Source organism: Phaseolus vulgaris, chromosome 9 (assembly GCF_051622355.1).
Source record: "Phaseolus vulgaris cultivar YP4 chromosome 9, ASM5162235v1, whole genome shotgun sequence".
Lineage (NCBI taxonomy): Eukaryota > Viridiplantae > Streptophyta > Magnoliopsida > Fabales > Fabaceae > Phaseolus > Phaseolus vulgaris.
Window position 1 is genome coordinate 13,919,190 of NC_143506.1, and position 71,054 is coordinate 13,990,243.

General features: G+C 31.4%; 7 protein-coding genes across 10 annotated transcripts; 5 read left to right on the forward strand and 2 right to left on the reverse strand.

Moving 5' to 3' along the window:
* Positions 1-985: 985 nt before the first annotated feature.
* Positions 986-12,643, forward strand: LOC137820212 (kinesin-like protein KIN-4A). Of its 2 annotated transcripts, none has more exons than XM_068624151.1 (26): positions 986-1,532; positions 2,586-2,732; positions 2,815-2,964; positions 3,104-3,357; positions 3,795-3,976; positions 4,062-4,186; positions 4,928-4,964; positions 5,396-5,487; positions 5,586-5,693; positions 5,829-5,942; positions 6,134-6,221; positions 6,306-6,418; positions 6,823-6,921; positions 6,998-7,111; positions 7,220-7,336; positions 7,420-7,500; positions 7,793-7,864; positions 8,837-8,930; positions 9,150-9,181; positions 9,269-9,366; positions 9,450-9,545; positions 9,694-9,915; positions 10,126-10,288; positions 11,403-11,558; positions 11,630-11,946; positions 12,191-12,643. In XM_068624151.1, the coding sequence occupies exons 1-25, from the start codon at positions 1,416-1,418 to the stop codon at positions 11,843-11,845; spliced, it is 3,087 nt and encodes a 1,028-aa protein (XP_068480252.1). In that variant the 5' UTR covers positions 986-1,415; the 3' UTR covers positions 11,846-11,946; positions 12,191-12,643. The 2 variants fall into 2 exon arrangements, with proteins under 2 accessions (XP_068480252.1, XP_068480253.1); XM_068624152.2 differs by having other exon boundaries at positions 1,054-1,532; positions 6,309-6,418.
* Positions 12,644-20,006: 7,363 nt separating this feature from the next.
* On the reverse strand, positions 20,007-23,714 carry LOC137821497 (putative inactive receptor kinase At5g67200). Its single transcript, XM_068626118.2, has 2 exons — positions 21,983-23,714; positions 20,007-20,845 (listed from the first exon to the last, which is right to left on the reverse strand). Exons 1-2 carry the CDS (start codon positions 23,382-23,384, stop codon positions 20,265-20,267), a joined length of 1,983 nt encoding a protein of 660 aa, XP_068482219.1. The 5' UTR covers positions 23,385-23,714; the 3' UTR covers positions 20,007-20,264.
* Positions 23,715-34,212: 10,498 nt separating this feature from the next.
* LOC137821513 (cysteine proteinase mucunain) lies at positions 34,213-36,857 on the forward strand. The gene is made up of 4 exons (XM_068626141.1): positions 34,213-34,926; positions 35,818-36,053; positions 36,144-36,284; positions 36,460-36,857. The coding sequence occupies exons 1-4, from the start codon at positions 34,446-34,448 to the stop codon at positions 36,721-36,723; spliced, it is 1,122 nt and encodes a 373-aa protein (XP_068482242.1). The 5' UTR covers positions 34,213-34,445; the 3' UTR covers positions 36,724-36,857.
* A 1,833-nt stretch (positions 36,858-38,690) lies between these two features.
* Positions 38,691-40,851, reverse strand: LOC137821436 (protein RICE SALT SENSITIVE 3). 2 transcript variants are annotated; one of them, XR_016515655.1, is made up of 7 exons: positions 40,425-40,699; positions 40,240-40,293; positions 40,022-40,159; positions 39,725-39,877; positions 39,574-39,615; positions 39,434-39,490; positions 38,691-39,352 (listed from the first exon to the last, which is right to left on the reverse strand). XR_016515655.1 is itself a non-coding variant. In XM_068626028.1 (7 exons), exons 1-7 carry the CDS (start codon positions 40,565-40,567, stop codon positions 38,933-38,935), a joined length of 966 nt encoding a protein of 321 aa, XP_068482129.1. In that variant the 5' UTR covers positions 40,568-40,851; the 3' UTR covers positions 38,691-38,932. The 2 variants fall into 2 exon arrangements, 1 of the variants encoding a protein (XP_068482129.1); XM_068626028.1 differs by having other exon boundaries at positions 39,766-39,877; positions 40,425-40,851.
* Positions 40,852-44,078: 3,227 nt separating this feature from the next.
* Positions 44,079-49,444, forward strand: LOC137821479 (DCL-like protein). The gene is made up of 3 exons (XM_068626084.2): positions 44,079-44,555; positions 44,640-44,754; positions 49,083-49,444. Exons 1-3 carry the CDS (start codon positions 44,230-44,232, stop codon positions 49,251-49,253), a joined length of 612 nt encoding a protein of 203 aa, XP_068482185.1. The 5' UTR covers positions 44,079-44,229; the 3' UTR covers positions 49,254-49,444.
* A 122-nt stretch (positions 49,445-49,566) lies between these two features.
* LOC150025181 (uncharacterized) lies at positions 49,567-56,418 on the forward strand. 2 transcript variants are annotated; one of them, XM_090295759.1, is made up of 4 exons: positions 49,567-49,704; positions 50,700-50,758; positions 51,599-51,664; positions 56,063-56,418. In XM_090295759.1, the coding sequence occupies exons 1-4, from the start codon at positions 49,567-49,569 to the stop codon at positions 56,283-56,285; spliced, it is 486 nt and encodes a 161-aa protein (XP_090151885.1). In that variant the 3' UTR covers positions 56,286-56,418. The 2 variants fall into 2 exon arrangements, with proteins under 2 accessions (XP_090151885.1, XP_090151886.1); XM_090295760.1 differs by lacking the exon at positions 56,063-56,418 and adding an exon at positions 51,870-51,938.
* Positions 56,419-66,727: 10,309 nt separating this feature from the next.
* LOC137821906 (cyclin-D3-3) lies at positions 66,728-68,923 on the forward strand. The gene is made up of 4 exons (XM_068626701.2): positions 66,728-67,471; positions 67,693-67,894; positions 68,048-68,178; positions 68,268-68,923. The coding sequence occupies exons 1-4, from the start codon at positions 66,929-66,931 to the stop codon at positions 68,514-68,516; spliced, it is 1,125 nt and encodes a 374-aa protein (XP_068482802.1). The 5' UTR covers positions 66,728-66,928; the 3' UTR covers positions 68,517-68,923.
* Positions 68,924-71,054: the final 2,131 nt, after the last annotated feature.

Sequence of the window (71,054 nt, forward strand, 5' to 3'; positions counted from 1 at the left end):
TTTATAAAATTAAGATAAAATTAATATTAATCTTTAAAAAAATTAAATTAAAAAATATTCAAACTTAATTGTATATTAATATTAATTTTCTTTTAATACACACATGTGATAGTATCCGTGTGTTCGGTTTATTAATAACGCAAATCAAGAGTTTCTTTAGTTTAATAATAACACAAAATGTTTAGATATTTAGGTATTTGATTGCTATATTAATGTGAACAGAAGAACATTTATTGAAAAAAAGTAAGTTTGTCAAATGAATAGGTCTGTCTGTATTATGATCTATCAAAAATGCTTTAATCACTTAACTACTTAAGAACTAATGTTTAACTTTCTGTTAAGAAATACCCTTTTTGAATTTTTTTTTAAAGACGTAAGAGAAAAATTATTTCCTTCTAACTCGAACTAGAACATTAAAAATAAACATGTGTCACCATTATTTTAGCTTCTTGTAAAGCTAAATCATTATTTTAGCTTCTTAATGATCCGATGAAAGGAGAATGTAGAATGAGGAAATACCGACATAAGAAATGAAGATAAATAAGATATTTTAATTATTTCATAGAAAAGATTTTTTTTTCTTTTACATTTCATTGAATTTTATATGTTTTATTTTCTATCCACATGTTTTTATTTTTTTATCAAGATATAAAAAAGAGTAAAAATATAAATAAATTAGTATTTTTCAAAAATATCTCTCTTTTATTTTTTTATAATAATATATGGGTAATTTTTTAATAACATAATTACTTTAAAAAAATTACTTTCATTATTTTTTTTCAAGCGGACAAATTTTTACTTTTTTTTCTTGATATTTTCCTTCTAGTTAAATAGGCAGATGTAAAACATTAGTATGTATATTTAAATCACAAAATAACAATGACATTTGAGATATTTATTTGAGTAGCTTTTTAGTTCAACGTATTAATAGGACAATTAAATACAGTTTCATACATTAAAATGATTGTTTGGTCATTAAGAAAATGAGGGTGTGGGTAAAGTGGTAAATGCGGGAAGAGAACCTTTGATGCGGGAGTACAGTTGGAGAGGGTCGTTGAGGAGGGGTAAATGGGGAAAGAAGGTGAGAAAAGGTTGAAAGCACGCGACCACAATGCAGTGAAGGTGAAGGGAAAATGATGGTGGTTGTTGTTCTTACAGATGCCTGGCGCGGCTCGCTTATGAGACCCTTTCGTTTCCACAACTACCCTTTTTCCCACACGCCCTCTCTCTCCACTTCTAATTATATTACTTTCTCTCTCTAGCATTGTCGGAGAACACACTCTCTTTCTCTCTCTCTCTCTCTCTCTCTCTCTCTCTCTCTCTCTCTCTCTTCTTCACACTTCCATTCTCGAGCAACCGAATTCATCTTCGATTCACTCTCCCTCTGCGTCTCTCTGTTACTACGCTGCTTCCCCATGGAAGCAGGGGAAGATTGCTGCGTCAAGGTCGCGGTCCATGTTCGGCCACTCATCGCCGATGAGAAGCTTCAAGGATGCAAAGATTGCGTCACCGTCATTTCTGGGAAGCCGCAGGTGCACTTACTTACTCACTCTCAGCTCAATGGTGTCGTTTAGCCTTCGCTATTGGCGAATGTGAAAACGAACCGAAAAGCATTGTCGTTGACTGTCGACACTGTTTGAGTTCCGCGTTCTAGCTACTATTAATTTCCTCTTCTGTGAGAGATCTGGATCCGAAACTCCTTACGTAACTAAACATGCGCTACAGAGTTTGGAATTGAAATTACTTTTGTTTGTGATCTGACAAACTTACCTAATTTGGATATTTGACTTGTGTCTATTTCTGACTTCTGACATTCTAGCCTAGGCTTGACTCATAAGTTTCTGAAACGTTATTTTGGGGAAATAGACAGGGTTTGTTTGTGGTAGCTATATTTCATCTAGTGTTTTCAATGCAAGAAGGAGAAGAAGGCTTTTATCCAGTTTTACAGTTTCACTTTTTGTTTCGTACGATCCATAGCCCGTCATTTACTGCGATGCAGTGTTTTGAACAGTGTACACACACAGTGTATGTGTGTGTATATATATATATGTATATATATATATGTGTGTGTAGATATATATTATGATAATAATTCACCAATTATTGTACACAACTTTGGCACACACTTATTGAACATGATTAATTAGAAAGGGCAGGGAGATTTAGGAAGTGTAAATAGCTCTTCAGGTTCGCTGTATCATCAGGACCTCGGTTCAATTGCTTGTTGCATTATTATTTGCCTTTTTTTAGGTTTCTAATTTAAAATCGCACAGTATGTATCGCGTCAGATATTATAATAATTTATTTTTTGTAATAGTAGGTCATAATTTCGTCGTCTTCTTCTTATTGTTAAAGTCATCATCACAGTGGAATATGTCAGTCATTCTCTTGTTTTCAAAGAAAGCTAGCAGCTAGCGTTCAGTATATTTTTCAAGTAACTTACATATTTGCATGGATGCAAATTGCGTATGGTTTATTTTTAAGTCAGTGGGACTCCGATATCGGAAAATGCACCCAATAATAATATATTTTAAGTAGCAAAAACTTTGGCTGGGAATCATATGCTAATTGTCACAATAATACAGGTACAAATTGGTGCCCACTCCTTTACATTTGATCATGTTTATGGAAGCACCGGTTCTCCCTCAAGTGCCATGTTTGAAGAATGTGTTGCTCCCCTTGTTGATGGCTTGTTTCAAGGATATAATGCTACTGTTCTCGCTTATGGTCAGGTATAGTTACTACTAAAGTGAACAGAAGTTACATGCCACTACAATGGTCTCTTTTGCATTTTACAGTTTCAGTCTACTGCAGACAGGTTCTGGGAAAACGTACACCATGGGAACTGGCTTTAAAGATGGTTTCCAAACAGGAATAATACCTGAAGTTATGAACGTTTTGTTTAGCAAAATTGGGACCCTAAAGCACCAGAGTGACTTTCAGTTGCAAGTGTCTTTTATTGAGGTTTGTTGATCAGTTCATTACTGTTTGCAGCATGGTTTTCATAGTTTGATTGTTCTTTAGTTTACGAGGATAATAAAATTTGTGTATGTGCAAAAACATTTAGATTAAGTATTTGACAATAACCTTTAATTGTGAAAAGATTCTTAAAGAAGAAGTAAGAGACTTGCTGGATCCCTCCTCCATGAGCAAACCAGAAACTGCAAATGGACATTCAGGAAAAATGACCTCTCCTGGGAAGCCACCAATACAAATTCGTGAGACATCAAATGGTGTCATCACCCTTGCAGGATCCACTGAAGTCAGTGTAACAACGCTAAAAGAAATGGCTGCTTGCCTGGAACAGGGATCATTGAGCAGGGCGACTGGGAGCACAAATATGAACAACCAATCCAGGTTGAAAACTTATTTTTCTTCTCTTCTTTGAACTATCCAATAATTAACTGATGAAATTGGATAATCGGCTGTTTTTAAGCATCTCATAGTAAGGTTGACTTTATAATAAGCCATGTAAGAAATGTTTTGACTTTTGGATTTCTAGTTACTAGTGAATAACTAAACAGTTAATTTCTATGCACTAAGTGCAAAATCTGACACTGTCAATCAAACAAAAATGATCGTTTTTATAACTTTTTAAATAGTTATAAAAGCCAATAAACTTATTATACACAACAGTATGTGATTGAATGGTAGTGTGAAAGCCTTTTACATCAGAGCATAAAAAGGTTCACTTGCTGGTACTAGTCTATGATAAAAAAAGTTTTGCCTTAAACTGCTGTTACTGTTTATTTTACCGGAGTTTTATTACTTATACTTCTCTTTGTGCCAACTAGTCGATCCCATGCCATCTTCACCATCACCCTAGAACAAATGCGAAAGCTGAATATTCCTGGTGATAGCGGTTTAAATGATATCATGAATGAAGAGTATCTTTGTGCCAAGTTGCACTTAGTAGATCTTGCTGGATCAGAACGAGCTAAAAGAACAGGGTCTGATGGTCTGCGTTTTAAGGAAGGTTAGTTTGGGACATTTTTTCACCTTCATCCTTTAAGTATGCTTTTGAGAAAACATATTCACTAGTCATTTAATCTTTCAAACAGGAGTTCACATTAACAAAGGCCTTCTAGCACTTGGCAACGTTATTAGTGCACTTGGTGATGAAAAGAAGCGAAAGGAAGGTGTTCATGTTCCTTATAGGGATAGTAAACTCACTAGGCTTTTGCAGGTTTGATATCTTTATAAACACCTTTCTCTTTGCAGCACTCTTATGAAGTATACGGTAGTTTGTTTGGATAATAATCAGTGTGCACTCTGTTTGTCATTTCTCCAAAAACATCAACGTATAGTTCCAAAGGAAGGTCTTTCACCGCATAAGCTTTAAACAAATACCGAAGAAAGGAAATTCTAAGAAGAGAATATATCAAAGAAGGCTACTCTGTCAAGACCCCAAACCTTTCCCTAAAAAATCAAACCCCCTTCCCCTAGGACCCCTTCATCCTTTTCATATTATCGTTCCCTTGCATGATTCCAAAAACCTCCATCTCCAATGTCCTTATGACAGCCGCCCATTTTGTTTGATCCCTCCGCTTCCACACTAACAGAATTGAGAATTTGTATTCCAAATTATGCCCCTGTTCCGTCCCTTTTCCTATGCATCTTGATTCGAGGCCCTATTTATTGGTCTATCAATTATACTTTTTGTCCTTGGCTTGAGAGGTCTCAGTTGTATGTTGGAGATGTAACATGGTTTAGTGATATGACCAAAGTATTATTTATATATAAGTGGAGGGTAACTCCGGTGATCCTCAACTGATTGCCTTGGTGAAAAGAAATAATTAATGCTAATAAAAAAAAAGACAATATGAAGTAAATGTGTATATAAAATATTTTGTATTTATTTTTTCTTCTTTGTTCTTTTTAGTTTAATTATTTTATATTTGAAGATGAAAATTAAATGATTTTGCAGGATTCACTAGGAGGTAACAGCAGAACTGTCATGATTGGTTAGTTGTTTCTCTTAGTTTCTTGTATTTCAATAAATTCTACATTTCTTGGGTATCTTAAGTGTCATTTACCTTCAAATAAACATTTCTAATCTTCAGGATGCCAGTCTGATTTTTAACCCCTTTAAATTCTTTAATCTTAACATTCATAGGGAGGCTTGATATTTTATAAATTGTATTAACAAACTTCACGAGAACACAAACTATTGATTTTATGTTTTTCATCCTCAAAAATATTCCCTACTCTGGAAATAATTATTTTTCAGCAAATTTGAACTTCTTGCATCTTTGGTAATAAATGATTGATGGCAAGAATAATGATGCTCTGTTCTGTTTTACTGATTTCGTCCAAACCTTTCATGTTGCATCTAATACAAGCTGCTGTTAATTTTTTCTTCTTCTTCTTATGTAAAACGATATTTCTATGTCAGCTTGCATAAGTCCTGCTGATATTAATGCTGAGGAAACCCTCAACACTTTGAAGTACGCAAATCGTGCACGCAATATCCAAAATAAGCCTGTTGTAAGTATCTGCATAATTTTTTCTCGTCCCTGTCTTTCATTGGAAAAATTGAGATTATTTTGTTATTGATTTATGTTTGCTTATTGATTCTTCTGTAGATCAATAGAGACCCCATGTCCAACGAGATGCTAAAAATGCGACAACAGCTAGAGTATTTGCAGGCAGAACTTTGTGCTCGAACTGGCGGCTCTTCTGAGGAAGTTCAGGTAGTTGGATCCAATTAACTTGAATCTTAAGTGATCTCTTGATTACTTCAATATACTTCCTATAATGGGGTAGTCGTAGCATCAATGATTTGCATTTATAATAAATATATAATAATTTTATAATTGATTGTGTAGGTCCTTAAGGAAAGGATTGCTTGGCTTGAAGCTGCTAATGAAGATCTTTGCCGTGAACTTCATGAATACCGTAGTAGATGTTCTAATGTAGAACCAGGTGAAAGGGAACCTTATGTATGTCTCTCTTACTTTGTCTTACTTTCTGTCAATATCCATCTTCAACTAAGGATATTTTTCTCAGTTTCTGTTTTGATGCCTATGTTTGTCCTTTCATCTCATCTTGGTATTTACAGTCTACTTATTGAAGTGCGTTCAGGATATTGGCTTGATAATGTATGCATGCGTGGTTTAAAACTGTTTTCCAGGATGGTAACACATACATTGTGAAGACTGATGCAATTAAGAGGAGCTTACCTATGATAGAAGCTGAGTATCCAATGAGTGAGACAGTGGGTAAGCCTCTTAAAAGGTTGTTGCTGCTATTTAATCAAATGTGACTTGAACTGCAATGATTTAGGGTGCTATATGCCATTTTAGCAGGTGATTCTAGGGAAATTGAAGAAGTAGCAAAAGAGTGGGAGCACACACTTCTACAGAATAGTATGGATAGAGAGTTACATGAATTGAATAAACGCTTGCAGCAGAAAGAGGTTGTTGCAGTGTCTATGTGAATATATACCCGTGACACACTATGCATCAATCAATAGTGTATTTTTATGAACCATAAGGAACTTCTTTTCTATAATTTATGAACCTTATTGTGAGAAACTTATTTCTGATGCGTAATACGGTGCTCACTTGTGTTATGCCTAAATCCATTTTTTTTTTTTGCAACTTAGGCACATATCTTCTTAAGGCTGTTATGCTACTGAAAATTATCAGATTTTTTATCGTCCAGGAACTTAATAATTTAACAAAAGCAAAAACATATCACCGAAGCTGCATAATGGTTTTTTTACAAACACTATCATGAGACTCTCTTCGAAATTTCTTCCATATCTTCTCCTGTCTCGTATTTTAATAATTTTACATTTTTGTATTAATGTCTGCACAGTCCGAGATGAAGCTTTTTGGAATATCTGATGCTGAAGTACTCAAGCAGCATTTTGGTAGAAAGATAATGGAATTGGAAGATGAGAAGAGAGTAGTGCAGGTTCAATATAAGTTACGCAAATTTATTTGACGCTACAAAAAAAAAAATTATTTATGCACTTGATTTATGAATGCAGCGAGAGAGAGATTGTCTTTTGGCTGAAGTTGAAAATCTTGCTGCCAACTCTGATGGACAAACACAGAAATTAGAGGATATTCATGCCCAAAAATTGAAAGCACTTGAATCACAGGTGCCTCATTCTCAATTTTTGGATTGACATTTAAATTTATTTTCAGTTTCAGATTTAATTGGTAGATATTCTAAATTACGAAATTTTTTTCAAAACCCTGCCCAATAGATTCTGGATCTGAAGAAGAAGCAAGAGAGTCAGGTCCAGCTTCTGAAGCAAAAGCAAAAAAGTGATGAAGCAGCAAAGAGACTGCAAGATGAAATACAGTGTATAAAGTCCCAAAAGGTTGACTGTTGTATTTCTTCAAACCATGGTTGTAAAAAATCTCTTAATATATTATATCTGTTATAACCTGAATAATATTGCAGGTTCAATTGCAGCAAAAGATAAAACAAGAAGCAGAGCAGTTTCGGCAGTGGAAGGCTTCAAGAGAGAAAGAGTTGTTGCAAGTATGACAAGCTTCTTCTTTTTTTTCAATTAACTGAATTAGTTCATTCTACTTCTAAACATCTTAAAATGCTTCAGTTTTTTTCCCAAATTGAAATATTTCCTTCATTATCAATTTGATGTTTCATTGTAAAATAATAAACATCATTTCATGCATAATTTAAAGTTTCAGACCTGACTACTCCAAAGCTTTCAAATGACAAGTAAAGAAGTTAGATGTAAAGGCCATGTTATTCTTCACTCGATATATTTATCGTTAACATGATAAGTGATCACTTTGCCTTTGCAACACAGTTAAAGAAGGAGGGAAGAAGAAATGAGTACGAAAGACACAAGCTGCAAGCTTTAAATCAGCGGCAGAAATTGGCAAGTATTTCTAAGTTGTTTCATTGCTACTATGTTTTAGATAATGGTTTTGCTTTACAATATAAACTTAATCCAATATACGATATGAAATCGAGTTTTGATAATTTTTTGGCAAATTGGAGTGGCTTTTAAGCATTTATACACAGACCTCTCCTAAACATTTACTCCTGCAAGTAATTAAAATGCATGCCTACTTTTTAGCAATAGATATGGCTTACTTAAAATTGTTAATAATTTTAAAGCTGAGGGTTTAGGGTTTTTAACATTATGGGTAAATATTAAGACTGAGGAAACTTGTGGGACAATTCCCCCCACCTAGTGGCTTTATTTAGCAGGGAGTTAGGGGAGTTTTTGCATGCCGCATGTGTTAATTACCAAAAGACTGTTAAAGTCGGCCTTTCTATTTTATGTTTGAGCTTTTTATTCAATTAAAGGTAATGGAAAGAAAAGAAAATGTTATAATGCATTGAAGTCTTGATTCTTGAACCGCAAGATGGAATGAATTGCCAAGGTAACCAAATTTCTGTTGCATGGTATCATGTCAGTTAATTTAATCAATAATTTGCAAAACATTATTCCGGATAGATTACATGTGAGATAGATAAAATATGCAGATTTAGGAAACTGATGTACCATCTTCCAAAAGGTTTTTCCCAAAATAAATCATGTTTAATGAAGAAGTTGAATGCATGCATTTCATAGGCGTTTACTCGGTCTTAAATTATATACAGAAAGGGAGTTCTTTTTAAGTTGAATAAACCATCTTTCTATTTTTTTATTTGAGAAGCTAAATCGAATAGATATGGGGCGAATACTTCCTTTTTATGTTTTCCACTCAAAATGCATAATTCGTTATAGGAAAAAGGAAAAGATTCAGAGAACCAAAATTTGATGTTAATGTTGACTTTTGTGATTGTCAAGTCTGATGCAAGATTTAATGCTTTTGTTTCAATAAATGTGTATATCTTTCAGGTTCTTCAGAGAAAAACTGAAGAAGCTGCAATGGCCACCAAGAGGTTAAAGGAGTTGTTAGAAGCACGTAAAACTTCCAGCCGAGAGACTTCAGGTGTGATTTTTTTATATGGACAGACGATGCTTATTTTTGAAAAAATTTAGATTTCCACCCGTATGGGATATTAAAAAAATCAGGTGTGGCTTATAAGACCACAATAAATGTGATGTGCTTTTAAAATGTCTTAAACAGAAGACTGTCTATTAATGAATTGCATGGTAGTATCATTGCATTTAGTCTTTTGTTAATTTTCTAATTTTTTTTCATTTTCAGTGACAATGAATGGAAGTGGGACAAATGGTCAGGTAATGAGCTCTCCTTCTTTCTTAGATTTGCTTTAATTTGCTTTAATGTCACGTGGTCTTAACAAAATTTTCGAGCTTCATCTTCAGAGCAATGAGAAGTCTTTACAACGGTGGCTTGATCATGAACTAGAAGTCATGATAAAAGAGCATGAAGTCCGTTTTGAGTATGAGAAACAGAGCCACGTGTATGTAACACAAGTCTAGTACTTATTTTTGTTCCTGATTGATCTATATTGGGTAGCCTATAATTTTATGATTCAATCTTCAGGCGAGCTGCCCTTGCAGAGGAATTAGCCATGCTGAAGCAAGTAAATGAGTTTGCTGCAAAAGGTCTCAGTCCTCCAAGAAAGAATGGATATGCCAGGTAATTTTTCTTTTGAAAAAAGTTAATTTAATTTGTCAAGTCTTCCTCTTAAGTTCTTAAAAATATTGGATCTTTGAAGTAATGATGCATGGAATATATGAAGGATAACATCTGTTTTCCTGGTTGCTTTTAAAATTGTATTTCCCAGGGCATCCTCCATGTCACCAAGTGCAAGAATGGCCAGAATAGCTTCACTTGAGAACATGCTTAATATATCATCTAATTCACTTGTTGCAATGGCTTCTCAACTTTCTGAGGCAGAAGAACGAGAACGGGCCTTCTCTAATCGTGGACGCTGGAATCAATTGCGCTCAATGGGAGAAGCCAAGAATTTGCTTCAATATATGTTTAATTCTGTTGCAGATGCTAGGTGCTTTGACCTAGACCTTTTCTCTCTTTCATTATATATATATAGAGAAATTAAAAAAAATAAAAATAAAATATACACATATATATATATATATATATTTTAATTTCTCTATAAATAAGATAACCAAACATTTTTCTAATTGAACACGGTCAAATATGTGATACTGTATACCGTTGAAATTTGAAGTGTGAATTTATGTGTTGACAATAGGTGCCAACTCTGGGAGAAGGACATGGAGATCAGGGAAATGAAAGATCAAATAAAAGAACTTGTTGGTCTTTTACGGCAAAGTGAGATGAAGAGAAAAGAAGTTGAGAAGGAGCTAAAAGTGAGAGAGCAAGCTATTGGAAGCACATTGGCTACACCACCTTCGGTAAGATTATTGTTACTCGGTGAGGCATTATATGCCAATAATAAGCCTATGATTTAGGGAGACCTTCTGGAGCTATATACTTTGGTCCTTAAATATGGATTTTGGGTGCTGCTCCCTGGATGTGAACAGATTGTTGAGTCGTTAGTAAATATGGTTTAAAATAAATATATAACTAATTGTGGAGTCGTCAGCAAACTATGTAATTAGGGACACAGATGCCTGAACTTTTATACTCTTTGCTTAGCTGTTGATTTTGAGTGCTGCTCCCGGCTGTAAGTAGTCTGCAAATTTTGGATTTAGGATTTGATGGGTTCTAGTGTAAATTCAAGGCAAAACCGACTGGGATTTCAAATAATAATCATAATTGTAGTGTTGTCTGTCAAAGAGTCAGATCCAGGCACCTGACTAAGTCGAAGAAAAAAAATTAGGCTTATAGCAGTAGAAGAAATTAACCTTGTCACCGTATCTTAGGTTCTTCAGTTCTTGGGTATCACACATAAAAGGTCGTTAGTTCATAACACCTCTTGGTGACTAGGAGAGACAAAATATTATTTGGCTAGAGCCAAAGAAAAGTTGTATTCCATCATCAGCCACTCCATATTGGTTGTTTTACAAAACACGTGTAAAGTTTGACCAAAGTTTTCTCCTTATTTTCAATTCCTCACTCAACCAACTATACCTCAATACTTGACCTTCTAAACCCTGACGAAATGATCAAAATACATCTAAGATCTATACATGAACAGAAGTAACAACTGACTAATTCTAATCTTTGTACCTTCAAACATTAAGTCTAGTAATTTCTTGAACTAGTAGAATCCAGCCCAGTAATCAAAGTAAACCAAAATAATGAGATTCTTTGATCTTTAGGCTTAAACTTTATTGATGCTCCTGCTATCTGAATAAAAGACCTTTGGAGCTTGATTCCAAATGAATTGAAGGTTAACCTTCTGCTAATTATTATGGTGACGAGTTGCAGCTGATATTTTGTGGTGGTTTTAGCAAACTTTTGGTTGCATTCTCTTACTTTTGTATATCATAGCAATGGTTGTCAAGTTATTACTTCCTTTGCAAGTAGTTAGCTACTTAATTTATCATCACACAACTTCAACAGGGAGACTCCCCAAATCCATTGAAACAACATGCTGAAGACGTGAAAGGACCCTTATCTCCAGCGTCTATACCAGTGCCTAAACAGCTAAAATACACGCCAGGGGTTGCCAATGGGTTGGTGAGGGAATCGGCAGCATTTGTAGATCAGGGTAGAAGGGTAAGTTAATCTTCATTTGAATCGGTTAAAGGTTTTTATTGGATACGATTGTGAATTTACCGTTAATGTAGATGGTACCCATCGGACACCTGTCAATGAAAAAACTAGCAATGGTAGGACAAGCTTCTGGAAAGTTATGGAGGTGGAAAAGAAGTCATCATCAGTGGCTGGTACAATTCAAGTGGAAATGGCAGAAACCATGGAGACTTTCAGAATGGATACGACATAGCGATGAGACGATCATGAGAACAAAACCACGCTCACAGGCTTTGCCACGTATCAGGTGATCTTTTTTAGGATCAGCCGAGTTCATGTGGCTCGGTATTTTTCGAACCACAAGAATTATCCTAGACACATGGCATTGGAAATAACAGAGCACTAGGTGCAGGTAATAAGTATTAACCCTTTCTTTTTTAAATTTATGTCTTTAACAAAAACGACTGTCAAACTTATGGTTGCAAAATTATATCCTCCAATATTCTTTAAACGAATACATATCCGAACTTTTACTTTTTCATCTTTGTCTATATTCTGTGCTAATTATTAGTTTTATATGACTCGAATATTATTATCCAAAAACTTTTTATATGGTACAGATACATTGATCTGACATTCATCGTTTCTTGCAACAGTGTAATATAATTGGTTGCTGAAGAAATGTATATACCTGTCAGTCTTGAATAATGCTGTCCAGATCTTGGGAATTTTGCCACAATTTTGTGCATATGGATCATCTTGGAGGTATGTTGCAATGTAATGTTTGGACAGAGATACCCAAATAATGAAGAACGAAGATGTCGCTTGCTTGAAGACAATAGTAGATTCTGGACGGACAAACTATGTTGGAAAATAGTCTGTTCATACTAACAGCTTTTGTCAAGTCTTGGGAAACTTATTGTGTATTTTATTCTTTATGGCAAGCTCTTACGGTCGTGTTTAAGCAAATTGATTTTGTTGATAGGTTTTATGTTGTAGCATTTGTCACATAACAGAAGGAAATTCCTGTGTAGTTTTTTAGTTCTCTAGTGTTTCTTGTGTGTAAAGAACGATTAGCTGCTATATGGAAAGATATTTTACCATACAAATTGTATAATATGATCGTAAGCTACTGTCTCATCTCATCTTAAACCTCCTACTAAGAGAAACTCTAAGCCTAACTACACTTGTTGAATTGAGATTTTAAAAGATTAATTTGCTAATGAATTTTAAGGATGACATAGGAATGTTAAGTCTAATATTATTCTTTATAAGGCATTAAGTTGTTTTCCTTGTATACCTATAATTGTCAAGTCACTTTTCATTATTTTCGTAATCAAAAGAAAAGTTCCAAAAATAATTTAAGTATCCTGTATAATCCCTCTCTATGAGAATGTAAATATATTTCTTCTTTCTAATGATATGATCCCAATAATTTAGTACCAAAACCTAAACATATTATATTTATGAAATAACATTATTCATAATATAAATGATTTCTCATCAATTTTCACATCACATATATATATATATATATATATATATATATTATATATTCATAATGATAGTCTGAAATTGGTTGAGATGAATTCGTATAATAAGATAAAAATCTTGGATGAAGAATTTCATTAACATACTTCATGATAAAATTAATACTTAAAAAAATATAATCATCTTACATAAGAAGTTGCTATAAAAACTCATTCACAAGTTATACTGGTACTTATTTACTTAAAGATAATATGCTCCTTCTTATCTAATTTTATCTTAATTGTGATATAATAAAATAACTACTATTGAAATGTCCATGATGGATCCTCCTCCATTTCTGAAGTGTCTTCATTTGTCACCTTCTGCATAGGTAATTCCTCCACTTGAGATGAATCTTCTTCCTCCTCCTAGTAGTAAGAATCCACACACAGTAGAAGGGTCAAATATGTTAACAAGACCGAATATGAAATTACACTCTCTGATGACTCAAGCACCATATTAGGAAAGGAACTTGAAAAAGATAAAATGGAGATTGACTCCTCACTTGGAGGTCATCTTTATATTACCAACAAGTCTATATGAAAAGGTTTGGGCCCTACTAGCATCATCCGTTATGAAAAATAGACTCTTTCTTCCTACACCTCCATACCTTCTTCTGCCACCCCATACTAAAAGTAAAAATACCGTTTTCTCCTTTTTTGTGCCACCTTCATACATAATCCGGAAGCTGTTTTTGAATCCAGAAGTGTTCTTGAAATTTATAAAATCCAGAACTTTTTTTTTCATTTGAAATAAGTCTATGGATTATGTAATCCGGATATATTTTGGATTACATAATTCGGAAGTCAATCTCATTATTTAGAAAAGACTTCCGGATTATGTAATCCAGAAGCTAATCACTCCTTTGAAAAAAAGGCTTCCGGATTACATAATTCGGAAGCTAATTTTATGTATAGAAAAGACTTCCGGATTATGTAATCCGGAAGCTAATCACAAAAGGCTTTCGGATTACATAATCCAGAAGCTAATTCTGGATCTAGAAAAAGACTCCCAGATTATGTAATCCAGAATATTAATAAAGGGTATTTTTAGAATATAAAAAATATATGGGGGTGGCACAAGAAGGTATGGAGGTGCAGGAAGAAGCAGCCTGAAAAATAATGTATGGTTAAGTAATTTCTCTTCTACTCCACAACCTCACTTATCACTTACACACTGTTTGCATCACTGTTTACCCAGATTAAAAAGCGGATTAAAAAGTACAGAATATTTCTGTTTGGATAAGGGAGTTATGACATATTAGGTTGAATATGTTACCTTCCTAGGATTAATAATGATGATCTTTTATCCTATTTCTTAAGAAGAGTGCAAATAAAAATAAAATTCATTTAAAATTTCATTAGCGCTTAAGCAATGAAGTTAGAAAATATGAAATAAATAAATAAACATTAGAAAATCCATTCTCTATATTTGATTCTCCACATTCCAAAATTTATTTATCTATGAAATTTATATCTGCGTGTGAGAAAATGTAGAGAACCAACACAGTGCCGACAACGAAACTACCAATGATCACCACGGACCACAACCGTCCACTAAGCACCACTATCGATCACCACATACCACAACCGTCCCTTGAGCATCACCAATGGAATCTCAGCCACACCTTGCACCTCTGACAATCGCACCTCCAATGACTGCGCACCTCCGACCACCTTTAAGTTCCTCCCTCAACTCAAAACACGTAATTCACCTCCTCTCCTATTGAAGATCCCACATCGACTAGAGATTAGGACATTTCATTGTATATAAGTGGGTGCAAACCTTACCTCATGAGCCGGTTTTATGGGGTTGAGTTAGGCTTAAAGTCCACTTCGTAATTTGGTATCAGAGTCATTTAGAGCCTATCCTAGTGAGTGTTTGTTGGCCTTATCAGATCATCTGGTGGAATCTCATGTGCGAATCTCTACTGCTGCGTGGTGAAATCTCCACTATTATGGCACATGGGGATGATAGGTGGCAAAGGGTAACATGATAAAAGGTAAACCTCTTGATCCAAACATAAACTTTCTTTATTTTTCAATCCGAATGAACAGTAATGACTCAAATCCAAACTGGGCATAAAAGTCGTGAATGTTAATAGGATGCTTCTACGTAGAGCACACAATTTCTTCCCTTACCAAAAAAAGATCATGAACAAAAGTAGAATACTCAACTTTCAAGATCCATCATCAAAGTTCAATATAAGAGAGAAAATGAAAACCCACTAACAATGGGAGAGAAGAAAAGTAGTTCCTCCTACCTTATTGAGAAGATGAGAAGATGAATAGGCATCCAATTAGGAATTTGTTGAGTGCTCCGTTGGAAGTGTGAGAAATGAGAGAGAAAAATCATGTGAGTGACGATTTTCTCTTTTATTCTTCGAGGATTAAACATCCAAAGGTTAACTATAACTAAAAAAACTATTTATTCACATTTTGTCACCTCACTTCGTCTTGCACAACAAAACACTCAAATTTAAAAATGATATTTTAGTCTTTATATTTCAAAATCAGTCTATTTTCATTTTCGAATTTAAAAATCATTCTTTTTTAGTGTTGAAATTTGTTTCAATATTGTAATTTGGAAATAATATATTTTGGTTTTAAAAGTTTTGTTAAAAGTTGTAGACATGTCTAACACGTGTTCTATTTTTAAGTTTTTTAAATAATTTTATTACTCTTCTCTTTCTCGATTTTTCCTTCTTATAATAATAGGTTGAATGATAATATTATCACAATTGCAACCTCCATACTGATTTAACTATATACGTACAAAAATTAATTATAATACAACAAACAAAGTTGCATAATCAAGTATTTCAAATTAAATAAAAATATAATATGTATGTGATAAAACTCTTTATATTTATATGAAACTAATATCAATACTTATCATGTCATATGTCCATGTATAAAGTAGAATCAAAATGAAAAACCACGTACCAAACACACACAAAATATAAGTTATCAAAAAATAAAAATAATATAGGAATATATACAAGTTTATTTGTAATTCAAGTATACAAAGTAATTAAACAATTTATATTTAATCAATTTCTAAGTTCATGTTGATGTAGAAACCTTAGTTTCAATGGATACAAGATAAGATATAACAAACAAATACATTATAGAAGAATTATATTAAACATGTCTCACCACATTGAACATATCATCTAAATATATGACCTCAAATTAATCAATTCAATATATTTTCATATAATATTTAAGTACGTTTAAGTACAAAATCAAATACATTAAATATTTATTATTAAACACACAAAAACACAATATATATATATATATATTCAATAGTATAATTTGAACTTAAGTATGCATTTCAAATTACTCATTACTTAAATTACTTGTTTAAGCTAAATAAGGAAAGGATTTTGCCAAAATTAACTTAGAGAAGAAAAAAATGTTTTGTCATGATTTTTGCTTTAGCAAATGCAGAAAAAAAACATTTTTTCTTAAATTGATCATCAATCTAAAACTATCAATTTTAACTCTCTTATATAGTTCCAATTATTGAAATAATATTGTTTTTCAATCCAATTTGTGTATATACATTCTTAAACAAAATATTACTATTTAACACTCAAAATCAAGTTAAAGATTCACCATAAAGACACAAAAATCAAGTTACTTTCAACCAAATTATTTTTAATACATATTTTTACTAATAGTATACAATTTTTTTTTAACTATAACCAATACAACTCAAATTGTCCATTTCAAACCCAATATTAGACTCAAATTGTCCATTTCAAACCCAATATTAGAATTCAAAACCAATGTAAACACAATATTTACTCATTCAATCCACACATACCTAGTTACAATCTCAACCATTCTAGTAACAATCATAATCCAAAAAATCAAAATCGAATTAAAATTAGTTCCCTTATATAACAGTTATTTGTGTTCAAACAATAGCAAAAAGAGTTGACAACACCAAATTTCTAGGAACCTAAAAGAATATCACCAAAACAATCGAAATACAAATAAAAATATGAAGTAATTAAGGAAATAATATTTTTCAACTAGCATGACCAATGAAACCTTATAATACTCACATAAAAAACTAAAGAATTAATAGTGGGGAGATTTTAGAGAAAAAACAACTTATTCTAAATTGAAGTTTGATTGGATAAAAATATCTATATTCAACTACATTCTATAAATACATTTAAAATATATAAATAGGTTGGTAGCTAATTATATACCAATTAATTTAGATACTAATTTATAAATTTTATTAATAAAAAAATTATTTTAAATACTAATAATTTTGTAGTCTTTAAAATAGTAACTAATTTAGTCAATAAAATGACTAATTATTTTTTATTCTTATAATTAGTTTTTATTTAATAAATTTTCTTGATAAGAAAAATTACAAAGAGACTTGCCAATAAAAATGAGATCAGAAAAGGAAAGAAAAAAATAGAAAAAGGAAAAATAAAATACGTTGAGAGTCCATTCTTACACTGAGAATGTATTTTCTTCTAAAATTCTTCCTTCCTTCTTTCTCCTTGTCACATTTTTATAAGTGGTAACTTTAATTTTATTTTAAGATTAAAGGCTAATGACTTATTACTAAAATTGTGAACATAATGTTCATTTAAAAAAAACTTATCTTAAAAAATTATTCAATAACTTAAATTTTGAAAGTTTAAAATTGTGATAAATTATATTTTTAAAATTAGAAAACATTGTTAGTAATTTATGTACATTTTTAAGCCACAACTTTTGTAAACTAAAATTATTTACTTTTAAATTAGTTAATTAAAGAAATCACGTTAAAGTTTAAGGAAAATAAGAAAAATATTTATAAAAAAAAAATACTAAAGGTGTTTAATAGATTGAGTTACTGAATGACTTAACTTGATTCACTCTAGAATTAGATTGAATGTTATTTAGAGTCAAATCTAACTCAATCCAAACTAATTTACAGTTATATGAATTGAATGATGAATTTAGTATCTAATAATATTTTTGTACTTATATTATGAATAAATTGTATTATATTTATCTTTTCGTGTCTTTAATTAATTTGGACAAATAGACAAATTTATTATAAATTAATTTATTTATTTAATTGAAATCTCCAATTAATTTTTGTAAAAAATTATGTTATTTTTAATTAAATTTACATTTGAAAATTATAACTTTTAACATAAAAATAGAAAAAATTCAATATCTTAATCCAAACCGCTTAATCATGAATAAAATTTAATATTAAAAAAAAATACAAAAACTTAATCCAACTCAATTCAATCAATCCAATTATTTTCTTCTTTTTTTTGTAGGTTAGATAATATAGGTTTATCCAAATATTAGCGAGCCAACTCAACTGGTGAACATCCCTAATTAAAACAACACTTTTAAATCTTGGAATTAAAAATAATAATTTTAAATATGAAGGGTAAATTTCGTTTGTCAATTTAAGAGACTAAATCTCTTTTATTTGGAAAGCTAAAATAACATTTGCTAAACTAAAAAAGATACGTTAACTAATAAATTTAAAAAGTGAATTGTCACGTTATTATTTTTGGATACTTTTATTTTTTGATTGCATGAAATTATTACTAAGATGGAAGTTGTTAGTAGCATAAAACGAAAACCGGGTGAAGAATAAAACGAAAACAGGGTGAAGAATAAAAGAACGTTTTTTTTTAAATCAAAAACTAAATTTTTGTTGAAGGTTTACTGATATCAATACCATAACTAGGTCAATGCTCACCAAGCCGACCGAGTTTATCATATCCATGCAGGTCGACCGACACACCCAGTTCATTAACGCTTAAATCAAGGCTAGTGAAGCTGAACAACTATTAAGAACTAGATAATACACTCATAAGTGCGATCTACTCCACTAATCTGACCCAATAAAGTAAATTCATTAAAATAATATAAATAGTATATATTACAATAACAAGATATGTCATTAATTACTGTACACTTCGAGTGCCGAATAACCTTTTTACTAACTTAAGCATCGGAGTATTTTCTGTAGGTACCTCATTCGACATCCACTTGAGATAGAGCGGCCAAAACCTGAAGAAGTAGCGTTAAGGCAAGTAGGAGCATACTGACATGATAGAAAGGAAGGAGAGGAAGTCCGTCAACAGTTCTCTAGGTCTCATCCCACAAAAGAATTAAAAGAAAAAATATATTTTTTATTATTGAAGATTAAAATTTGATTATTATAAAATAGCAAGTTCGTTATAAAAACTAAAATTACATCTCAAAGCTAAAGTAACTGTGTTAGAATTAGAAAAACCTTGGAATTTTAGATATTAAATTAATATATTTTTTATAGTTACAGATGACAACACCTCATACATAACACGCGTTGTCCATAATTGTCACATGAGATCAATTAAGTGTCTCTTGTTGTAGGAGTATATTTTTAGAGTAGGAGTCTGGATTAGTTATTGTCACATGTGAATACTTTTGTTGAAAAAGAATTAATTTTATAATTTGACCTTTTTAAAAAAGTTCGTACTTGTAGTTCAATTATTAATTTTACATACGGTTTATTTTTATTTTAATCTATTTAAATTCTAAACCGTACATTTTTTTAAAGTACCATTGAAAATTAAATAAAATACAAAAAATAAACATTCAAAATTAAATATAAGATTAAGATTACAATTTTTAAGTACAAAACAAAAAACAAAAAGTACATATAAAAAATTGTGGATCGAGAATAAAAAAACCAAAATTTGAATTTAATGTAAAGAAACCATCCTCACTTTTACGAGGGATTGAAATGAACGATGACTTGTCATTATAAAAAGCAAATCTCATAAAATTGACCACTAACTCGCTCAGCCATGCACTTGAAAATGGCATACAGTGAATCCCAGTGACTAGTTTGATCATAGCCTTTTATTTTAGTTAAGAGTTTCATAATGCAACTAAACAACAAAAACTCTAAAAAAAAATGACATATTTACTCTAAACTTCACTTTGGACAACCTGCAGCAATATATATACAAGCCCAAAATGGGACGTTATGAGCTTTCCAGAATCTACCAAGATGGTAAAGTCTATATAAGCAATACAGCAAAGTATAACTTATGGATTTCTTTCTTAAAATTTTTACCCCAGTTTACTAATCTTGTGTCCTTCTATCCACCGTTTATCACATCATAAAACCGAAAATTTTTAGAAAAATAAAATAGAATTAAGACTAAGGCATGGCATTACCACTCTGCAATTCCAATTCAGTAGTATCCTCCAATAGTACAATCTCTTTGATTTCCTGCAACATCTTCAAGACCTGCCACATAGTTGGCCTCTGCTCCGGTGAGGTCAAGCTACAAGTTGTAGCCACCTGAAGAAGCATGTCCATTCGGCTATCTTCGCCCCCATTGTCATCCCTGATGGACCGCACCCAACTTGACATTTCACCAGGAACCATGAATGGAAGCTCCGAGGGAAATTTTCCCGTCAGAAGCTCAAGCAACAAAATCCCATACGCATAAACATCGGATTTGTGGGTTGGCTGATGATTGGGGTTGCGAGTCTCTGGAGCTCTGTACGCTGCTGAATCCCCATCTTCATCAAATGTGGATGGGTTTGTCAACACGGAGAGGCAGTAATCTGTGATGCATGCCTCGAAATCAGGTCCAAGAAGGACATTGGAGGACCTGAGATTGCCATGGACCAGTCTCCATGCCTGGTGGATGAAGGCCAAACCTTGTGCTACGTCCTCTGCTATTTTTAAGCATGATGTCCAGTGTAATGGCCTTGCCCTGCTTGATCTCGATCCTGCACAAAAAGTTAGCAATTATCAACAGATTATTTCTTCTTTAATGTTATGTAAGTTAATTATGCGTCTAAGCACGAATCAGTCCATTAATGTAGATATTGGATTACTCATTTTGGCAAAACATAATACGAAAAATTAAGATAGTTAGAAATATTGGCTTTTGACTCGTGGTAGTTGATTCAATGCAGTTTGTTGGCATCTAGAGAAGTTCAACAACAAGCCTCACCGGGATCACTTTACCAATATCACAGTTTTCATCGATGAAATAGCAGCAAAAAGAAGTAGGGTCATCGGAAGGACAAGGATTACATAAACGTGAGCAATTTAAAATCACCGACCACATTGGGTTCCACCGCCTGCATACTGCCAAAATGGTTCAGTGATTTTGAAACTCCTCAATCAGAACGTCAGATCTTTTTCCAGACCAACGGCTATAAAGATTTAATGGTTTATGAATGACCGTACCATCATCAGCCCCACAAACAATGCCTATCTTTACATTTCAACGGAATCTACCTGTCCTGAATTCAACAGGTATCTGCCAATGCAATTAACAAGCTACCCCGCCCCCAACTGCCAAAGTCCAAATATGAAGTTAAAAAAACACACCATTGCTATCTATTCGCTGGTGCTAGAAAGAAAAAGCATTCCTGGAATAAGAGCATATGTCCTCATCGCTTACACAGGCATAGGACCGAAAAAAGAAAGGTGGTAGAAAACAGCTAGCTAAACGACACGGACCAGCCAATTCAAAAAGACTATTCAGTAGCCAGTAGAGCCATGCTTTGTTTAATTAAATATTCAAATTCCCCGTCCAATCTTAAAATAATCCAGTGATCCACATGTAACACAAAATCAATTCCTATTCCTACGTAGTCACTAATCAACAAGATTCGCGGTGCTGGTTGAAAAGCTTAACCTCTATCAATTCCAAAAATGCAATCACGTGCAAAAGAGAGTTTCAAAAACTTTCCACGCACAATATTTTGCTCGCATCAATAAAACGCAGTCACTAAAAAACATATATAAAAAACCATATCCATTTTGTTTATATAATTAAAATTTAAAATGGTGGAACGACTCAGTGGCGAACGGACTCGTTCACCAACTCACTGAGTTTGAGAAGGATACCATACCATGTATGAGGGAGAACAGACTGCCATTGGGCTGAAAGTCATAGATAATGAGTCTCTCCTGCTTTGCCTGGAAATAGGCCCTAAGAGGAACCAAATTGGGGTGTCGAAGTGCACCGACGGATTCCATGTGTCGTTCGAACACTTCCTTCGTTGCATGGGCAGCCATTTTTCCCGCATCAAGGCGCTTCACCGTCACCATCAGACGGTTATCAAGAGCCGCCTTGTAAGTGGTTCCCAAACACCCTCTTCCTAAAAGCTCCGCGGAACCCTTCATCAACTGGTCCAGCGTATACACATGCGCCTCACCCGCACAGAATACCAAACTCCCACTCTTCGCCACCTCCGCTCTCTTCACCTTCTCCTCCAACTCTCTCTCCATCTCCATCCGCATCACCGCCGCGGCCTCCGCCGTCGCCGCGACATCCCCCGCCATCATTCCGGACCGCTGGTCCTTGTTGCATCGGCTCCTCTGCTTCCTCACCGCTGCAGCGAAGCATGCCAGCGAGCAAACTAAAACGAACACGCCGGCGGAGAAACCGATTATCACAGCCCGCCGGTCGTGCCGCTTCTTCACGTACGGCTGTCCGATTATGCCATTGACGCCGTGCACCTGCGCGCTTTGACCTATAGCCGCCGTAGGCGGCGGCGCGGACCCGAAGAAAGGCTTCGCAGGACTGCATTGCACGCGGATGATTTCACCGCAGAGGTTAGGGTTGAACGCGAAGGAAGACGGCGGAAAACGAAACAGCGTCGGCGTCACCGGAATCGCGCCGGAGAGGTTGTTGCCGGAAATTTCAAGTATTCTGAGAGAGGATTGGTTAAACGGAGGTATTGAACCGCTAAAATCGTTAAAACTAAGACGGAGTGTGTGAAGACGGTCTAGGTTAGTGAACGCAGCGGAGATAGGTCCAGAGAGATTGTTGTGAGAGAAATCCAAATTTCGTAGACGGTGGAGAGAGAAGAGTGAGGGAGGGAGAGAACCGGTGAATTGGTTGTTGTCGAGGAAGAGGCTTTTGAGATTGAAGAGAGAGGTGAGGTCCGGTATGGTTCCGGTGAGTGAGTTGTTCTGTAAACTGAGGACTCGGAGCTGGTCGAGACGTGTGAGTGTGTTTGGAGCCCAAACGCCGCCGAGATCTAAGCCCTGGAGAAGGAGACGCTCTACTTTGGGACCGTTGCATTGGACGCCGGGCCAAGCGCAGAAGCGAAGGCCGCGCGGGAGGGGGGAGAAGTCAAGGTGGTTGTTAACGTCGGCTTTAAGTTTGAAGGCGAGGAGGGCGCTGGCGTCCGTGAAAACTAACGGCGGAATATGACGGTGTTGGAGTTGGGAGGAATGTGCGTATGAAGAAGCGTGCACGAGCAGGAGCAGGAGCAGGAACAGTAATGGGTGGTTTGTGTTCGGCATTGTTGGACCAACCTCAGATCAGGGTGTCGAAGAGTGAATGAGGTTTTTGGTGTGTTGATAAAGCAATTGGGGATTTTTTGTCCATTTCAAACGCTCCGTTAGGCTACAAAGGTGTGGGAAAGTCGTAATGGGGTTTTTGCGTCTCACGAGAGAGAGAGAGAGAGAGAGAACGGGTGACAAGAGGATGCAGATGTCTGAGCACCTAGGTCAGAGATCACGTGAAAATGAGGTACAGAGGAGTGAGCCAAAGATACAGTAACGTCTTAATCCCCCTATTCTTCCTATATTGCACTTTGCCTCCCCTAATCACACTCTCATCATAACTTTTTCAACATTTCTCCATTCAAAATTATTTTATAAAGCAACCAATTTCCACACAGTGGTGACCATGAACACGATTAAGTTGATAACCATTCAGACCTAATTTTGAGAGGGTGTATAAAACCTATATATCTTAAAATTTAAATTTATATAATCATTATTAATATTATAAAAACAATAATAAAATAATAATCAGTCAATGAAATCTGAATGAATAATAAATTATGTTTGCCCTTACCATTATTTTGAAAATTGAAGAATTAACTAATATTTAACAAGTAGATTTAATACAATTTTATAGATTTGTTTTGTTAACTTAAACAAAACCCTGGCATAGACTCTAAAATGTAACAGTCGTATCACATGCTAAGAAAAGATGATGGGTTGTTTCGACAACTTTCTCACAGAGACTGCATATATAGACAACGATGCATTCAGAAAAATGATGCAGTGATAACCATTTTTCTACAGGAAAACGATAATTTTACAACTTTTTTATATACAATTAATTGGTAATTCATTTATAATAATAATAATAATAAATAATATATTTTAATAGATAATTAAATAAATAGTCATGTAAATAAGACTGGTTGTTAATATATAAATATTATTTTGGAAACTTTTAAATATAGTTTTGTGAGTGAATTTGATGATGAGAAACGCGAAGGAGGAATACAGGATGACCAAAAATCCTGATGATGGACAAAATTTCTTTGCTTCCTTAAAAGTAGGATTGACATCATTCGTAGGATGCCAAAACAACTGTACCTTCCTTGTTCCTTACTTATGTTCTCAAATCTCCGTCAAACTTAGGTCAACAAATACCAGACGGAATGTTCCAGATGCATACCGCATAATAAAAAGCATTCTACCCGCAAAATGGGATGAAAATCCTTGATACGATGTGCACTCTCAAACTTTGGAAGAGAGAATTCACTTTCGAGTTCATTCACACCATGCACGATCCAATCTTGATGAAAAAAACATTATAGACATGTCTTCCGATGATATCCCAATGCTCGTGATAAAAATTCCGTACTCTCTTTACGCAAACATACTTAAGAATCTTGACTTTCGAATGCCAGAGTTTCCTTTATCACCAATACAAACTACATGCTAAATTGCGACCTCTTTTTCAAAGTCAACAAAAAAAGGAAATTGAGGTCTCACCTTGCCATCCAATAGTCAATGCACTGGTTGTTACACATACCACTGTCCATCAATTATGGAAAATTTTGTTAAAGAGAATAAAGTTTTCATCAATTTAAATTAATTTTTTTCTTTTTTTATTGATTAGATGAGAATGCTAAATATAAATAAAATAATAGAATATTGACAATTTTATGTGTTTTGAAGAGAATCTATCTTGAGAAGTTTAGGTTGTATATTATTATTCTTTGAATTTTGTATGAAATATTATAATTTTATCGATATTAGATTTAGAGAAAAAAATATGCTTTGAGTGCAGATTTGTTTGGCTAGTGTGGAGTCGTTGTTTTGCATGGCTTGGAGTGCAGTTTGTGTCCCATAATGATCCACTGCTAAATTTTTCTCAGTTTAGATTGTGTAATGCGTCTGCTTTAGCAAGTGAGATGTGGGAGTGATTTGGATTGCAGTGGTAAGTGAGTTGTGAAAGCATAGAAACAATGTAATCTTTAATGTGGAAGTTGTCGATGGTTTAGAAGAGATTGCCTTGGTTCAAGTGAAGACTTGGTCTTGGATTACATCCAAGTCTCTCTCTGGTTTGTTCTCATTTTCCGAGTGGTATCTCGAACCTTTGGTCTGTATGACGATGGTTTCTTTAATTATTTTTTAGCTCAGATTGTATGGGTTGAGTTATGATTGTTTAGTAATTCTAGGCATCTAGCGATGTGAGTGTTGAGATTGAGTGTCTTAGGTATTTTATGTTTGTATAAGGGTTAAATCATTCCTGAAGTGGTTCACATTTATTTATTTTTTATTGCCGATAAAAAAAAGAAAAAAAATATATAAAATAGTAAATGACATCACTGTAATCTAAGATTAAGTATAATAAGTTATAAAATTTAATATGTATGAGTTAATGAATTCTTATTATAAATAAGACAACTTAATAAAGATAAGGTGAGAAATACATATATGTGAGATCATGTGTTTGTTTTGTGATGTTATAACATGAAAATTAGACATTTGGTTTACATATACTTAAATATGTATAATTAATTGAGAATATATGAATTAAATTTTAATAAATTTTGTAAAATATGAAAATATATAAGTATGTAATTTTAATATGCATATATATCAAGATTTAAAATACTAGTTTATCTGGTGTTGTGTGTGCATTGTGTATTTTTTAACCTATAATCATGTATTATGTGAGAACGAATGATATTTATTTATATATATATATATATAAAATTTATGTTTTATTAATTATTTTTATTTTTTTAATATAGTATATATTACAATTTTATTTATGTGAAGGATTTTTTTTAATTTTGTTTAAAATATATTATATAAATATTACATAGATGTTTATCTATCTTACAATAATTAGTATTAATGTAATGGTTAACAGGGTGTTACATTAAAAAGATCCATGAATCATCTTTTTTATTGAATATATTTAAATATTTTTTATATAATTTGTCACTTTGTTTCTACTTAATTTTTTTCTAATAGGTGTTTTTATAATGAATAAGCATGTTTTTATTTATATATATATATATATATATAAACTCATTTTAATAACATAATCTTAAATAGATGATTTTAAAAGAAAAACACTTATTTCAAAAAGTACTTACTTTATATTTAAATAAACTGGCAAATTAAAATATAACTAATCATTGAAGAAATATTTTTAATCCGTTGATCTGCATAAATAAATTATTATTTTTTTATTTTTTTTTGAAAAAAATCATATCTCATTCCTTTATTATTATAGTGTGATCTTTATTTTATTTTAAAAAATTGAATTTAATGTACTAAAAAAATGAATGTTTTATTTTAATCATCTAAAGGAGTTAGTATTAAAAGTGACAGTGGATTTTTTAAAATAAAATATTATATTAAAATTTGTTAATAAAAAATACATTATTTCAATATAATAGTTAAAAAATAGTCATTTTCATTCAAATATTTTGTAGTAAAACTTGATAAGATATTCTTATACATATACAAAAGAAATATATGTAAAACAAAACTTTAATTATTTTTAATCAAGTTTTCTAACAACTTGAATTTATATTTTTATCTTAATTAAATAAATAAATATTTTTCTTATATAAACTCTTAGAACTGCGGGTCTCTTAAAATGAGTCTATATTTCTTAAGTAGGATTTGCCAATCCAATCTGATTTTGCAAGCCAAACGCGACTATCAGCCATATTTCTACCTCCAAAATTTGAAAGGAAGAAAATGGAGATGGAGAGAGGGAAGAAGTCCGATTTGATTGGAAATTTTGTCTATTGATGTTCAATTACGAAATCTCCGGCATCGAAAAACATTAAAAAAATACTTAAGTATATGGGTTGAAAATGATTTGTGTATATAACATAGGTTGATGTTAAGTTATTAATAGATTACATTTGATTCTCGAAGAATCGATTATATTTGAGCCTTTAATTAATTACTTTCACAAATAACAAATTATGTTTTTAATTATAATTGATTACGTATGTGTTTTTGTAATTAATTATGTTTACTCACTTGATCGATTACATTTGAATCTTTAATTAATTACCTCACAATGTAACTAATTCTTTTTTATTATAATATATTAGAAAAATATTTATAAATAATCATGGTTTAACATTCAATCAATTATGTATTGTCTTGTTGGTATTAAATCAGTTCAGTTTGTAATTACAATTGTATTTTTTTCTTTTTTCTTTTTTCTTTTGTTTAATAATTTTTTTTTTCATGTGATGGTAAATGATTGTTGTTACTTGAGGTGTCAGCCTAGCTGAGATCTTAAGTGGCATAGTGATACCTAACATGAAAACTTTTATTTAAAAAAAAAATATTAATCTTAATTTAATGATAAATAAAATATTAACAATTCAATATAGCATGGTAGCTTTCTATTAAATGCTACGTATGCATTATGACTTAAAAATATTAATTAAAAATATTTAAATATTATATTTATTTTTTAATTATAAATTTCAAACAATAATAATTACATAAATATATATATATATATAATTTTAATTATAAACATTATTCTTTATTTGAAACCAAATTTATAAATCTACCAGTAAACATAAATATATAACATTTATTTTTATTTTAATTAAAATTCTTTCCCCTTTTATGATATTGGTATTTTGATCTAAAAAAAAAATACAATATTTTTTTAAATTTCAATCACATTAATCATATATATCATCTTTTTACACCCAAATAAACTTATTTTTTTAGTTATTTTACCCAAATCCAAAAAAACATATTTTTCCACTATCTTCTCTCTCTTATTTATCCTTTCCATATTCTCACCTTCATCAAACACGACTAGGGTGCCAAAGTAGAGTAAGTCGTGCGGGCTGGTCCGCTGAAAAAAAAACACAGAACGAGTTGTTTATTTCAACTTGCTGGCCCGGTTAGGTCTATCTTGCATAACCTGTAGTCCACGAGGGTCAAGTGCGGGGCAAGGTGGGTTGGTCCGTATAACCGGCATAACTTTAAAATGTATAAAAAAAATTCTACACCCCCATATCTTCTTCATGTAGCCTCATATTTTACTTTTCAAAAGTTTTAATAAAATCTTATTACGCATGTTTTATGAAAACAATATTATGAGACCATTTACCTAATGCATCTAAATAAAAAAAAATTATTTAAAAATTATTTTTTTAATAAATATTTCTTATGCGAACTGATTCGCTAGCCAATCCTTATGTGGTTTGGGTTAGAAAAATCAACCCACAAATTTTATGCGGGACGAGGAAACCCGATCCGCTTTTTATGGGCCAAGTACAGACGGGCCAACTCGCATTTTCAACCCTAAAAACGACGAGGGTTAAAATATATCTAAAAAACGAGATTTGACGCATCAAAACAAAAACAGCGCAATTAGTGTGGCTTAGTGGTTTTGATTGTTGGGCGGTAGGGGCAGCTCAACCAATTCAATTTTTCACTTCCAAAAAACACCATTAACTGCTTCTACTCTCATCATTCACAGTAGAAAATAATACAGAATTTTGCTATTTCAATTATTTTGAAGTAAAATAAGTAATAAGATGATTTCATTTTGAAGCAGATAATTTTCCTAAGTAACAGAATCCAAGTTAAATTAAGGGTTCTTCATTTTAAAGGTGAATAAAGTTAATTTTAAATTTATAAACTTGATGAAAATGAGAAATCTTATACTACCTTAAGAAGAAACTTATAAGTGAGGTTGAGTTCTGAACGTGTGTTGATACCCGTGAGTGGTCACTGTTCCACGTGATCGTGAGTTGCTTTTTTTATATTGTTATTCTCCCTGGTGTAGCTACTACGCTTGTTGGATTCCTTTATAAAAATAGTAATGTCTATTATCTTAGGAAAAAAGAAAACAAACAATAAGGTAGACATGGTTGGTCTAATAATGGGACACTGGTTGAACAGATATGATAGTTGGATATTATTTACGTTGGATAATCAACTACTAAATCTTGGTTCTTTTCGTATATTTGTTCTATTTAATATTAAAAGTGACATAGATCTGTGATGAAATGAAAGAACTAGATTTCTTTCTGGAAAGTGGCAGATAAAGAAAAGCAATTTCGATTGAAAAAATTATAATACTGATAACAGGTTAATCAGATATTTTCAAATCTCCTCCTAATTTGCTGTGTGTGTGATTTCAGGTTAAAATTAATGCTATGATTAGTTGGAGGGTTGAGGGAAAAAAAATAAGAGCAATAAAATGAAATGAATTTGTTTGGTAGGTTGAAAATAAGGTGATAAATAAAAAGTAAATGAAGTTATTTTTAGTGACGTGTTCTTACTCAACTTTTTATTTTTATTTTCATTTTTTTAGTTCAGCATATTTAATTTCTGTTTTATTTTTTCAAATTATTGTCTGTGCTCAATTTATTTTTAGTTTTCTTTCACCAAATGAAAATGTTTTCTTAATCTTATTCGTAATTTATATTATTTCTGACTTTATGAAAAAAAAATTGTACTCATATTACGCTAATTAATATAATCTGATGTCTAATTAAAGTATATTATTTTGACTTTATTTTAAATTTGAGTCTAGTTATTATAAAATATACAATGGGATTAATAGTAAATACATAACCTTGAAACTATTTTCCATTGTAAAGTAATGAAATGAAATGAAAATAATTTCCTTGTCTCACAGGAATTTAAAATTAATTTAAAACTAAATTAGAAATAATCCAAAAATATATTTTACAAATTTAAATTAATATTTATATAATATAAAATGGTATTCATTTTCCCTTGAGTCGTTTTAACTAATAATTTTATTAAATATGTATAATTTAATAAACTAAGTTAACAATGTCTAATTATAAATTAATTTTTTTAAGGAGTACTAAAGCATAAAGCATAAGTTAATAAAATATCTAATCATTGATCTTTTATGTATATATAATGCATACTTAATTATTAAAATATGAGTATTACTTGGTGATGATATATATATATATATATATATATATATATATATATTCTGTTGAATATTTATGAAAATGTTTGTATGATATGTTGCATGTATATATTGGTTGGGTTGAACAATATTGTAGTATCCATTATTTGATGTTGTTTGACCGACTAGTGTAAATACATCATGATAAAAATAATAATACGCTATAAATTAAGTAATTTCATTTTTTTATGATTATATACAATTAATACGGTCTATCAATGGTAGAGTTTATTATAACTATATGAATAAACACATTAGATAAAATAAAGATACATCATTATTATACCATTAACATCACTTAAATATCAAATACTCACTTGAGCATCGAAAACTCTTTTACAAGTGCACTCTCGACCAAGAGTCGAAGTTCGGACGTGAGAAGAAGGAGAGGAAGGAAAGTGCAACCAAAGGAGAGAAATCAATTATCCAATGAGTAACAAAAAGTGTCTTACCCTCTTAGAAGTACATTGCCCTTTATGGATGTGATCCTTTATAGATGTTTTGTCCCTTGTGAGAGAAATCAATTATCCAATACCCTCTTAGAAGTACATTGCCCTTTATGGATGTGATCCTTTATAGGTGTTTTGTCTCTTATGACTGTGTTGTCTCTTATTAGTGTATGCGAATGACACCTGAGATGTATTATAACCCCAAAGATCATAATAAGAAAATATAATATATATTATATTTTACTAATGATCTAATTATACATAAATAATATAGTTGGTGAGAAGTTAATGAGCTTCTTATATCAAAGCTTGTTATAATGAATGCAAAGTAATAAGACTAATATAAAAAATCGAGGTTCGTAATTAAGTTGTAAGTCTCTCGTAAATTTAAAATTTTTTAATTGAATTCTTATTAAAGTTTTTTGGTCTATTGAGTTCTTAAAACTTTTATATTTTTTCACTACTGTTCAAATTTTATGTTAATTGACTTATGTGATTGTTATTTGGCATACTGCTTACATGTCTCTATGGGTTAAAAAGTGAGGTTGTGTGGTCAATCAAACATTAAAAGTTACTTACCATTTTACAATACATATAATTTTATATTAACAACAAAAACTTTATATTTCTTAATATCTAAAGACAAGTAAGTATGTACCATGATGGATAAGATAATAATCATGTCATCCAGTTAAAAGAAAAATTAAACAACCATCCTAAACTCTAAACATATAATTTTTTTAAATACTTAATAAACTAACTTTATTTTAATGAAAATTTAATTAAAAATAAATAAATTTACGAAATATTTAAAATTTAATCAAATTAATAAGGGATATGGCCTTTTTTACAAAAAAAACCACTTTCTTAACAACATCTATTCAAACATTTATGCTTCACATACAAGATTATTGATTAAATTTTGTTCTTTACCTTTTTTTTTCTTTTTTTTCTTATTTAAATAATTTTCTTTTCTTTTTTTACTCTATTATGATTCTTATTATAAACTATATTTGAATGTTAATTGTACCAGACAAGTCAGTCTCGATCTCAATTACCGATCGCCCGAATCAAAGAACATAAGAAATACAGTAAGTAGCAACAATTATAAGTAACATTGAATGAATCAATGTCATCCTAGAATATGCAGAAATAATCGAATAACTGAAATATACATGATCCTGGTATCAAGGAACCACTATATGTATAAGTTAATAATTGATGTTTGACCCATAAGGGTCAAGACTCATAAGTCAATGCTATAAATATAAATAGAACCTCTTGTGAATTAGTAAAGTACGTTTTACCATTTTACTAAAAAACACTCTTAAACTAGAGCATTTACTTTTTGCAGGTAATCTCAAACCGATCGAGCATCAACATTTGAAAGAGAGAGACTTTAAATAACCAGGAGATCACCACCTCGTCAACAATTATATGTTCAGTCACAAGTACTATCTGGACTCCTCAGCCTTTATATATACATTCATGATTTCTCTTGTTCTTAATAAAAAAACAAATATTCGATAAATTTGAATTAAAAGAATGAAATATATGCATATTGGGTTGTATTTTTAATTTCATATATTATCTTTAAAAAACAGTTTTTTAAATTATATTATGAAGTTATATTTATATTGACGTCATTTATCTTAAAATATATATAAACTGATTTTATATATTGACATCATTAATTATAACTATACAAACTGATTTGATTAAAATTAAGTCAAATAAGATTAGAAATAAAGTCTTCCACCTAATCCACCAAGCCCACTGATACACTTTTTGTGCAGACTGGTCATGGCATCCTAGCCAAAAATAAAAAATAGGCACTACAAATATTATTTACCCAAATTAAATGCATTATATCTGTTACCAAGAAGAACAAAATCGATAAGTCTATTGGGTGGATAAAAAATATTAACCCCGTTGACTATAGCCATCCGTCAAAAGACTATTATAATGTTTTCCAAAAAAAATCAGTCAAATATGTTCTAAAATTTTCAATTAAAAATTCAATGAAATAATAACTTTTCTGGTGCAAAATATTTTTGCTTATTTAAAATTTATTTATTTATTTTCGAAGCAGATGATATAGTTTTGAACAAAAATTCTTTGATACTACCTTTTTATATACATTCACTTGATAAAACACTAATTTTTGAAATTATAAGTTGAATGTAAGTAGAAGACAGGAGTATGTAAGTAGAAGACAGGAGTATGAAATTTATATTACCTTAATTTTATTCATTTAATCCCAATCATCACAGTCATCAACATTAATTTTAAATTATGGTGAAATTATAAATGTCCATTTCATTTCATTATTCTAAACAGATTAAACCTCTTTCGACTCTTACCAGTTAAATAATTTTATTTATGTAATTTCATTATATGAGTAGAGTCAGATTGTCTCATTATGGGCCCAACAAATCAATACACCATAACATTAATCTCAACAGGTTATTTTATTTCCTAAAAATACTCTGTCTTTATCACACTTTTACACCATTCGATATCTCCTCTAATATCAAGCAACCAATTTTTATCAAACATCACATTTGAATTAATTCAACAAACTATTCAAATACATTCGTTAACTCATTCAATTTTAAACTCATATACATTCTACAACATCTATAATATCTATAATTTCACATTTCAATCTCAAACAAATTCCATTTCAATTATCAATCAAAAACACTTTCAATTCTTAATCACAAACACTTTCAATAACTTATTCACTTTAAAATCAATATATATTATTCAAAATTAACCATTTCAGTCAATATATCACTTTACTCTTAGAAAAGACAATCCTGCAAGCAAAATTTGATATTGGTGACTACGTCACCCCACGTCCAGATCTTTTAACCCAGTATTTTATCGAAAAGAATAAGACTAGTTTCCCTTACCTTTACTTAAACAAATGTTCACTAAGAGGTTCAAATCTATCAAAAACTTAGATAATTAACATGTACCACAAAAATTTGATAAAAAAAAATCTAACTATATCACTAAGATCTTAAGCTAATAGAGATTCACCCTGAAGTTAAAAGATTTACATGCAAAGCATAGACATATACAACCTAACAAGTTCAAAATTTGTCTAAAAGAGAAGAGCAAAAATAAACTTACTCTATCTGAGATTTTGATTGGACAATCTAATAGTATTCGTTGTCAAAAGTCTAATGACCAAACTGACGAGGGAAGAAGTTAGAATCTTAGAAAAAAAAAAGATTTTTTTTTTTAAAAAAAATATTCTTTTAAAATAAACCTAAATATCTAAATTTTTTATTTATATACTCTTTTATTTTAATAATAAAATATTCAATTATATTCTAATGTTATTTTGTAATCCTTAAACTACCTTTATATATACATTCACTTGATAAAATAATAATTTATGAAATTATAAGTTGAATGTAAGTAGAAGACAGGAGTATGAATGTATCATTACCTTTACTTTGTTTTATTGTGCCTCGCCATTCATGAGTACCCATAATTACCTTTATTTTATTCATTTGATCCCAATAATCACAGTCATCAACATTAATTTTAAATTATGATGACGTCTGAGTTTATAAATGCCCATTCCATTCCATTCCTGCAATCAACAAATATCGAAACAAAAAAAGGAAAATGGGAAAAAGTAGATCTTCCACACCCACGATCCTCATCGTGTTCTTCACGGTCTTGGCAGTGTCGTCCGCGTTGGACATGTCCATAATCTCGTACGACAGAACCACCCACGCCGACAAGACAGAGCGGAGGAGCGACGAGGAGGTGAGGAGCATTTACGAGGAGTGGCTGGTGAAGCATGGGAAGGTGCCCAGTACCCTCGCCCTGAAGGAGAAGAGGTTTCAGATTTTCAAAGACAACCTGAAGTTTATCGACGACCACAATGCTGAAAACCGGACATACAAGGTTGGACTGAACCGGTTCGCCGATCTTAGCAACGATGAATACCGGTCCAAGTACCTGAGAACCAAGATTAACCCTCTCAGGATGACGGCGAAGCCAAGTAACCGTTACGCTCCGCGCGTGGATGACATCTTGCCGGAATCTGTTGATTGGAGGAAAGAAGGTGCTGTGGTGAGAGTGAAAGACCAGGCAGAGTGCGGTAAGTACTGTACTTTTTCTATTATTATATTATTACATTCTTTCTTATTCTCTGTTTTCCTTCCATTACCCTATTTATATATTTTCACCAATAGTTTATGTATTTTTCTTCAGAACAGTTTTTATTAAATATAAGTATTTTAACTTTAAATAATATTATATTTCGATATCGTATTTTTTTAATTATTTGATGTTCTTAATATAATAGTAAATTTTGTAAAGATGAAAGAAGACTGATTTAAAATAGTCATTTTCTTAAACTAGTTGTTACGTCAAATTAGATTTGAAATTAAAACAAAAGGGTATGTTTTTGAAAGGAATAAAAATTAAATGTAAATCCTTAGTATATAAGATTGGTATAAAACACATGTCTCATTTCTTGTGATGTGGCATTTTTCCAATTTTTACCTTCAAATTATTTTCTTCGTTGCAGTTAAAATTAGTGTATATATGCTTTATTTTGCTCCTACACTCGAGTGAAAAAATGTATTTTGTGTAATATCTAAGGCGTCAAAGACGAAATTAAACAAGAAGCAAACTTATAAATCTATATTTATAGAAGATTTCTCAGTCTCACACCCAAGAGTTCTTAGATATTAAAGTCTTCCATAATACTTTTCTTTATAATTGAACATACATATTTTTCAAGCTTCTAAAGATTTATGAGTCATAGCTTATATTGTAAATTTATTTAATCTAGTATATTTTCATTTTCATTTTCTTATCCTAAAACCTTGGTAAATTTTGAAAAAAGTTTTGGATTGTATTTCATCATAGCTTTCTTGATCTTATTTTCGATGTTAGTGGAACCGTGTATGAACTACTTAATTAAGACGTTACTTTTATTCTTCATACAGAGGTTGCTGTCTAAGTTATTGTTTTTTTCATACAGACGGTTGCTGGGCATTCTCAGCAATTGCCTCAGTGGAAGGGATTAACAAGATAGTAACAGGCAATCTAACTGCATTGTCAGAGCAAGAACTGTTGGACTGTGACAGAACAGTAAACGCAGGTTGTAGTGGCGGACTTGTTGATTACGCCTTTGAGTTCATTATAAACAACGCTGGCATTGACACCGAAGATGATTACCCCTTTCAAGGTGCTGATGCTATATGTGATCAAAATAAGGTTAGTTTCAACTTTATTATTTGATAAATTGGTTAATGTTTCTAACAGTTTATTTGTATATTACTTATATACTTTTTTTTTTTACTTTAGCAAAATGCGAGAGCTGTTACAATTGATGGATATGAACGTGTTCCTGCCTATGACGAGTTAGCCTTGAAAAAGGCAGTAGCAAATCAACCAGTGAGTGTTGCCATTGAAGCATATGGCAGAGAGTTTCAGTTATATGAATCGGTAAGTTTCTAATCAGTTTTCTTTGAAGATTATTACCTACATTCTGAGTAGAATGAGTTCATTAAAATTAGCAATGCATAGAGAATTTTGTTCGGTTCTGAAATAGAAATCAACGTTAACATTGCTTCCTGATTACTGGCTTCATATAATGAATTTATTTGTCTCAATTTTATAGGGTATATTCACAGGAGCATGCGGTACTTTGATAGATCATGGTGTTGCAGCTGTTGGTTATGGTGCAGAAAATGGAACTGAGTATTGGGTGGTGAAGAATTCATGGGGTGAGAAATGGGGAGAGGAAGGTTATGTAAGAATGGAACGCAATATAGCAGAAGACAGTGCAGGGAAGTGCGGAATTGCGATCCTGTCATATTATCCCATTAAGAGTGGCCAAAATCTCTCAAACCCTGTCAACTTCAGTAACCCAACTTTACAGTAGGAACAAGATGAACTTGAGCAAATGATGATCAACTGGTTTTCATTTTCTATTTTTTTTTAATCTTAAAAAAAACAAGACCACATATGTTTGGCAATGGAATACCGCGACGAAATAATGATTTGTCATTTCACTTACTGTTGGCGATGCATTATATATGATATAATTCTCAATCAAAATTTCATACTTTAGTGGATTAATCATTTACTGAAGTTGGGATAAGTTATTTATGCATGTTAGTTTCGAATTCTAGAGTAATAAAGTTGGATATTTTAAGATTTAAAGTATATTGTAAGTTGTAACTGTTAAAGTAATTGGATTTTTTTTTTTAAATTTAGATAACATATAGTGCTAAAATTCGAACTAGATTGACGAGAGGATCGAATTCTGACCTACTTGTCTTTTTTTAGATTTTTAAAAAAAGAAGGAAAATTTTTAAATTAAAAATATAATTTTAATTTTGGACTTATGAAAAATAAAATAAATATAGTATTACTAATAAAATAAATATTATTTTAGATTATGTAAATAAATGTGACATATAAATTATTATTAATTTAATAGTTTTTGTAATTTTATATAATAATTGATTTTTTTAATGTTGAAAAATATTTGAAAGGAGTTTTTACATATTTTTAATAATATGAGTTAAGAATTTATCATTGCAGTAAAATTGTTTTGTAATAAAATCCCAACTATCAAATTCAAATTTCAAATTAATCCCAAATTTTAACTATCATTATATTAATTGATTTTATACTATTTTTCAATTGATTATAATAAAATTGTTAAATAATTTAATTCATTATAGTAATATATTAATGTTATAACAATACTAATGATATAAAATTTTATACCTTTCTTCTATCTTTCATTAACTTTTTGAGAAAATTATTATAATAATAATAATTTTATTCTCAATTATACTACAAAATTAAAATTGGAATTATACTCAATTTTTCTTAAAATTTATTTATACTGAAATTAACTCTTTTTTTTTCTCCCAACCCAAATTACAATTAATCTCAATATTTTTATTAATTATTTTAAATTAATTTTCTTTATTATATTTTTTTTCCTTTCCCTTTTTTAAGAAAAATGAAAAAAGAGAGTTAAAATTTGGTTCAAAGACTCGATTTCTGACTTGTTTTTGGCGTGAGAAATTATTATTTACAATTCAGAATTCGACTTTTCAAGAACTGAATTATAAACTTACACAATAAACCAATCTAGTATGGGAAATAAAGTATGTAAGATCTATCTAATATTTTTTTGGAATTTGGTTTATTTTGGTAAAATAATTGAAAGGTTTTTATTTTTCCCATTGTTTAATAGTTGTTTTTTAGGTTTTGTATCTCTAGGTAAAAACTTTTTGTAGGGTTAAAAATTCTTTACTAACCCGCGAGGTTTGAGTTGGATGTTTTTAAGAAACATTATGTTTATCTTCTGTAATTATTTTGTTTCTTAAAGATTTATTAAGCCTTGAATAGAATGATAAAGCAATGTATGCAGGCACAGTATATTTGGGAGGTGATGGTAATTCCTGACAAGAATATCTAAGAAAGTGTGTCTGTGAGAGTTTGTGTAGACATGAATTCACAGACGTAAGTTTGAAACGGAGAAGTTGTGAAAGAAACAGTACAGTGTTGGGGACCAGGGCTCAAATACTAATTGTCGCCCAGAGAAGCTTGACGTTGAGTTGCTGACTTCAATTATCACTCCCTTCTTTCCTCTCCTTTTCAACACAGCCCCACAAGATGGAACACCACACTTCAAACCATACCCTACTATCTCCATCATTCCCCACCACGCTATTCTCATCTCATCTCATCCCTAACCCCATCCTTCCTTCACCATCACTAACCCTTTTTTCATCTTAATACCATCTTATTTCCCCTTTAATTTTCAATTATTAGCTTTCTAGTAGGGAGTTAGGCACCATCAATATCTTTTTCACACCATACAAAAAGTTGCACAGCTTAATCAAGTTCTGTTCTAGATAATGTCCGCATTGCATTCATCATTACATAAATGCGGGCAGAAAGAAACACCAACAGTCATCGCTATGATTGGTAGATTGTCGGCCACCAATAAACATACCACAATACATTCTCGCCACGACACAAAATAAATAGTTAACTATTTTCTTAATCTATGCTAACTACTCTGATTAAGAGTTATTAAGTTCCAACTTTCTTCCACCTAATCCATGCTACTTGTTCAAGGAACCAACCTTTCCTTTGTGATCGCCGTCGTGGGTAGGATGAAATTCGCAGTCCTCAATCTTCACTCTCTCAATTGTGCTGCTTTGTGTCCCGGAATTGGGGACTTGATTGTGCAGTGGGATTCCAGATGGTAACTTCGATAGCAAAGCTCCAAAACTGCAAGGCATGGTTGGTAATGATAAAGGTGGAGAACCTGAACAAAGAGATGGGCCTGGTGCTCCACTTTGAGGGTTGTTCCAGGCCATATCATACAGAGGCATTCCATTGCTTTCTGTGAAACTGGGCTTCACAATGTATGGATGTTGGATGGGTAGGTATGGTCTTTGAATACCAAATACACCCGGTATGCTTTGAAGGTAGCTGAATTGTCTTTGTATGCTGATCACCAGATTCAGGTCCTCTGCAATCTGAACAACTTTGTGGACTAATTAATAATATGGAGATTTTTGCAAAAATGGGCAAACATTAGGGGTGAGAAAGTGATGCACCTTGTTAAAGGAACCCAATTGCACAACGCCTTCTCTCACTGCTATTATGACTATACTCTACCAAAGTGAATTATAATTAATTGTTAAAGTCATTAGCTTTTTGTATTTTGTGTGGAGCTTGCGAACGAATTTTTACCAACCTGAATGCCTGAATTGAACTGAGACTCCCATGCCTTTGGTTGCTGTTAAGTATCGTCAAGACAAATACAAAGAATATTAAAAACAGAGAGAAAAGGGTCGAGAAGCATTAAGAGTTAAGAGATATGGGCGAAATGTTAAGAAATATATTACACATTACGCTTATTTCTGTTTATAACAATGACTTCTCTTACAGGCTCGACTGAAGTGTTCCATGTAGCAATATAGCTAGCTTCACACTCATTGTTGTGACTCTCATTGTAAACCCATTTGTGACTGTTATCTGCAGCAGCTTTTCCCACGAGTCTGCAGATATATAGAGATAAAAAAAAAAAATTATTTTGCCCCTCTTGCTTCACCTGAATTTTGCAATGCTACTTTTGGAAAACAGAGGAAAAGATAATGAATCTTCTTATGGCAAGAAAATGTAAAGGTAACGTCGACGCTCACCCCTCTCCATAATTGTAAACCTCATGCGACATTTTGAAGAATAAGTCAGCTCCAAATCTACGGTTCAAGTAACCACTACCACTCTTCCTCTGTTCGCACTCGTTAAAATCGCAGAACCCATCTTCCCAGACAAGAATCCTAACCAAGGAAACCTTCTTTCTGTTGATCAAAAAAGAACTACCAAAACGAAACATTTGCATAGTTGCATACAAAATTACCAGTTCCTTTTGTTTCCTTTGGAGAGATCAAGCGCAGTTCCTCCAAATTCCCACCTGTAACATACATGGCAAACCAGACAGCACAAAAACATTTTGAGTTATTAAATTTGTTGACTAACTTGTGTATTGGTTGTAGTGTTTTACATTGTTGTATATATGTATATAGTAGATGCATTAGTTATGACCTTGGTGGAGGAAAGTTTCGAGGCAATATCCTCCAGAAGACAGCATAAACCCACTTAGACGAAGTGGAAGAATTGGAAGAAGTGGAAATGGTTCTGAGGGTCTGCTGCAAGAGACAGTTAAGCAAAGGTAATCCACTTTCCATCTTCTACGGAGGCGAAGTAAAGAGAGTGGGAAATGAATGGGAGCAACAAGATTAAAATTTAAAAGGCAAAATGCAAACAAAGTGACGATGGTACCCACTGGCCTCTTGCAGCCACCAAAGTGGGGTGATCGTGCTCCAACACACACACACACTTGTAAAAGACAATTCAAGTTGTTCTAATTTTACAGTGGGACCCCAACCTTAACATTTCCCTTTCCACTTTCGATGATTGGTGAAGGCATTTATAACAAAATTTAAATCCTAAGCGTGAATCGGTTAGAGTTATGAGATGGTTCCTTCTCTTGTTACTTTTTAACTCAATGCATGATCTCCCTATACATTCACTTCCTTCCAATTCAGCTGCGTAATGAATATTCAACACTTTACCATTGTTTCTTCTGTTACACTACAACTGTACACAAAACTCATAAATGAAACTCTATTCACTGAGGATTTGGATCCTCTATTGTACGGGACATGGTAGGACGAAAAAGATACAAGAGAAAGGATAACTGCATGTGTTTTGATATTTAGTAGTTTCAAAACAGTTTTATCCCATAATGTTTCTGCATATTAATGTTTTTTTATATAAACTATCACCGATTCCACTCTAAAATAATATAAGATTTTGAATAATGGCAATGCATTGTAAAATTTGAGTTAACGAAGACATGTGGACGCAATTTCTATGAACCAATTCAACAACAAATTGTACAGGTATATTCATAATTCAATATTATATTTACTACATTCTTAGTGTTTTATAGTTTTATAGGGTTATATTATTCCTTAAATGTTTTACAATTAAGTGAGTTTTTCTCAAATATACTTAAAGAAAGTTTATGCATAGGGATACAGTGTGAATAAGAATGAATAACAATCCTAAATAACATTTAGATACTGTTTAAGGGTTTTTTTTTCAAAGAGAATATGGTTTGATATAACTCATTTTTGATTTATGAAACTAATTCATTTATTTTATTTTATTTTCAGATGAAAAATAAATCCCAATCACGTAGTTTTCTTAGGAAATCTTGATTAAGACCTAAGCCATTTCTATCAACTGTTAGTGTTTTATAAATAATTTAAAAATTCACAAAAGTGTTACACTAGTAAATTGTATAACGAGAATTTAAAGAGCCTGCCTTTCAAAAAGATTTGAGGAAAGTTTGATGTGTGCTTCTTCCATAACTCCATATGTTCTTATTCATAAGTTTTATAATTTCAAAAATACACTATCTAAAAGAATTAATTTCGTAAGTTTTTTTTATAATATATGGTGTTTCTTTTATGATATTATGGTGTTTCGTGAGTTTTTTTTTATGATATTATGATGTGGTGTAGTTTATATTACGGATTGTGTAATTAAAAAATTTATCAGATTACGAAATTCAGAATTATTGAAATGTGTGTATTTTAGTTTGTGCAATTGAGAACCTCTTCTTCAATTTGAAAAAATATTTTTATTAGTCAATCCATAATGCAATGTTTTATTCAAAATTATATAATTTGAAATATTTATCTAGATCTAAGAGCAAGTTATAGATTATACAATTAATTAATAAGAGAAACACATTTTAATTAGTTTTGAATTATGTAATCTATAACATATTTCTAAATTATAGAATTTGAGGAAATGCTACAATCTAGAAAGTGTAAATAGAAATAAAAAACATTTTTGAACTATAGAATTCATAATGTATTTTTTAAGGACAAAATAGTATTTTAATAAGGGGTGCCAAGAGAAGCTATAGAGGTGTAGGAAGAAACAACAAAGTTTTATGCTATGGAAGTTTTGTATCCAATAGAATCCAACACTGTAATGAAGGTAAATATAAACCGTATCAAGTGGGTTTAAATAGATGTATTAATGTAGAAACCGTAACAAAATATATCAATCATATTTTAGAAACAAATTTAAATTTTAATAATTTCAAATAATATTTTAATAATTACTTATAACGTTTTAAATTCGTTATTTTCTCTAAGCTATCAACCATTCTATTTCTTTTTATCTTTCACATCTTTTTTTTACATTAGAAGCTTTCATTTCACAACATTTTTCATTATGAAAACATTTTTAGGTATTTTATTGAAAAACACGCATTTTTTTTAATTTTTCTTAAAAAATACTTGTAAACTTTAAAAAATAAAATATTTATTTATTATAATTTTAAGCATATAAACTATGTGGTGTGAGAAAAAGGTGCCGGGTTCGTCTAAAATAAGAAAAGTTAAAGAGTGCCTTTATCTCCCAATGAAATATTTTGTTTTGAATAAAATATGATTATTTTCAGAAGCTATATAAAATAATGAATAGAGAAGGACACATGATATGGTTAATGTTTTTTTAATAGGATAATTACATGCGACCGTTAAGTATTTGTAACTTGAGGCTAGCAAAGTTTGTTAAGTTCCCTTTTAATTTTTTAAGTACTCTTTTATCTTCCCAATAGATAGAAATAATATATAACGTAAAAAAAGACATGCATAAATTTTCAATTGAGGAAATTTCATTAACATTCATCATAACTAAATGTAATTAATATCATATGTGTGCTAAATTTAAACTACTACAATAAACTTAACCCATAAATGCTTAAGTAGTTTGCAAAAGGTCCTAAATTCTTATTTTATTGACCCAGCTGTACATGAAAAAAAAAATTAAATTTATCAGAGATGAACGGTTTGTTATTTATAGAAAAAAATATTATTTATATACTAATTTAACTTTCATACTATACCATTTATATTATTTGATAAATTTTTATTTATTTCTGACAAGTAACCCAAAAATAAATACTAAACTATACCCATAAAATAATCAGTTGTAAAATCTAAGTTGAGTGACCTTCAGTGTAAAGATCTCTCGTCCTACTATTAATTACTTTATGATTAAGGACAATTTTATTACAAATGTATTACAAGAGTGAGAGTGTAAAATCATACATGTTATTAACACGCTATGAATAATGTCAATGTCCAAAGATTAAGTTCAAGGAATGATCTTGATAAATATAAATATTAAAAGTTCAATAATACTATTAAAGTAAGTATTTTTTTATAAAAATAATCATTTAATTAATTTAATTTTGACTAGGACGGGAAATATTGAATGACTATTTAAGAACATATACCTTTCGATGAATGTACATGTGTGGATGTCGGGGCCTAAGTAATGTTTATCCACTTGATACACAATGAGTTGTCGTGCTGGTAGTCTCCAAATCCTTCGAAGCTCTTCCTCTCCTACGTGTGTGTTCCGTCGGTCGGTGAGGTACCTGCAATTGCACTTCGACGTTCAAGTAAGTGCTAGTGTTTCGTTTTGTTCTCTCAGGATATGAAAAACATACATTTCACCCCTTCAGAAGTCTCATTTATAGGTTGACTTAAACCTTCACTCGCGTGAGCCAGTTTACTAAAACATGTGTAATGGTCATCAGATAGTGTGTAGTGACTTCCTAATCGGGAGTGTATTTAGAAGCGAAAATAGTTTTCTTTTTTATTGGATAGAAAACCCTGGGAGAGTGATCTAATTTATTTATGATTTTATAAATGGTGAACCCATCTTGGGTTGGGGCCCATCATGGACCTTGACTGTGAGCCGTTACGGGATTATGAGGACCAATCACCACAACACCATAAACCAAAACCCATAACCCATGGCCTCTCCTCTTATTCTTAAACAGGCTCTCCTCCTTCAAGCTTGTTTCCATAACTACCAACGCTTCACCGCCGGAGCTGTCGCGGCGCGTCACCGGCCGTGGTGCAGCCCCGCCGCCAGCCTATCGTCGGACGAAGCGGACGAGAAAACCAAATTCGGCAGCATTAGCAAAACCTCCTTTGCGCGGAAAGCTCAGTTCCCCTCAAGCCAGTCGCGGTGGGAGGACGACCCTGATTACCGTAAATGGAAGGACAAAGAAGAGGAGATTCTGATGGACATCGAGCCTATTGTTATGCTCGCCAAGGACATTCTCCACTCCGGAAGGTCGCTTCTGAATTTCATTTCTACAAATATCTCAAGTGGATTTTGTTTATTTTTTTAATATATTATGTGTTCCACACACTGCAGATACATGGATGGAGAGCGATTGAATGTGGAGGACGAGAAAGCGATTGTTGAGAAGCTTCTTGCGTTCCATCCACAATCTGAAGATAAGGTTGGATGCGGTCTTGAATCCATTATGGTAAGCACTCAGACTGAAAATGTGTATGTTGCGTACGTCGTCGTTTTGTATTAGAAATGCTACTTTCTCTGTACTGTGATTTGACTGTGTCATTACTTTGGTGGCTTTACTATTTCTTATCTTTTTAGTTTGCAACTTCTGATTGTAGTAGTTGTTCTAAGTGCTTGTAATTTGTAACTGGTTAGAAACTACTTAAAAATATTCCAATCATGCAATTTTTGCTGTTCCTATATCATACTATCGCAAATGGCAAGATCGTATGTTTCTCACCCATTTCATATTTAAGTAAACGCCTTTTAACCTGAATTAAGTTACACGTCTTTGATAGGCACTTGTAAGACTTTCATTTCATCATGTTTGGTGGCTTGATTACACCCTTGGACTATTTTTTTTCCTTAGGGAGGGGTGTATTAGTCACAAGTCACATGATATCACTTTAACAAGGATGTCAGAGCTTAGTTTGATCACAGTGGTGATTGTACTGTGAGCAATTAGAATCTGCATAAAACGGTAAAACCACGGTTATTTGACCTGGCAGGTAGACATCTGGTCTACTTCTGTAAGATACTGAAATCCATTGAACGTTCTCCAAAACTGCCAGTAAGGTTTCACTCAACTGCCAAGATTGAACAATGTCCACTAGAGGGTCCTGGGTTCATCCTTTCTGGTTCTCTTTTGTTGAAAGGTCATTTGTGAGTACTACTGTAAGCCTTTGCTCAGTCATCTGGCTTATCTTATCCTTAGAATAGGGTCTCTTCTCCCAAACTTTTTTTTTTCTGCCAAAGAAAACAAAACCTATCTTGGCTCTTTTCATGTTGGTTTAGCACATTGTTCCTTTAGTTACATATTATCACTCTAGGGCTATTTTAGTTTTTTCTTTTCCACTACTTTGTCAATGATGGTGTGTGAAAGTGGTAGGAAATTTTTCCTCTGGATTAGCACGGTAAGCTTTGTTAGCAAAGGACGAGAGTGGAGAATCCAAAATATACTTTTAATTTGTTTGGCTAGAACAGGTTGGCCACTCTCTCGTTACCCTGACTTAATAGGCCAAGTATTATTCCCTTCAATTTACCCATTGTTGTTACTATTCAGGGCTTCTAGACAACAACTAATCCAGTTCTTTGAACCATCCCATGGCTTCCAAATTCACCTTATCCTCACATATATCTAACTAATCTTTTAGTTTTGAATTAGAGAGGACAAATCCAAATGATGAATCAATGATATTAACCCTTAGCCTTCTAAGCTAAAGATGCGGGTTCGATTCTCCGTCCTTGTTTATATTCTATATTTATTCTATTTAAATCTATCTTTTTCTGATAGAATGAATTTAGAATTCTTAATAATCTGTATATTCTCTTCCATTAATCCACCCTAATCCATCCAGACTCATTAAATCCGAACCCCTTCCCTTGATGTCAAATGTAGCCTTTTTTGATACTTTGTTACTAATAATAGATAAGTTTGTTTGTGAGGAAATTTTAATCACATGATAAGGCAGACATGCTTAAATGTTTTAAACTTAAATTCAGGCCTTTCATTTGATTTTTTTCAACTTTTGGTTATTACTAATTGTTGGCTGGCTACCCACCTTAAACAAACAATTAAGGAAAGTATATAGACGAAGATTGTTGTTTCAATTACCACTCATTATCAAGCTTTTGCAAGTTGAACTAACCGTGAGGATAGGTGTAGATCTAGATATTCCCAAAGAAAGAATAAAATGCGACAATGTAGTACAGTGAATGGAAAGCAAGACATTAGGAAACATGCAATATGAAGTGAATAGTTAAGTGGTTAGGCATTAATTTTATATCATCTCAATATTCTTTGATTACCGCCAATGCTTTCAAGTATCATTCAAATGCACTAGAATAGGTAGAATCCAATAGTTTCATGAAAACACTTTTTCTTTTATTAGAATCATATTTCCTTATACAAAACTCAATTAAAGAGAAACAATAGATTCTAATCCCAGATATCTGAAAGATATAGCTCCTAATCCAAATCTAGTCTTTTATCCAATGAACAAATTCCATTGTAATTCAAAACCAAAGTATCAATTTAGTGGTGATCAATCAAAGGAAAACATTAATAGCAAAATTAGAAAGAAACATAGACTGAATAAAATTGATCTAAACTCTAGAAGACTAACTCAATTAGACAAAGTCAAGTAGAATTCATCCTTAATTAACCTAGGGAAAGTTAGAAATACATGATAAAATGAACAAAAAGAAGGAAAATAGAGATGAGACAAGGATCACGATAACTGTAAGAGTTAGTCCCAGGATGAGGCTCCACTAGAAGATGGAGTATTGTAATTTGGAGTAACTTCCTGAGCAAAAGAGTTCGAAATTCAGGTTTGAATTGTGTTTTGATATTGTTATATTTAAAGTGTAATTGCTTAACAAAGAAAAGTCATCATCGACTGATTTTATCAGAAAAAGTATCAGACTGTTGTGGGCAAAAATGTTAGGCAACTATAAGAGATAAAGACCTAGTAATGACAAGCTTGAACAGATTTTGCATGGTTAGAAGTCTTCACTTAGCAATCATATGGAACATGGGATCTTAAAAATAAAGAAAATTTAAGATAAAATTGTGATATCCTTATAAAAGCCAAACGAACATTTAGTAGGACTCTTAATACTAATATTTATCCTCAAATACTTCTAACATGTTTCTGAGATTTATAACTCACCTAAAGAGATGAGAGCTTGTCTCCTGATAATAACTGATAGTGTAAAATCTACATTTAATTGTCAATAATAGATTGAAAGGTCTAAGAAACTCTCTACATGACTGCTACAATTATAGTTCCCATCTCTTTTGTTTTTGATAAATTTTAGTTCGAGCCTTGTTTATGCTAAATGTCTAAAAGCTGGAATTATGAATTGAATTTTTAAATAATTGATATTTGACCCTCCATTCATGTGGAACAAATTGGTGACCCAACTTAAATGGCTGCTTGATTTCTTCTTCTTCATCATCACTAGGCCAAAACTACAATATGCAAAATGCTAGTTAATTTGTAGTCTGTTGAATAGTAGTTTCCATGAACTAATACTGTATATATAAAATTGTAAATGATGCTTTTTTCATAAATCTTCAAATTAATGTAGAAGTTATGTCTGAACCATGTTGGCATAAAGCTTCGGCCCCTTTATCTACCCAAGTAAAATATTAGGTTTGATTGTACTTTTAATTTCTTTAAACATTTTCCCAATTTAATTGCAAAGTTTTATCCTTTAAGTTTTCAAATTGTTTCATGCAGCTCCGTTTATCACCTTGTTATTAAAGAGATTTTCTTTTGATTATTGGTGGCATTGTGCAATATCATTTTATTGTAAACAAAATCATTGAAAAAAGGAGTTCTTCGTAAACCAGTTTGATTTCTTGCCAGCGAAAAAACAAGTTGTTTTTATGGAACTCATTGCAAAACTGACATAGGGAGTAATTTATAATTAGTATAACTATGTGGACAACGTTGTAGAAATTAAAACAAGAGTAAAAATCAAATTTTAGTGAAAACAAGAGGATTAAAAGTGGACTTAAGTTAAAAAGTTAAAATTGCTACACTATGCTGTTCTGTCAGTTTTGTGCTTCGTAAGGTGTTAAGATTTTTCATTCTTTCTTACTTTGTCTTTTATTTTTGTCAATGCAAACGTATTTTGAAGGAGCTGTTATCTTCTATTACTGTCTACGTTACCTCCTCAGCTAGATCAAATGTACTTACTATTGCACCTCTCATTGATAATACATTAGGTATATTTGTGTGGATCTTTGTGAATTGTCAGGTATTCTCATTTACATTTTAGCAAAATAGATATACTTTTATTCCCTTATTGGCTTGGTTATGTTAATTTTGGTCAAATCTTGTTTATGCTAATCGGTTCTTGCTTAAATTATTCCTGAAAGTTTGTCTTCCAAAACGCATTATTGTAGAATATAACACTTCATATTTGGATTTCACTTTATCCTTTACAATTTACTTTCATGTGATTGATTTGATAATCAATTTTGAAGACAAAACCCCCTCCTTTCCAATTAAAATTTGGTAAATAAGGTCAATAATCTAATAAGATGTCCATGTCCTTATACTTTAGAAGAGTAAAATCCTTTATCTCATTTTATTTTTAAACTAAGATCTCCAATGTTTTTCATATAAATTTCCCATTTTATAAAAATTTACATGATCTGATCTGACCACAAGATTGGAACTTCAGCCATTGTTATTTTTTGGATTTTTTTGTCGATGATCTGCTTTGGTTACACTCCAAAGCAGACAAATAGCGCAGGATATAAATATGTGACTTATTTTGTTGTAGGTTGACCGCCATCCCCAATATCGACAGTCCAGGTGTCTTTTTGTTGTAAGAACTGATGGTGGCTGGATCGATTTCTCCTATCAGAAGTGCCTTCGGGAATACATTAGAGATAAGTACCCTACTCATGCGGAAAGGTTTATTCGACAACATTTTAAGCGTGGGAGTGGTTGATGTATATATAGTGGAATTTATTTACTTTGGTGTGCTCATTGCTTTTTACATATGCTTTCCCCCCTAATTGCTCTCTGGCCTACCTATATTGTCAATGGTAGTGGATAGTCATTGATTGACTGTGATATGGAGCTTATTATGAAAGAAACAGAGAAAATTATTGAAATGAGCTTCAATTTGTTGACTTGTAAGTTTTGTAGAACATTTTATTGCCGGTGCAAATTGGTGGTTAGGTAACTGTCTGGTTGGCAGTAAGGAATGGAATTTTGATGTTTAACGACCTCTAATATTATAAGAAAATTACTAGAATTCAATGTCATTTTATAGTCTGACCATATTTTTATTGTTGCGTGGGCTTCAGCATTTGAATTTTAACCCCGTACTTTTTGGAGGATGCTTTCAACCTGAATTTGGATTCATTCCCAGAGATTCAGATAATCACCATAACGAGGTAAAAAACACCCGGAACCCGGAAACTTCTGTAAAGTGAGGGGGAAGCCTAGGGTTGTACTGTGTACCAATTCTGGATTATGGGTTTTTATTTAGGTGTCCTATGTCCAGCTATATTAGTCACGGGAATGGTTGAGATCCGACATGTACATGTCAATACTCAGCAAGGGTCAAGCTCAACTAGGTTTTCTAGGACTCTGCACAAGTCAAAACGGAGAGAAAGTTTGTCTGGCTGCTTTGGGATTTTTAGCTGAATATGCATCTAAATTCCAAGACAATTATATTAGTATTGATAATAAGTCAAACACTCAAAGAAATTTGCTCCCTATCTGTATGACCGGTAATACAATTTCCCCCAGGGTAATTTGCTTTATAACTCTAGACGCTGGGTTCTTTTTTATATTGATGAACTAAGGCAAAATAAGGGGTTGTGTGTGAGGAATGAATGAGACTTCCATTCTCTATTAAAAAGTTATATCCCTCTCTATGTTAAATGATCATTAAGAGTGATATATTTTTGTGTTTTTTCCATTAAAGAATATAATCAGTGTGGAAAATTCCTTATTTAGATGAAATCACCAAGGGCTTAGAACCAATGGCTACAAACTCAGGATATTTCATTCTAACCCATAACAAGAATTTAAAACTTTAGCACCAATAATAGGAAATAACATAGCCCTACGGTCTCCAATCAAGCTACCAAGCTCTTTTGTCTCATATACCTCCCATACTCCAAATATTGCTAGCAAGGATAGAAAACAACGTGATCGACTACCTACTGTGGTCAGAATGGTGGGGTCCAGTCACTCGGATTTGGTAGATTTGCAGTATAGGAGGCTAAGATGGTGGAGGGAGGTTGGGGATAAGACAGAAAAGGGTGTTCTTTCACTTTATAAATAATTGACACAATATGGGGGGTGTTTCGCTTAGATACTTTTTATATTTTAATGAGCATTAGATATATTATGAGTATGGATATTCTTTTTTTTGCTTCAGGTACGAAAGTTTGATTTGGTTGTGGGTGTTGACCCAGTGACTTCAACTCAAGAGGGGAGGTAAGTTTGATTGTGAATAATCTTTAAAAACATGCAAAACTTAGAAGAAATAATTTCAATAACCAATATGAGATTCATTTCACAATACCTAGATGGATGTAAAATCACTAACGCATTGATCAGATAGCAAAATAATGACTGAATTTATAGGTTCAAATCAAATGTGAAGGATACACCTAAATTTACTACTTCGTTGTAGGGATGCCTGATAATGACAAACCGTTGGCGAAATTCACAACCTAGAGGCAATCATTTGAAAACATCAATTTGCCTATTCATTAAAAATATATTTGTGCGAACCGACTTCTAAGATAAAAAAACCATTTCTAAATTAAAATTTATTTATGTATAAATTAAAAATAAAATTCTAAAAATTATGTACAAGAACTTATAAATTAATTCAGGTACTAGTTAATTTTAATAAAGATTTTTTTTTTATTGAGAAGTTCGTGCAAAAATATCTATATCTTTTTTGGAAATGTTTGGAAATGACCTTGCAGCGGCTGATTAATAGTGGTACTAATTCCATGGTTAATATGTCATTTAAAATTTGGATAAACTATTAAAACTAACTTCTTCTTTTCAAAACCTAAATTTTTAAAAAAAAGCCAAAAACTGCTTAATATCTCAGTTTAGAAACCACGTGGTTCAGCACTTCAGCAGGTATGATCGTATTTTCTTTTCTAAAAGGGGTTTCCGAGAGTAATAGCAGTTGTCAAGCTTATGAAAACTAAGGGAGTATATCACAGTCTGACATACTAATGTAAAAACACATTATTTAGAGTAAAAATGGAAATTTACTCAAATTAACTTGAATAATATTTAAATTTCAAAACGCAGGTCACGTATGTGGAATCGATCGTCAAACACTATCCTTCAATCACTCACGAATCATATCATGAGAAGGTAATTTCTTTTTCTGCATTAAGTTTCCATAATTTTCTATTTGTATATGCAAGAATAGCAAAAGCTGTAGCGAGAAGAAGAAATGTATATAAAGTGAAAAATCTCTCATAAACTTAACAGAGTAACATGACATCATTAAGACAATCAATATGGTTATAACTGTGATGTCACTTACCAAAACCCTTCTTTTTCTAACCTGCTGCAGACTTATGTCAAGTCATAGATTATGATCTGGGTGTTTTGCCATTTAAATCAAGCAAATTAATATTATGCTAATCAAATGAAGTTATTTATTCATAACAAATCCTTTTTTTGAAACTTGTTAAACCTAATCAGCTAAAATTCCTCTTTATCCATGTCCACTATGTGACATATTTATTTGGTAAAGTTGCAGTCTAAATTTTACTTGTAGCCTTTGATATATTTATTTGACAAAGATCTTTATCCCCTTTAAAGCAGTTAAAATAGATTCGGTATTAATCAGGTCGAGACACAAAAGGTAAACAACACAACTTTATAAACAAATTAAAAAATTGTCATAATTATACACAAGACTTTGTAGGAGCTTAATTCGAATTAATAAAAAATACTTGATTATTTTTATTACATGCAATTAAACGTAGGTTTTGTTTAGACAACTTTTTCTATAAACAATTTTAATAGAAAAGTTAAAAATATAAAATTAATTTTCCTGTGAACTAAACTCAATTCAAGTGTAAGCTAATTTTTTACAAGAAATTAATTTTTTACGCAAATTAATTTTAATTTATAAAAATATAACTATTTTTATTTTCTTATAAGTACTTGAAACACATGAACAATAATTGAGCTTCTTGAAGCATATGCTTGGGCAACTACTATTTGTGGAGGAAGTGGCCAAATTCTTCTACAATAATGCAACAGTAAACCCTACAAACCTTAAACCCTAAACCCTAATTAGGGTTTAGGGTTTAGGGTTTAGTGTAAAAATTAAAGGTATGATTGATAAAAAATAAAATCATTAATACTACTTTGAATTTTAAAATATTAAAAAATGTTTTAAAAAGCCTTCACGTGAAAATAATTGAGCGAGTACAATTTAATAATTAAATGCAGCGCAGTATTCTGTGTGTTAGATTAATTATTATACTAGAGATGTAAGTACCTATAGAAAATGGTGAATTGATAACTTGTTATATAATGTGATTAATTGTCCGGAGCAATAATGCACCTTTTTTTAGTTTAAATAACAAAATGGAAAAAGCTGACTTGTTAAATTAACCTATATTCATACTGAATTTTAATACTGAAAATTATAAATGTATCGAATTTGTGTATGCACGTTCTTTTTTTTATAATGGCAATAATAAATTATGAACAAAATTCTAATACAAATTACTGAAGCTCTTGCTGATAAAATAAACATTATTACTATTAATTTTTAATTAAAACTAAAACAATTGGGCTTTAATGTTTAAAAAGGAAAGGTGAGAGTTTTTTATAATAGGAAAGAGACAATTCGTTTGTTGAATGGTTATTTTTTATTTTTAGAGTATCATATAAATTTTATTTTAATTAATAATATTGAAGGTGAGAATTTTTTTAAGATCGTAATAATTTTTTTCTAATTCAAAATTTACGAGTAAATTTTTTGTCTGTGTATATAAACAAGAAAGAGATATTTCGGCTTCTTGATTATCTTCTTTTATAAAGGGAGAGAAAAGAAAAATAATTTAAGTGAGAGAAAAGAACATAAAGATAAAATATTATAATTTTCGTTTTGTAACTTTTTCTTTAGTTTCCATCAAATAAAATAAGATTCTTTTTATTTTCCTTTTTCCACACACATTTTCATCTCTCCTATACTTTCCTCCAACAAAATATTATGTAATTAATAAAATATATATACCGAAAAATTCTTCTTCAATAGTAACTTATCGATATGTTTTTGAACAAATCTTCATTTTAATAAATAAAGAAATTTAATATTTTATTTAACAAATAATATTCATATTTTCTTTTCCAGTAAAAAAATTGTGTACCTATCCCTGAACAATTATTTTAAAAGTGTTCTCATGGAACACACAAAATGTAATTTTTTTAAAAATTGTATAAATGCACTTTTAATTTTTTCTGAGTAATTTCATATCATTCTACTAATCTCAGTACTATTTTATGAAATGTGTAAATCAATTGAAAATTGTTACAGTCTATTAAATTGGTCTGTAAAACTATATATTATTCAATTGAGCAAGATATGCACTACAAAAATGCATTAAACTAGTATCTTTAAGTTTTTCTTCAAAATTTCAATATCAAATATGTATCTTTATAAAAATATAACAAATCAAAATAGATATAAGTTATTCCGATGCTTTCATTAAGTTTTTATATCAACCTATATACTTACAAATTTATCGTAATGCAATTCAAATACATTAGTACTATCATTTAACATTTTCAATCTTAAATAAAACATATTCAACAATTTACTCATATCAAAATATACATCTACTTTATAAAATTAATACAATCAAACATTTCACATTTAATCTCAATCAATACACTACTTTACTAAACAACAAATCCTCCTGCAAGAAAATTTAACACTGGTGACCACTTCAGTCTCACATCCATATCTTCTTCTAACATAGGGCTCTAATGAAAATAAAACTAGTTTCCCTTAGATGTGTGCTCACAAAAAGTTTGAATTCTACAAATGTTCAAGGATAAATTTTGGTCAAAAATTAATAAGACTCTCAACTAAGAGGAACTAACGCTGAAGCTAGAAACACCTCGTTAAAAACCTATATCAAAGTTCAAAACTAACTCAAAGGAAAAATGACAAAAATGAGTTTATTCTGTCTAACTCTAATCGGACAATCTTATAGTATTTATTGTCAGAAATCCAATGATAAATTTATATTATAAGTCTGAGGATAGAAGTGCTAAGAAAGTTATAATAAAATTTAAAAAAAAATGAAAAATTGTTAAATTTCAAATAAAAACTGGATAATTGATTTTTATAATTATATATTATTTTTACTTTAATAATAAAATATTTATATATAATTTAAAATATATCACTTTTCCTACACTATTGTCTATGTCTATTCGGCATAACTTTTAAAATTTGAGAGTTAAAAAAGATAAGAGTGAAAATATTTGTTTTAATCTACGAGATAAATTTATAAAACAATTTGAACAACCATTAACAAATTTAAGGTCCCATGAACATAAATAAATTCAATATGTAGCACTGGAAAGAAAAGAAAAAAAAAGTAATGGTAATGAGAATATTATTGGAGGGCTTATAATAGTTTATAGATTTAGCAGCATAAGGATCCAAAAGATGCATGCGAGAGTAAGATATTTGTTCCATTTTTCGGTGGGTATGAATATGATCCTGAGTTAGATATGTAGGTGTAATAGTAGGATCTGTGGAAAGGGTTGATGAGTCCCGATAAAGGGTTTGTTCCTTTATTTTCCTGCTCTGCGATTAAAATGGAAGAAGAAATCAACATCAGCCAGCCACTCTGTGTTCCTTCAGGGAGTGGACATGTCTGACTTTGACCAGTATAAAGTGCGTGTCCCTGTTTTTGTCTTAGAAAGAAATCATACATAGACTATAGCACACTACTTTTGGGAGAAAGTTAGCAAAGAAAAGATCACAAAACTCATAATGATCTTCTCATAACAGAGCCTTAATTGCAAGAATAGACATTGCTTTGGCCCAAATCAATGAAACGCTTAATTAATTAAGCATACTTAAACAGTGGCAAAGTGGTGACATTTGGTACCATAGTTTGGTGCACAAGAGTAAAGAGCAGTGCCAAAAAGGTTGCTTGTTGGGTTAGTGGTGTGCTGGAAACCACAACACATTCCACATTCCACAATCCACAATCCACAACCACCACCATATCTACCATCACCTTTCACTTCCCCTCACTCATTCTGTCTCTTCTCACCACCTTGCACTATCACTCATCACTATGTTTACCTAGCTAGCCCTTTTTTTGTCTGCATTTTTTCCTCTTTCTCTTTATCTGCCCCCCACTCCACCCATCTGCGTTTCTCCTCGGACCTCGAGCCTACCAAAGAGGTATATAGTGGCAGTAGGAGAATTTCAAAACAAAGATGCAAAATAAAAGAATCCAAAAGAAAAGAAAAGAAAAGAAAAGAAAGAAAGCAACATCTCATCACAGAAAAATTATGGCAGATAGTTAATTACACCTATAAGCATGCTACTAATTTTATTTACTTCTGTCTATGTATGCTGTCGCACCATTTAAGACATGTTTTTATAGCTTCATCAAGTTTGAGCTCCACTAATAAATTTAGTCCATCATAATTAAAAAATAAAGATGGTATTATTAAGTTGGTGTTAATAATTTTGACATGCATGGCATGGCTAAGTAGCTGGCTCTCTGAATCAGTCCTACTCCTACGGTTCGCTGCTCTGTTCCAACAATTTATTGTGATGGGGCAATTGCAGAGACATCTCTTTATCGTACGACAAAAAGAAGAACTGAGTTGTCCTTGTGTTGTGTTATATATTAGTAGTAAATTATGTTGGGAGATGCATACTTCCGTAATTGTCACATTGCGTTATAGTTTTGGGTATCTGAAGCACAGGGAATGATACTCACGAATCACAAATGAAATGAGAAATTTCACCAAGCCCAAAGCCTTTGCATTTAAGTCTCTTTCTAAAATCTTCTTTCTGACTTCTGCCATAGATCCACTGTGCACACTTCAGACGCTAATGCAAAAACCTAAAGTTCTCTTATATATATAGAGAGATATATAGACATACCCAACTTACCAGTTATAAAAGCTGAGGTCGAGGAAAAGTGTTTTTGTTCATCAACTCTTGGTCAAATTTCATTTTGTATTTTTAAATCAATTCTTTTAACTTTTCATAATGCTTAAATGATTGCTTTAATTTATTTAGTTTATAAAAGACTGAGAATTAATAATCATGTATTATTACGTCTTATTCTTAAATTTTATAGCATTATTTTATCATTAGCATGTTATCAAATCAATTTAACGTTAATAAGTTGTAGTTTATATTGCTTCATTTGTCATTAAGTTAGTCATTTGTATTTAAGTTATACAATAATAAAAGAACCTAAATTAAATTTTACTTTCTTTTCAAAAATATTAAATTGTCATCTATTTAAAAAAAATATATTAATCTTCAATGAGTGATCTTCTCACGGACAGAATTAGACAACAAATATTTCGTATTTTTATGATTAAATTGTTATCCATTTACAAAATTAAAAATTGTCAATTGTTTTCAGAACTATAAGGATTAAATATCTTCGATGAGTGACTGTCTGGATAGAGTTAGATGACAAAAATAATAAAAATCAAATATTTTTTAAAATTTAAACATTCATCTTATTAAATCGAATGAAAACTGAATTTAACTAAAATTGTAAAAAAAAAACACAATTTTCTTCGTAAAAAGAGTGAATGCACGTGAATAAAATAAAATGTTTCACCTATGAAATAGGATGATTCCAGACAAGGACCAGAGACATAACGTTTGCGGGACAAAATCTAATAAATGTAAAAGTATAAAAATTCATAAAAAGTAGTTATTTTTAACTGAAGAAATAGTAATAATATATTAGATATTGAATATTTTTTTAAAAGATCCAAAAGTACAAATGACAACCACTAATTTCGTAAAGTGAATATTTACAAATTTATAATAAAATTTACTATTCTTGCTAATAAATTTTTTTTAACTAATACGTTTCAAAATAATTATGTTACTCTCTAAATTATCTTTTAATAAATAGTAATCAATAACAGTAAAAAAATTAAATAATTGAAAATATAAAAAAGAAAGTATTATATTCAAATAAAGATTGCAACTTAAAAAAAAACTATTACAAATGTTTAACAGGATTTGTATGGTTTGCGTAGCATGGGTGCCCTTACTGGTATGCCTGAGATTAACAACATGATAAGAGAAAACAATAATTTTTAAAAAAAAAAAAACACATACTAGCGTGTCTCGAAAATTAAGTTACCAATTAAGTTTGTAATGTTCGTGAAATGAAACAGTTAACAAAAGTTAATATCTTATATTTAATCCTTAAATTAATATAAAAATATTAATAAAATAACTTAATTAAAAATTATAACTATTTATAAATTTTTATATGATAATAAGATTTAACTAAGCGTTTGATATTTATATACAGCAAAATTTACTGGTAATTTGTATATTTAAAATAATTCCTTTTATTCCTATATAAAAACTATTTTTAATTTCTTTTAATGGTTGTGGGTTTAGACAATCAAACTAAATATATTAAAATTGATAGTAAAATAATTTAATGTAGTGTGTCAAGAAATTAAAATAAAATACTCGTCATCCCATATCCAGATCTCTAGGATTCTATTGGAATTTAACACTAGCTTCTCTTACAAGAACTTAAGGAGATGCTCAATGAGAGTTCCAAAGCTACCAAAAGTTTGAAGGTAATTAACCCGCATCACAGAATCATGATAAAAATCTAACTATATCACTAAGGTCCCGAGTTAAAAGAGATTCTCTCTGAAGCTAGAAGGGACACATGCAAAGCAAAGAAAAAAACAACCTAACAAGTTCAAAATTTGACATAAAGAGAAAAGCAAAAATGAACTTACTTTATTAAAAATTTTGATCGGACAATCTAGTAGTATTCACTCTTAGGGAGTGTGATGTGATGATTGATTTTAATTGTTAAACTGATGAGCGAGAAAATCAAAATCTTAGAGAGAAGGAGGAGGAAAGAAAAAAAAAAGATTTTTTAGAGAGATGATGGTTTTTCTACACTAAATACCTAAATTCCTATTTATATGTTTTTTTAATTTTAATAATAAAATATTTATGTACGATGTACCATTTTACCACTTCTTATTCTTTCTTATTCTAATGTAGTTTTTCTTGGTCCTTACAAAAAGTATAATTTTGTCAAGAATGTACATGGAAAAATCTTGTTACGGTGAGATAGTAATTTGCCATGAAAACTGGAATTTTAAATGAATATACTAATTGAATTGATATTCCCAAAAGATTTAAAATCTTTAAATCTTCATCGTTGTCTTGTAATCTTAATTTGCATTAGATCACTTCGCAGAGGTCAATAGACAAATTCGAGATTTTAAATGGAGAACACCATCGCTTGCGAAGCAAAGGTAACAAGGTCCATGACAAAGCATGTTCATTTCATAAAAGAATATAAAATAAATAAACATATTCATTTTCTTCGGCGAATGCATTAAAAATATACTATATAAGCATACTAATTGAGAATCCTAGTTAATGGACGATAATCTTTATTAGTCTAACTCACTATCGAGAACTTGCAAGAAATATTTTAGTGGACAAATAGTAACAAACTATAAATATGTTTACTGTTTTGTTATTTATTTTATTTCCTTAAAATTTTAATTCATCTTAACTTGATATGGATTTAGAAAATAAATAAATATTTTTATGTTATCACAATATGACGAGATAATAAAGTTAATATTAAATTTAACCAATCAATTTTTTATTCGAGAAAATATTTTATTCGTTATTTTGTAAAGGAATAAATTATTCGTGTAAGGTTTGATATTTGGAATTTACAAGTAGTTTAATAGGAATTATGAAAAAGTACAAAAGAAAATATTTTGGTACAGCACATTATCTATATCTAATCAAGAGTATGATTGTTTCTATGAGTATTTATCAAATATCTTTTAAAAGAATTTGGAAGAAATTAAAAAAAAAATATACTAAAGACAATGAAATGAATAGAAAATGCATAACCTAATAAAAACTTATAGTAATGCATTATTCATATATCAAAATAAATACACATATATAGTTGTTAAAATATACATAAATAAAAAATATACTTTATTCTAAAAATCTTAAAAAATTAAATAGTCTTTAAGAATATGTTGTAGTTTATAGTTTTTGAATTTTATTTATACGAATAAATTTTGAGATATTTGGAGGTCCCCACCTCCGATGTATTCGGAGGTGTGCTACCCACCTCTGATATATTTGAAGATAATATGTAAAATATTATTTACAACAGTATAATAACCACTCTTCCAAGAATTGGGTTCACATTTTTTAAAACACTACCTTTTCCATCGAAGAGAACCACCCTTCATTATGGCAAGAACATCACCTACCATATCTTATACGCATTTTTCATTGGAATATAATTATTTATTATAAAAAATTAAATTGACAACGTTAAAAACGATAAAAAAAATATGATCAAAGCTAAAATAAAAAAAACATTATAGGCAAACTAAACCACTCAAGCTGAAACATTGGTTTACAACTCTATCCGACTTGTAATTTACAATGTGACAATTTATCTCAATGTGTTTTGTGCGTTTATGAAATACTGGGTTTGCTGATATATGTAATGTCGTTTGATTGTCTGAGTTGGCAAGTTACATGACACCTTTAAATCCTGCAACAGATATCACAATCAAACTATCTCCAAACAAGTATTGGTCATCATGCGGTATTCTGCTCCGCAGATGATTTTGATACGTTTGTCTATTTTTTTTTCTATGAGATAATAGAGTAACCAAGAAAAATACTGGTCTCCGAGTTGTCTGACAACCTCTCCAGTTTGAGTCAGACCGAGTAACCGTGAGGTATATCTGTCGTCCCACAAGTCGCATGTGTTTGACTGGATCATTTAATAACTCTCCATGTGAGTTTTAGGTATTACTCCATTGGAAATTTGTATGGACGAGTACCTGTGAGTCCTGTGTCCTGCAAAATATCAAGCGCATATTTTTTTTGTGACATGTAAATCTCAGTTTTGAAACAGTAAAATTCAATCTCTAGAAAATATTTTTAGTCTCCGAGATCTTTAATGCGAAATTGTTGTAGTATAGAGTCTTTAACACGCTGAATTTCTTTCAAATAATTTCCTGTCAAAAGAATATCGTTCACATAAATCAAAAGGGCAGTAAATGATGAGTTATTCTGTCTTGTGAATAGAGACTAGTCTTGTTTGGGACTATAAAGGGATTTGTTGAGTTGACATACAATGTTCTCCCCTGTCGATAATGCCCGGGTGGCAAGTCCATGTAAATAATTTCATGCAAGGTGCCATGTAAGAAGGCATTTTGCACATCTAGCTGGTAAGTAAACCAATTTCTAGTTGCTGCAATGGTGAGGAGACAACTTAAAGTTGTTAATTTTGTTGTTGGTGAAAAAATTTCACAATAGTCAACACCTTCAATCTGAGTATACACCTTTGCGATAAGGTGCGCCTTATATCTGTTGACGTTGTCATCTGAGTTGTACTTTATTTTATAGACTCATTTGCATCCGATGGATTTCTGCCTAGCAATAACGGTGTCAAGGTCCACGTTTGATTTAGCTGCAAGGCGGAAAGCTCTTCGTCCATTGCTTTTTGCCAATTTGGATCAAGATAGCCTGTGCATAAGTGTGAGGTTCTTTGGTGGTTGTGATATTAGCAAGATATGCACTATGTGTGGAAGAAAATCGTGAATTAGAAAGAAAATGATGCATAGGATACCTAGTTCCATTTGGTCGGTCTTGGGCAGTGGTCGAATGATTGGCTTGGGATCCCATTACGTAGTCTTGAAGCCTGGAAGGTGGGGTTGATGTGCGACTGGATCGTCGAACAAGAAGGTCGGTTGGAGAAGGTTCAATAATGGGTGCTAGACTTCCTAGGAGAAAAAGGTTGGTTTGCTGGAGGTTCAGGTGCATTGTGATGAGTAGGAGAAGAATGTTGGTTTGCTGGAGGTTCAGATGCATTGTGACGGGTAGGAGAAGAAGGCTAATCGAGTGAATGTTGAACAACAATGGGTAAATCAATGTCAATAGCAGGCAAAATATCTTGTAGTAGAGGTGAGGATTGCATTTGAGACGGTTGGCAAAATGGGAAAACACTTACATGAAAGGTGACATCCCGACTTGTAAAAATAATGTCTGCATTTATATCACATAATTTGTATCCTTTTTTATTGAGAGGATAACCAATGAAGATGCATTGTCGAGCGCGCAAATCAAATTTTGCGTAAGTGAAACAACAGTTGCGTAACACAGGCAACAAAAAATTTTTAGGTGAGAAAGTGAAGGTAGGCGATTATATAGCATCTCAAAAGGTGATTTTTATTTTTTTATTAAAAGTGATGGCAAGCTATTAATGATATATGTGGCGGTTAAAACGCATTGCCCCCAAAATTCTAATGGTAAATGAGACTGAAATAGGAGGGCTCGTGTTGTGTTTAAAATGTATATATGTTTGCGCTCTACTACTTCATTTTGTTGAGAAGTGTAAACGCAAATGCATTGACATTTAGTACTTTTTTTTGTGAAAAAAATTACGCATTGAAATAAATTACAATCCGTTGTCAACGCATATGGTTTTAATAGATTGATTTTGTGCAAAAATAATGAATGATTCTAATAAATGTTGGGTTTCAGACTTGTGTGTGTCATAAGAAATAAACAAGTTTTATGAGGACCCCAAATGTTACAATGCAATTATTAAATGCAGAATGAGATTTTATTGTGCTTAAAGGAAAGTGTAGCCTTGTCGGTTTAGTTTTGGGACAAATTATAATTATGAATGGGATTGTTAGAATTAATGTCATGTTCAATAATTTTTACTGATAGGTAGTAATGAAGATACAAGTTGTAGACGCGCCGGAAAAGGATGTTCGAGGCGTTTATGCCATAAATCAGGGTCGGTCGAAATTTGAGATGTGTGGGCTTGGTTTGAAAGATGGGACATATAAGCATGTGTGTTGTTTACTCGAGCCAATCATCCTCCTCGTAGCCAAGTTCTGCAAAACGCAACCATGTGGAAAAAATACGTCACAACAAAAGCATAATTAATAGATGAGTTATGGACAAACAGACCTGCAACGCCTAACAAACTTGTCACTTTTACCGATTGTTGAACGAATAAATAGTCTTTGTTAATTGCTGAATTTGCTCGGCAGTAAAGCCTTGGACGAGGTTTCTATCGGACTCGCTCCTTCTTTGCCAGACATGATATCTTATTTAACGAATAAAAATGGAGAGGTTGTAAAAGCACCAACATATAAGAAGATTATATAAAAAGATGGTAAGAAAAATAAAGATGTATTTATTCTCTTGCATGTATTTACATCACTCCGTCTATGGAGATTTTCCCTCTTCAACTTAAGCTAATTAGGTAGGGATTCAATAATCATGGATTCTTATTAAATTAATTGCATATGTACAATATCATATCATATTGTACAATAATTACATACAATAATGGTGTATAATTTGATAGTATTTGTGTCAATAACAGTTTGTTAGTACTTTTGTGTTTGTAAAATTATGTTTATATTTTATTTATTAATTTGATAACCAATAAATAATTTTTGTATTAATTTCTTAAAATGATTACAAACTTATCCTACAAGAAAATCATCAAATTGAAACTAATTTTATAAAAAAATAATAATAATTAGTTGCTATAGTGACTAAATTATAGACCATTTTAGAAATTAAAACAAGAATTGGTTTCTAAATTAGTTTTTATTATTGTTAAATAGTTTCTAAATTGGTATTTAATTAGCTACCAAAGTTTTAACTACTAATTATTTAAATTTTAAATTTAGTAACAAAAATCTTTGTTTGCTAATTAGATATCAATTTAAAAATCATTTAATAATAATAGAAACTAGTTTAAAATTTTATTTTTTTTAATCTATAAAATAATTTTTAATTTAATCACTATAATAACTAACTTTTTTTTTTAAATGGTTTATATTTTTTCTTGCCGTAGTGTTATGTTTGGTGGATTACTAAGAGCTTGAATTGAATTAGTTAAAGTTAGTTAAACATGTTTCCATTAGGTGATGTTTTTTTATATGATTAGTTTATTACTAACATTTGCATAGCGAATTTGTTTACATAGGAATGAAGAGCATCTATCCCTACCTTGTTCCCAACCGTCACTAATCACATGAAGGAGTCCAGTTCCAGTGTAAATAAATACACAATGACAGCTCATCTTGCAAAGATGGTTTAATGCTCCCAAAACGAATATATATATATATATATGTATATGTATATATATATATATATGTATATGTGTGTGTTGTGAAACGAAAGGATGCAGCAGGACCAGGACTGGGATGACTTGTCAAACCTTGATCGAGGCTTTGCCATTCTGTCTCAAATCAGACATGAGATAGGGAGAGAGAGAGAGAAGTTCGAACATGTTCTTTTCACGTGTAGGCCACTGTGTTTCTTTTAATTCCCGCGCGCGCCACTTTCTTCATTCCTTTTTTTTATCAAGGTTAAAATAAAATCATATATTATTATTATTATTTTTTTTATATAAAAAACTTTCAGATCAAGAATCACTATCTTACTTAATTTCAGCTAGGCTGACACTTCGATCTCAAATAACAACAATCATTTGTCATCACATGAAAAAAATATTATTAAAAAAAAATACAAAAATATGGGGACTAGACCTAAATCCATATGTTAACAAAAACGATACATAGTTAACTATACATATTAATAAAGAATTATAATAACAGAATACATGAAAACCTATTATACCAATGAAAGAATTATCTATGAATACATTTTAAATTAACAAACTTATCACCATACGCATTTCCTTTACGAAAAATATGAATAACTCTAAATTTTATTTTTTCACAGTAATTAAGACAAGTATTTCATCGATTACGAAGCATTAAAAAAACATTTGTCCTACAGTAAACACAACACAAACCAAGACGGAGTCACATTAAAAAAAAAAAATTAGTAAGTTTCAACTTTTGTTATTATTATTATTATTTCAATATTATATTAAACTCAATTAATATGTTATATAAGCATTCTCTAAATAAACATGTTTTGGGTTTCCAAACCTATTTTTGATTATGACGAGTCTAGGAGATTCATTTTACTCAAATTTGTTGGTAAATAATTCAGAAAATGCCAATTTCAATTCATGGGTAATTTGTAAAGTATTTCATTAAATAAGTACAAGTCTTCCTTTTTTCACCAAAAGTTATACACGGAGAGCTATGGGTAGACGTGATAAGAATCTTTCTTAATTTAATATTTTTATTAATATTTTTTTTAATTTTTAGTACACTTTAATTTACATAAATTTTCTAGTTAAAACGGTTTAATGTGTTACAGTTAAATCGAGTCACTTGTTATTTATTTTAACTAATTTAACTATAAGTAAAAATTAATTAAATAACAATTAATTTAAAAACAAAAAATAATTAATCATTATATTAATTAACTGTTATTTTATAAACTACAAAATTATTTATATTTAAAATAATTTTGATTAAAAACAAAAAATTATAAAGTAATTTTAACATTAGTTATTAATAAATTTAAACTATAAATTAGTAACAACTTTAATTAAAAATTAATTTAAAAATTGAAGTAGTTATTAGTTAAAATTTATAGTTAATAATATTAGATACTAATTTAAAAATTATTTTATAAATTTTATTAATAATAGAAAATATTTTAAATAATAATATTTTTTAATTTATAAAATAATATATAAATTAGTTAATATCATAATTAATTATTTTTTGTTATTTAACAAAGTTTTTTAACATAATCATTAATAAATACATTTGAAATGTGTTTTTATAAGATTTTGTATCATTTATTTTGAGACTCCACAAATTGCTAATATATTCATTATTACATTAAAAGTTGAGGATTTGATTATATTTTAAGAAAAAATAATTAATACAATAAGAATATGTTCTACTTTTTAACTTAATGCAACTTACCACCTAGTATTTTCAACATTGTGTGCTTACCCTTTAATTTTACTTTGTAATGTTTTTTTTTTGTTTTCATATTCTAGGTCTTATTTGATTTTGGTCTTCTTATTTATTCTAGTTCTCTTTCCTTGTCTTCGTTTGAGTTTTTTTAATTTAACTTTTTCATTAATATTAAATTAACACTTACAAAATGATTATACTAAAATTAAATGTAAAATATAATTTATCAACGTTAGTCGTCGTCTTCTCTTAATAAAGTATTTTAAGGTTTGAAATCTTAGATATATATAAATTTTGTATAACAAATAATTCATACCAATATTATCATAAAAAATATAAAACGTAAAGTAATTTAAAAATACTATTACATGAAAGTAAACGCTAATTTAGCAAGTTAATAAAAATATTTTATCAAGTGAACCAAAATTTGAGTTATTTTTTCTAAATTAAAATATTTTTTATATTTTACTTGAAAGATATTCCATTAATCAGTAATATATATTAAAGCATTTTTAGTTACTCGTTCCGACCTCAAGTCGTTGGACAACATTGCTAGAGTCAATCATCGCATCTGAGATATTGTCCGCTTTAGAGGACGGTGCTACGTCACGATTTTATCCTTAAAAGACGTCTCGAAGGGTGAAGGAAGTATATAAACTGCCATTGGCATACAGAACATTACTCATATTTCACTTTAATTTATATAATGTGTGCAATGCTAATTGAATCACTTGCCTTGAGAGGAAAAATGGGAAAGGGAAATTCTCTCCAAAGCAAGTTGCAACTACGGTAGAGAGGATGTAAGAGAAAAAACTTAATATTTAATGATGAAAAATAATTGAATGAAATAATAGACATTATTGTATTGTTATTATTTATTTAAGTGATTTGTTGGTGATATGCGAAATAGAAAATTTAGTAGGGGTTGTATTGTAAATGAGTGGTTTTATTTATTTTTACCCATGGTTATTTTGTTTTGATATGAGTAAAATGAATGTTTAGAAGAGAAGGTGTCAGACATGGATGGCATTAGAAGTAAAAAAGTACCGTTAGTTCTGATTGAATTGTGCAGTGTACCTCTACTAGGGCTTAAACATTCCATAAATGAATTGGTAGCTAGTAATAGTAACACACTACAGAACATAACACGATGTTTAGGATGAATGGATGAAAGAGGGAGAAGAGGCATCCATTAATTTGTAGGGTACATTTGTCACGTGTCCAGTAATTGTGCTTCATGGCCCATTTTTCATCCGCCTCTGCACCTACACCCAGACACTCCCAATAAACAATAAATAAAACTGCTTCCGTTTGGGGAATAAATAACAATAACACTCTCTTCTCTCTTCTCTCTTCTCTCTTCTCTCTTCCCTTTCTTTCAGACACCATGGAGATCCTTCTTTCTCCACCGCCCCATTTCACACTCTCGCTCCTCTCCGTCCCATAGAAGTTCCGCCGTCCAAGATGGCCAATCACCACCACTATCATCATGCGCATGACACCAACCTCAAATCCCTTCTCGACACCCTATACTGCTCCGAAGAGCATTGGGAGGAACACGTTGGGGAAGATGAATTAGACCAAACAGAGGATGATTACCTAAGCGCTAATAATACTTCTAATAATAACACTACCGGTGGCAGCACCATAATAAACTCCGTTCACAACCCTCATGTGTTGTCGGAAAGCGACATGTTTTGTGACGAGCAAGAGTTGGCATCGCTGCTGGGGAAAGAACAACACAACCCTCTAAGCACTTGCCTCCAAACCAACCCTGCGTTGGAGTGTGCTCACAGAGAAGGCGTGGAGTGGATGCTCAGAGTGAACGCTCACTACTCCTTCTCTGCTCTCACAGCTCTTCTTGCCGTCAACTACTTTGACCGCTTCCTCTCCACCCTCCACTTTCAGGATGGCAAGCCATGGATGACTCACCTCGCTGCCGTCGCTTGCCTCTCTCTCGCTGCCAAAGTGGAGGAGACACAAGTTCCCCTTCTCCTAGACCTTCAAGTATCTTTCTTTCTCCACTCTCTAACATCACCAACACACATAATTCTTACATTTTAGCTCAAACTCATCCTTACAAAACCAATGATGGGAGGATAATTTTTCACTTCTTGTCTAACAATAAATGTGGGATTTGAGCTTTACAAAGATTGCCTTCATTTACTTCTCATTTTATTTGCTATTTATTTATATCTTGTTTTTGTATTGTTCTTTGAATTGTGTAGGTGGAGGAGGGTAGATACTTGTTCGAAGCCAAAACGATTAAAAGGATGGAGATTTTGGTACTTTCCACTCTTGGATGGAAGATGAACCCGCCAACCCCTCTGTCCTTTCTTGATTACATCACAAGAAGACTTGGATTGAAGGATCATCTCTGCTGGGAGTTCCTCAGGAAGTGCGAAGGCCTTCTTGTCTCTGTCCTCGGAGGTAATTTCGTTACGTCCTTTTTGTTAGAAGAAATACTGAAACTGAAAGTCAATTTTCGTGTCTAAAGTTGATGAACAATTCATTGATTTCTTGTAATGTGAGTTGTTTATCTTAATTAGTTTTGTATTTAAGTTTCACTTTCCAACATTGCAGATTGGAGGTTAATGGGTTATCTACCGTCTGAATTGGCAAGTGCTACGATGATGCACGTTGTGAAAAGCGTGAAGCCTTGTCTAGAAGGTGAATACCAGAGGCAACTCTCGGGTATTCTGGGATTCGACAAGGTTGGTGGACGTTTGTTTCAATTTGGTCTTGTGTTTGATTTAGAGATTTGTACGAATAAGCAATAAAAACGTGAAATGTGTGCGTACAGGAGAAGGTGAACGAGTGTAGGAAGGTGTTGGAATTGTGGTCAGGGTACGGGAAGCAGGGGAAGCAATGCACGAAACGCAAGTTTGTAAGCATTCCCGGAAGTCCAAACGGCGTGATGGAGATGTCGTTTAGCTGTGATAGCTCGAATGAGTCGTGGGCAGTAGCTGCAGCAGCTGCCGCCGCCGCTGCTTCAGTGTGTTCTTCACCGGAAGCTTTGTCGAAGAAGAGTAGAAGTGAAGTAAAGCGATAAAGGGAAATGTTGTGGGCAGCTAGTTGGGCGTTAATCTCAACCACCCTCACCCCTAGTGGAAGCATATATAGTCTTTCCCTGCTTTAATAACTGCGTATCTTTCTCTTTCTCTTTTTGACCAGCAAGTTAAATTGCCAACCATCTCTGCCTAGCACCACTTCCATTCACCACTCATTTATTAATGGAATTAGATTTAGACCTTCCACGCAACCTCACATCCCTGTAGATGTAGTGTAGTGTAGGACTGGAAGCAGATATTGTTGGCATTTTATGAAGAACAATTTTATATAATTAGTTAGTATTAATAATATAATAATAGTATATATGTTAAGAACAACACCCCCATATCAATGGACATAACTGTATTTATCCTCTTTTCCTTTCAATGCTATGAGATATATTTCAAATATTAATTTCACATTCAATCCAGCAATGTGAATTGGCAATAGAAAAACATTTGTTGAAAGATTTAGGTGAATGAATGAATGAATGAATGAACACAGTGTCGGCCACAGGCAGATATCAGATATGAGTGAGTGATTTGATTATTATTTATTTGTTGGGTTGGGGTGCTGTGTTGTGTTGACCTGGTTGGGTTGAGTTCAGTTTCCGTTTGTATATCAATTATAGTAAAAAGTAATCATACAATGACCCATCCAGCTGTAACACCATCTTTTTATGTTTCTACCACTTTCTTTTTTTAGTTTTTTCATGCTTATTCTAAATCTCTAAATTTTCTCCATTCCTTCTGTCTTTTTCTCATACCAAAAGCCATGGCGGACCCTTGTCTTCCACCATTCTAGTATTTCAGTACCTTGCTGCTTCTGCTCACCAATTCAAGCCAAAATATTATTAAATCAAAACTCATTTCTTCTATATACCCTTGGATCTTCGTTATTTATTTTCTTCAAAACTAAAATCAAATCATCTTTGACATTTCAAAAACATTTTCGGTTAGGTTAAACATCATGAGGTCAATTTCGAAAAGATTATAGCTTGTCGGATATCCTTCTAGAGATAGAGACGTTTGTGACATACGTGGGAGGTTTCGCACTTGCATGTATAATTGTTTATCTATTTTTTCTTAAACTAAAAAGAGGAAAATGTTTTTATGTTTCGTGGGTCAATTGGCATTGTGCATTTATTTTTTTAACAAGCAAAAGAAACTAGAGGGAAAAAAAAGGCGTGCCAATAACCTTTTACTTTGGTTACGTAAAAAGAAAGCGTTTGTTGGTAGGTATGCCAATGGATTTTCGAATTTTGAAGCTGTAAGTGCAAAATTCGTTTCCAATATCCATCCTTTGTCGGAAGCATCGCAAATCATATAATAAAACAAGACCAAGTCAATGGAAGGTAAATCAAACAGTTGTTTGCACAGATCTCAACCCTCATACTTGTCACATATGACCAAGAAGAAAAGTATATGATATTTTTACAGCATTAACTCCACGTAATAAACTCTACAGAGCTTTTACAGCATTCCTTGGAATTGAATGTTATCTGAACTTCTTCAAAATGCTTGAAGATAATGTTTGCTAGTTGCAGCAGAGCAGCATCTTGGATTAAAAATAATAATCATAAACTGGCCGTCTTTGAAACCTTGTTGGATCAGTCAGTGAAAAATAGAATATCATGGCATTTAAGTTGATAATAAAATGTGATTAAACAATAAGTGATTAGAGTTTAACAATTGCACTGCTCGGCAGAACAATTTTTTTTGAAGTGGATCTTGCTTCTGTCTTGTTCATAGCACGCAAAAGACACCCATGAAAGCCCCTGCATGTGCTTTCCCTACCTTTTTAAAGGGGACCATTGCTTGACTTTATTCCCTTTCTCTATATATGTGCTGCTTTGAGTTTTTTCAAGGGAGATTATTGAGTGTTGTTGTTGAAATAACATTAAGAAGAAACAAAAGCTTTTATTTCCACCAAGAAAAACACGCCCAATACTTCTACACTTCATATTATGTTAATGTTAGCACTAACATGACAATACTTATTTTTTAATAATTAAGTCATATAATGTGTAGACACTGCATCATAGCATGTCTTTCTTATAGTTATAAACCAAAATGTATTGTTTCACTTTCAAGCACTTTCTTCCACCCTTCACTCAAATCTGAATGAATGACAACTGAGACATGAGTCAAGAGTTTGTAATAAAGGTGATAAAAATAATTCATTACTTCAACTCTATTTTTAACAATTCTATTTTTAATTTTAGTCTGAAGTTCACGTCTTTGTTATTATTCGTATTCTTTTGATTTTTCGGTGTTGATGATTTTTAATAGATTTTAGTTATTTATCTATGGTCAAGAGTGGAATAACATGTAAAAGATCTTTTCACACTCAAATGAGATGGTTAAAATTAATAAATGTTATATTAACTTAACATTATCAACTTATTTATAAAGATTATATATTTAATTTTTTGATGAACTTAAAGTAGCACGATGATTAAAGTTAATCTCTGTATTAGTTTAACATCAGGTACAAATCCTCTACAAAATACATGTTTAAGTTATTTTTGTCTTAACTA

Excerpts from the sequence above, each read along its gene's own strand:
- LOC137821497 (XM_068626118.2), bottom strand. The coding sequence starts at position 23,384 with ATGCCGAACACAAACCACCCATTACTGTTCCTGCTCCTGCTCCTGCTC. Across the intron at positions 20,846-21,982 it reads TCTGTTCTCCCTCATACATG|GATCGAGATCAAGCAGGGCA; the intron begins GTATGGTATCCT and ends CTTTTTGTGCAG.
- LOC137821906 (XM_068626701.2), top strand. The coding sequence starts at position 66,929 with ATGGCCAATCACCACCACTATCATCATGCGCATGACACCAACCTCAAA. Across the intron at positions 67,895-68,047 it reads TCTTGTCTCTGTCCTCGGAG|ATTGGAGGTTAATGGGTTAT; the intron begins GTAATTTCGTTA and ends CCAACATTGCAG. Across the intron at positions 68,179-68,267 it reads GTATTCTGGGATTCGACAAG|GAGAAGGTGAACGAGTGTAG; the intron begins GTTGGTGGACGT and ends GTGTGCGTACAG.
- LOC150025181 (XM_090295759.1), top strand. The coding sequence starts at position 49,567 with ATGTCATTTTATAGTCTGACCATATTTTTATTGTTGCGTGGGCTTCAG. Across the intron at positions 49,705-50,699 it reads CAGATAATCACCATAACGAG|GTACGAAAGTTTGATTTGGT; the intron begins GTAAAAAACACC and ends TTTTTGCTTCAG. Across the intron at positions 50,759-51,598 it reads ACTTCAACTCAAGAGGGGAG|GTCACGTATGTGGAATCGAT; the intron begins GTAAGTTTGATT and ends TTCAAAACGCAG.
- LOC137821513 (XM_068626141.1), top strand. The coding sequence starts at position 34,446 with ATGGGAAAAAGTAGATCTTCCACACCCACGATCCTCATCGTGTTCTTC. Across the intron at positions 36,054-36,143 it reads CTATATGTGATCAAAATAAG|CAAAATGCGAGAGCTGTTAC; the intron begins GTTAGTTTCAAC and ends TTTTTACTTTAG. Across the intron at positions 36,285-36,459 it reads AGTTTCAGTTATATGAATCG|GGTATATTCACAGGAGCATG; the intron begins GTAAGTTTCTAA and ends TCAATTTTATAG.
- LOC137820212 (XM_068624151.1), top strand. The coding sequence starts at position 1,416 with ATGGAAGCAGGGGAAGATTGCTGCGTCAAGGTCGCGGTCCATGTTCGG. Across the intron at positions 1,533-2,585 it reads TCATTTCTGGGAAGCCGCAG|GTACAAATTGGTGCCCACTC; the intron begins GTGCACTTACTT and ends ACAATAATACAG. Across the intron at positions 2,733-2,814 it reads CTGTTCTCGCTTATGGTCAG|ACAGGTTCTGGGAAAACGTA; the intron begins GTATAGTTACTA and ends AGTCTACTGCAG.
- LOC137821436 (XM_068626028.1), bottom strand. The coding sequence starts at position 40,567 with ATGGAAAGTGGATTACCTTTGCTTAACTGTCTCTTGCAGCAGACCCTC. Across the intron at positions 40,294-40,424 it reads CGAAACTTTCCTCCACCAAG|GTGGGAATTTGGAGGAACTG; the intron begins GTCATAACTAAT and ends TGTATGTTACAG. Across the intron at positions 40,160-40,239 it reads AAAGGAAACAAAAGGAACTG|GATTCTTGTCTGGGAAGATG; the intron begins GTAATTTTGTAT and ends TTCCTTGGTTAG.
- LOC137821479 (XM_068626084.2), top strand. The coding sequence starts at position 44,230 with ATGGCCTCTCCTCTTATTCTTAAACAGGCTCTCCTCCTTCAAGCTTGT. Across the intron at positions 44,556-44,639 it reads GACATTCTCCACTCCGGAAG|ATACATGGATGGAGAGCGAT; the intron begins GTCGCTTCTGAA and ends CACACACTGCAG. Across the intron at positions 44,755-49,082 it reads GCGGTCTTGAATCCATTATG|GTTGACCGCCATCCCCAATA; the intron begins GTAAGCACTCAG and ends ATTTTGTTGTAG.